Source organism: Ascaphus truei, chromosome 5 (assembly GCF_040206685.1).
Source record: "Ascaphus truei isolate aAscTru1 chromosome 5, aAscTru1.hap1, whole genome shotgun sequence".
Taxonomy (NCBI): Eukaryota; Metazoa; Chordata; class Amphibia; order Anura; family Ascaphidae; genus Ascaphus; species Ascaphus truei.
The window spans coordinates 289,424,584-289,496,672 of record NC_134487.1 but is presented as its reverse complement, the minus strand read 5'-3'; the positions used below and the strand labels follow the sequence as shown (position 1 = coordinate 289,496,672).

Below are 72,089 nucleotides of genomic sequence, written 5' to 3'. Positions count from 1 at the left end.
GACACTGTGTGCTCATTTGCATGTCATTTCCCAGAATCCCTTGCTGCAGTGGAAGTGCTGTATGCTGGGTGATAATGGGGAAAGGCGGGGTTGCAGACCTGCCTATGACATGCAGATGAGCATACAGCTATATTTGCATATATATATATATATATATATATATATATATATATATATATATATACACAGTGGTTGACAAATCACCAAAAAATCTACTCGCCGAACAAAAAAATCTACTCGCCACCTAGTACCACACGTGTGCTGCTTGAGCCAATAGGAGCTCGCCACGATGTTAAATCCACTCACCCAGGGGGTGCAAATGTATAGGTTTGTCGAACACTGTATATATATATATATATATATATATATATATATATATATATATATATCTTATACTATATTAGTGAAAGCACTGTATGCCTGTCTGGATGTCCTGTGTCCCTAGGGGAAATCTCATTGGTCCCTTGGCCCGCCCGCCCCCGCACACCTCTCATTGGCCTGAGGCGGAGTGACGGGCCAAAGGACACACACACACCCCACACCCCCTGCCCCCCGTCCCCCACCGGCTCCCAGACCGAGGGGAAGCGCGGCCCTCCTGCCGCCAACTTCAGGCTCCTCCCCCCTCGCTCTCAACCGGCTCCCGGAAAGACAGAGGGGAAGCGAGGCGCTACCTCAACGCCGCACCCTTACCTCTCCGCAACATCCCCACCACGTGCGCCGCCACCCTGCACCGGCTCCCGGACGGAGGGTAAGCGCGGCCCTCCTACCCCAGCCGCCAACGCTCCCTTACCTCCCCGGCGCTCCCTTATCCCCCCGGCCGCTAACTCCCCGGCCGCTACCTCCCCGCCGCTAACTCCCCGGTGCTACATCCCCGGCCGCTGGGGGACCAAGCAACCTCCTCGGATCTGCGGCAGTCCCACTCTCCACCACCTCTCACTCCCAGTGTGTGTGTGTGTGTGTGTGTGTGGACATTTTACTCCTGCCAACAATTTGTGCCTCACTTTCACCCCTACCCCTGCCCTTCACCCCCCCCTACCCCTGCCCTTCACCCCCCCTACCCCTGTCCTTCAACCCCCTACCCCTGCCCATCACCCCCCCTACCCCTGCCCTTCACCCCTCCTACCCCTGCCCTTCAACCCCCCCTACCCCTGCCCTTCACCCCCCCCCCACCCCTGCCCTTCACCCCCCTCTATCCCTGCCCTTCACCCCCTCTACCCCTGCCCTTCACCCCCCCTACCCCTGCCCTTCACCCCCCCACCCCTGCCCTTCACCCCCCCAAACACTGCCCTTCACCCCCCACCACCCCTGCCCTTCACCCCCCCTACCCCTGCCCTTCACCCCCCTACCCCTGACCTTCACCCCCCCACGCCTGCCCTTTGACTGACGCACGCACACAAACCCTGACTGACGCACGCACACAAACCCTGACTGACGCACGCACACACCCAGACTGACGCACGCACACACCCTGACTGACGCACGCACACACCCTGACTGACGCACGCACACACCCTGACTGACGCACGCTCACACCCTGACTGACGCACGCACACACCCTGACTGACGCACGCACACACCCTGACTGACGCACGCACACACCCTGACTGACGCACGCACACACCCTGACTGACGCACGCACACACCCTGACTGACGCACGCACACACCCTGACTGGCGCATGCACACACATCCTGACTGGCGCACGCACACACATCCTGACTGACGCACGCACACACACTGACTGACGCATGCACACACACACTGACTCACGCACACACACACACACACACTGACTGACGCACGCACACACACACACACGTACTGACGCACACACACAACCCCTCACAGCCGCACGCACACAACCCCTCACAGCCGCATGCACACAACCCCTCACAGCCGCACGCACACAACCCCTGACAGCCACACGCACACACACCCTGACGCACGCGCGCGCACACACACTGACGCGCACACACACACAGACTGACGCACACACACACACACACACAGACTGACGCGCACACACACACACACACACACACACACACACACACACACTGACTGGCGCACACAAACACTGACTGGCGCACACAAACACTGACACACACACACACTGACACACACACACACTGACACACACACACTGACACACACACACACACTGACACACACACACTGACACACACAAACTGACTGACGCGCGCGCACACACACACACACACACACACACACACTGACACACACACTGACTGACACACACACTGACTGACACACTCCCACACCCACGCACGCACACACACACACAGTGACTGACTGACGCACGCACACACACACACTGACTGACTGCCGCACGCACACTGACTGACGCGCACGCACACACTGACTGTGTGTGTGTGTGTGGTTGCGTCAGTCAGTCTGTGTGTGTGTTTGTGTTTCTGCGTCAGACTCACTGACGCACGCACACACACACACAGTGACTGACTGACGCACACACAATGACTGACGCACACACACTGCATGAAGCTGTAAAGGGGGACAAACCGAGCTGTAAAGGAGGGAGGGGGGAACTGGATTGATGTGAATGGGGGACAATCAGAGAGAGGGGGAAGGGGAGAGGAGAGAGAGAGGAGCGGGAACATTATATCCCGGGCAACGCCGGGTCTCTCAGCTAGTATATATATATATATATATATATATATATATATATATATACATATATATATATATATATATATATATATATATATATATATATATATATATATATATATATACATACATACATGTTTGTGTGTGTGTTTGTGTGTATGTGTGTGGGCTTACTAGACAGGGACGTAGACTGCTTTCCTGGGGCCCAGAACAACAGCCATGTGTATTGCATATGCTACATTTGTTTTGGAGATATTCGTATAAATTAGGAAGCAGATGTCTCCAATGGTGTTATATGGTTAAGTGCTTTCGCTGTTTTGCAACTATGTTGCCAGTGGAACTGCACTACAATAGAATAAGAAGTGAAGGTGACCACTTTCAGCAGCTCTGGAACAAGCAAGGACTAAAACATTATCCCCTTTATTGAAATAAATCCTATTACATAATGCTGCGGTGATAAATGTCTCCCAGGTGACTCTGAGCAGTGCTGCTGTCTGACACGTCATTCACTGGAGCTACAGCCAGATATAAACACTGCGGCTGTTTAATAATACACAGCGCAGCTGATGTGCAGTGTCAGAGTCTGGTCTGACAGCCAAGGCATTCAAGTATCTTATACTATATTAGTGAAAGCACTGTATGCCTGTCTGGATGTCCTGTGTCCCTAGGGGAAATCTCATTGGTTCCTTGGCCCGCCCGCCCCCGCACACCTCTCATTGGCCTGAGGCGGAGTGATGGGCCAAAGGACACACACACACACCCCACACCCATTGTCCCCCGTCCCCCACCGGCTCCCGGACGGAGGGGAAGCGCGGCCCTCCTGCCGCCAACTTCAGGCTCCTCCCCCCTCGCTCTCAACCGGCTCCCGGAAAGACAGAGGGAAAGCGAGGCGCTACCTCACCGCCGCACCCTTACCTCTCCAACATCCCCACCACGTGCGCCGCCACCCTGCACCGGCTCCCGGACGGAGGGTAAGCGCGGCCCTCCTACCCCAGCCGCCAACGCTCCCTTACCTCCCCGGCGCTCCCTTACCCCCCCGGCCGCTAAGTTCCCGGCCGCTAACTCACCGGCGCTACCTCCCCGGTGCTACCTCCCCGGCCGCTGGGGGGCCAAGCAGCCTCCTCGGATCTGCGGTAGTCCCACTCTCCACCACCTCTCACTCCCGGTGTGTGTTTGTGTGTGTGTGTGTGTGTGTGTGTGTGTGTGTGTGTGTGTGTGTGTGTGTGTGTGTGTGTGTGTGTGTGTGTACATTTTACTCCTGCCAACAATTTGTGCCTCACTTTCACCCCTACCCCTGCCCTTCACCCCCCCTACCCCTGCCCTTCACCCCCCCTACCCCTGCCCTTCACCCCCCCTACCCCTGCCCTTCACCCCCCCTACCCCTGCCCTTCACCCCCCCTACCCTTGCCCTTCACCCCCCCTACCCCTGCCCTTCACCCCCCCCTGCCCCTGCCCTTCACCCCCCCTACCCCTGCCCTTCACCCCCCCCCACCCCTGCCCTTCACCCCCCTACCCCTGACCTTCACCCCCCCCCACGCCTGCCCTTTGACTGACGCACGCACACACCCTGACTGACGCACGCACACACCCTGACTGACGCACGCACACACCCTGACTGACGCACGCACACACCCTGACTGGCGCACGCACACACACCCTGACTGGCGCACGCACACACACCCTGACTGGCGCACGCACACACACCCTGACTGACGCACGCACACACACTGACTGACACATGCACACACACACTGACTCACGCACGCACACACACACACACACACACACTGACTGACGCACGCACACACACACACCCTGACAGACGCACGCACACAACCCCTCACAGCCGCACGCACACAACCCCTCACAGCCGCACGCACACAACCCCTGACAGCCACACGCACACACACCCTGACGCATGTGCACACACACACACTGACGCGCACACACACATACACTGACTGACACACACACACAGACTGACGCACACACACACACACAGACTGACGCGCACACACACACACACACACACACAGACTGACGCGCACACACACACACACACTGACTGGCGCACACACACTGACTGGCGCACACACACACTGACACACACACACTGACACACACTGACACACACACACACTGACACACACACACACACACACACACACACTGACACACACTGACACACACACACACTGACACACACACTGACACACACAAACTGACTGACGCGCGCACACACACACACACACACACTGACTGTGTGTGTGTGTGCGTCAGTCAGTCTGTGTGTGTGTGTTTGTGTTTCTGCATCAGACTCACTGACGCGCGCGCACACACACACAGTGACTGACTGACGCACACACAATGACTGACGCACACAAACTGCATGAAGCTGTAAAGGGGGACAAACAGAGCTGTAAAGGAGGGAGGGGGGAACTGGATTGATGTGAATGGGGGACAAACAGAGAGAGGGGGAAGGGGAGAGGAGAGAGAGAGGAGCGGGAACATTACATCCCGGGCAAAGCCGGGTCTCTCAGCTAGTCATTCTCTAAATTGTAACCCATAGACCAGTGGTGGGCAACTCCAGCGCTCAAGGGCCACCAACAGGTCAGGTTTTCAGGAAATCCCTGCTTCAGCACATGTGGCTCAGTCTTCGAGCCACTTATTGAGCCACCCGTGCTGCAGCAGCGATTTCCTGAAAGCTAGAGCTATTGGTGACCCTTGAGGACTGGAGTTGCCCACCCCTGTCCTAAACAAACAGGTTGTAATACTATAATGATATTAAGTATCTCTACATACGTTCAGATCCCAAATTCTCCTTTTTTACACACTAAAGAAGCTCACCTTGCCCAGTTCTGCCATGTAAATTGTAATGTTTTCTAGTTTAGGATTCCCAGTGCATTGATGGTTCCTCCTATTTGGGGCTTTAGCTTGTGAAATTACATTTCAGCCCTAATTTCTTGCTGTGCGCTGTGACGGTAACTTTATGACAGGCTATAATAATACACCAAAAATACCTGGGTTGAACTGAACACGACTGAGATATAAATAAATATAGTTTATTCCTTGAAAAAGTGAACACACGAGATATACAAATAACAAACAAAATATAGACACTTACTTACAGTAAGATGGAATGATGAAACAGTCAAATCTGGACTGGCAGTTCATACAGCAATCTTCAAAATCACCAAGACACGAAAGACAATTGAGTAAGGGTTGACCCTGGTTATATACCATCTCAGCTCTTACTCTTAACCCTAGGCGCCGAGCTGGCTAGGAAAATCTCTTTGAAGTAGATTCTTCTTCCCCTGTAAGTGTGAACTATAACACTTACAAACCACTCAGCCCCCTTTGTTCCTGGCCCTAGTATAAACAATCAGGGCGGTTAACCTTTGATCAGAGGGCTTATGCTAAACCATCCGGCTGCCCTTCCTGACCTATTAGCATAGCAGATGGGGTCTGCATCCTCATATCAGATCCAAAATACCATTCACAGCTTAATATCTTCACATATTTAATATAAGTGGTTCTGTTGGGTTTAGTGGGCTGATTTTTGCCAGCTTTTGTTGCCGGAACTGTATCTCCATTGTGGCCAAATCTCAGCCCGCTACGACCCCCAGAACCGGAGATACACAAATGCAGGTTAAAACATTTTTAACACACAGGATTCGTCCCTTTAAAAATCTATCTCTGCTTTTCACTCTTTCTCCATTGAAAACAACGGGCTCCACCGCCATAGGCTTCAATGGAGCAACTCCGCCGTTGCAGTCAATGGGGTTCTCCGCCATAGACTTTCAATGGGGAAACCGCCGCCATTGAAGTCTATAGGAAAAACCACAAATCTTTACATTTGTCCATACTCTGTCTGGTTGTTCGGAGAGGGCTGGGAAGGGCCATGCATTAATGCAACCTTGGCTACATGCCACCCAAATCCCAGCCCTCTGGTCCTTCCAGAACTGGAGATATGGACTTACATTTTTCATCATTTCACACTTAGCCGTTTTACCGCCACGCGGCTTTTCCCCATTGGAATCAATGGCCGGCGCCGCCATAGACAATGCATGGCGCACACCGCCATTGGATTCAATGGGGCCTCCGCTCCGCCATTAAAGTCAATGGTGCGACCCTCCTTCTCCGCTTGACCCTTTACGGAGTCCCTCATTCCCGGACCCGGTGGGGGTCGTGTGTGGGGGTCCCTAAGGGCTAGGGGGCAAAAATAATTTTATTCCCAGGTGCCCTAGAACCCAAGATTCCCACGCCAATTGTCTTTGAACTTGACCGAAGTGATTCAACTCTTTTCAAAGACATTGTATCCGCTTTTGCGGTCTGCGGTTTGGATGGCTGCCAACCTGTTCCTCGAGGCCGGCGCCGAGGAATCCTCATTGAAGTCAATGAGCCCATGACTTACAATGGGAAACCGCCACTCCTCCTCTCGGACGCCACCTGCTGGTCGTCGCTGGAAAACAGGTCCAAAACTGCGCCTTCTGCCACTGGAATACATTGAGCCCCAATGGCGACCTATGGGACTCTGCAAAATGGTGCCTGAAAAGGCGGGAACATGGAACAAAGGGCTATAAACACTAAGTTAACCTTAACCCTTTCCCTCCTGCATTAATCCCAGTGTATGTGTTGGTGCAAACACTGGAACAGAAACCATACATTTGAACAGGGGAATATACATTAGGATGCTGGAGCAAGGTAAAAACATATTACTGGACCACAGTCCAGTTAACCCCTTGCCTCCCAAGTGAGAGCAGGGGGTGGCCAAATGGGGTGTAACCCCTTTAATCCCGGGCCAAACCCCCTCTCCCTTGACATGCGCCATCCCGACTCTTGCGTTCGGCTCAAGGATGTCTTCTCTCTACCCCCTTTGTATCTAAAGCCCTCTCCCGCCTTAAACCTTTCTCTCTCTGACTGCCCCACACCTCTGGAATGCCCTTCCCCTCAATACCCGACTAGCACCCTCTCTATCCACCTTTAAGACCCACCTTACAACACACCTGCTTAACGAACCATATGAGTAGCTCCGTGGCTATTACTATACACCTGATACATTAAGCTTGCCCCCTTGCAGATGCACTTACCAGTACGCCCTCCTACTGTATCTGTATTATCCTTCTACCAATTAGATTGTAAGCTCTTTGGAGCAGGAACTCCTTTTCCTAGATGTTACTTTTATGTCTGAAGGACTTATTCCCTTGATCTGTGATTTGTATTATTTGTTATTTATGATTGTCACGTGTATTACTGCTGTGAAGCGCTATGTACATTAATGGCGCTATATAAATAAATACATACATACAGGCAGTCCTCGGTTATCCAACGGAATCCGTTCTGGAAGTGGTGTTGGATAGTGAAACCGCTGTAAAGTGAGTCCCATGTTAATCAGTGGCGGTGAGCGTCAGATAACGCATTCAGGCGTCGGATAACGGCCCATAGGGTTGCATTGTAAAGCGTTGGATACGCCATTCGTTGTAAAGTGAAACGTTGGATAGCGAGCACTACCTGTACATACATATGATGAGTGTCAGTAGTAGGCGATAAGGAACACAACGAGTAAGGTGATAAATACAATATAATAGGGTGTATCATTTTCTAACAGCTCTGCCGGGTTTCAATTGGTAAAACTCCCCTGACTGATGATTTTTGTCAAACTGTACAGTGTTTTGATTAACCCCTTCATAGCCAGAGCGGTTTGCAATACATTGGAGAGAGAGTTCGTATAAGCATGCGCATTTCGATCATTTCTATAAGGGCAGCATACACTGTTCCCCGTGCCACTCACTTCTGCCGCTTGTCCAGCCCCTGCTGACTTTGCCAGAAGCAAAGAGAACAGTCGCCAGATGTGCAGGAGAAGATCAGAGGGAGCTTGTGCTTTTACAGACAGGCTAGAAAACATATGGGAATCTAATGGCCGTTCGGTGTCCAGATGTCTGTGCCTGCCAACAGATGTGCATGTTTCAGAGTGCAGCAACATTCATGTACATGTTACAGATACTCAATAACTTATCTATCCCCATGTTACAGATACACAATGCCCTGTATGTTACAGACACATACACTGCCTTGTATGTTACAGACACACACACTGCCCTGTATGTTACAGGCACACACACTGCCCTGTATGTTACAGACACACACACAATGCCCTGTATTTTACAGACACACACACATTGCCCTGTATGTTACAGACACACACATTGCCCTGTATGTTACAGACACACACACTGCCCTGTATGTTACAGGCACACACACTGCCCTGTATGTTACAGACACACACATTGCCCTGTATGTTACAGGCACACACACTGCCCTGTATGTTACAGACACACACATTGCCCTGTATGTTACAGACACACACACTGCCCTGTATGTTACAGGCACACACACTGCCCTGTATGTTATAGGCACACACACTGCCCTGTATGTTACAGACACACACACTGCCCTGTATTTTACAGACACACACACTGCCCTGTATGTTACAGGCACACACACTGCCCTGTATGTTACAGGCACACACACTGCCCTGTATGTTACAGACACACACATTGCCCTGTATGTTACAGACACACACACTGCCCTGTATGTTACAGACACACACACTGCCTTGTATCATAGACACATGCCGCCCTGCGTGTTACAGACACATGCCGCCCTGAGTGTTACAGACACATGCCGCCCTGCGTGTTACAGACACATGCCGCCCTGTGTGTTACAGACACATGCCGCCCTGCGTGTTAGACACATGCCGCCCTGCGTGTTACAGATACACGCATTTCATACGTGGGAACCGTAACAGGGACTTATCCCTGTTGAAGAAACTGCCTCTAAATCCAGCAGGGAGTTGGTTAAGTGCAGCCAGGCAATTGACCAGACTCCATCTGCCTAATGAGAGCTCTGTGAAAGAGTGTCACATGAGACACAGGAAAGAGATTCCTTAGCTCACAATGGAACTGACATAAGGAAAAGGAGGGCTGTGTTCTGAGAGCAAGACACAAGTGGACCAGATCTCTATGCTTGGACCCTCAAGCAGACAACTACCCGCACACCACTGACCTGAAGGGCCACCTGCGTTAAGGTACTGCTGAAACTTTGGGGTGATAAGTAGGTAAGGAGTCCCCCCCCCCAATCTTGCAGAGAGGGACTGGGGAAGTAAGTTAGCCCTTACACAGGGATAGGTGTTTATTGTTTTATGTATTTTTTTGTTTGCTGTAGTGTTTAAAGGAACAGGCAATAAAGCCTTATATTAACTTCACCTTAAAAACGGTCTCCATTGCGTACCTCTGCCCACATCTCTTACAGGAACCCTAGCCAAAAACGGGTCAATTGTATGGTCAGCGGCAACATTTCATACTTAATAAGGCCACGTGCTGTAATCTACCGCTCTCTCAGGAGATGTTACATTGTATTTAATGCCTCTGTCTAGATGCTCTGTGCGTGAGCGGTGCATTGTCAGCACATTGGCTCCGGACATTAGAAATTCCCCGTTCCTCCCCATTACGTTGCTCAGCAGAAAATCTCATATCTCAGGAAATACATTTTCAAAACATCGAGCCTTTGATGCTTATTTCTCCCTCCGGCTCTATCTGTTTCCGTTTATCCCATCTATTTATTTGCACTGTTAGCTGACACAGAAAGCACACAGCCAGGGAAGGTGCAATCCGCTCTGAATATAGTCTCATTTGTTCTGGACACTTGATGAAGACCTCCCTGTGCCCCTGAAATGGGTTAACCCCGAGACAACAGGTCAGGTTTTCAGGATGAAAGTGAGCTTCAGCACTGATTGAGCCACCTGTGCTGAAGCTGGCATATCCTGAAAACCTGACCTGTTGGGGGGTCTCGAGGGCTGGGGTTGAGAAACCCCCGGTTAACGCCTTTGCTACTGGAGCAAATCCCACTGGGCAGCAATTCTGAGCCAATTATATGCTAAATAAGCCGAGGCAATTCCAGAGAAGAGCGGCTCAGTGAGTAAAGACACTGACCCTTATTCTGCAAGCCAGGTGTTATAAATGCAGGTGATGTCCGATCGCCCCATTGTCCCCCCCCCCCCCCCCCCCCCCCACCTCCCCAACAGATCAGGCTTTTAGGATATGCCAGCTTCAGTCAAAGACCGAGCCCCTGATTGAGCCATCTGTGCTAAAGCAGGGAAGATTGAGCCACCTGTGCTGAAGCTGGGACTAATTGAGCCAACTGTGCTGAAGCAGGGATATCCTGAAAACCTAACCTGTTTGGGGGGGCTTGAGCACTGGAGTAAATCACCCCTGTCTTAATGGACCAACTGGTAGTGAAGAGTTTTTGTGCGCTTTTAAACTGCATTTCAATAATACACCACACGAGGGAGCTATTGCTTTTCTGCTCTCCTTGCTAAGCACTAACGCACTGTGCCTGTGAGTTAATAAGCTTGAAACATCAGCCTGTGTCTAAAGAAGCAATGTAGTTAAAGGACCAGTGTTTTGCTACTGGAAACACATCTGGATTCACACTGAGATCTGTCTCCTGTTTCCTGGTTACATTCCCGGGAAATACCAGGAAACAACAAGCACATCTCAATATGTGGTTATATTCAACCTTATCAGCCTTACAAGGAGCTAGAACGGGGAAAACATGTATGAGTTCACTCATATATCGTTAATAATATTCTGTTGATAAAATATAATATCGTATAAGTGAGAAATATTGTAATTTAAAGTGTATTCAAAATGGTGAGCAAATATAATCAACACCTTTGTGAATAATTCCAATTAATCGGCTAGCACTGCCGCTAAACACAGAAAAAACCTCTTCCAAAACACACCCAGCTCTGCACAGAAATCGTGTGTAGATTTGTGACGCAGCGCAGATACACCCTTCGGAGAACTGTTCCAAACTTCGATTGTAGAAATGTGTTCCAGGTAAGGGGAGCGCAGATATTCGCAGCCGGATGATGTAAAGAAATAAACTCAAGAATACATTATGTGATATGTTACCACTTTGCCCTTCAGTGTAGCAAGATATGTTATACGGTATATCACTCACATATCCCCAAGTGTTAGTAAGCACAGAGACACTACCTCTGTCTGAACAGAGCTCGGATTCGTCTCAGGTGGGATGTGACAGCTTCTCGTGTTCCCATTTGTCTTTTTAAATCCTCATCAGCTCTTGCAAAGCATGAGAAATACCAAAATATAGTGTAATATGTCAACCACAATTATAATATCACTTTAAAACATATCAAATGGAAGTAGCTTTGGGCATTTTTGTTTTTTGTTGTATACATTATGCCTTGTAAGTGGAAGCAGGCTTAAGACGCTTTGGCCAAAGGGTTAAACTAAATGACCCTTTTTACAAGAGAATATATAGGTATTGCACTGTGTATTTTTGTCACCATGGAAGTAGCTTTGGGCATTATATATATATATATATATCCAAACAAGAATGACCTAGGCGCAAGTAAAAACAAGAAGAAGACAAACATAGGGTAATACGTTCAAACAATTGGTCTATTCGATGGTAAGATATGCACTTACAACAGGTAGAATAAAATCAGGCCTTGTATCCACTCTGGGATCAGGAACGATGAATGATGATCCAGGACAGCCAGCAACAGCTCATCTACAGGAACCGTATCCTCGTGTGCAGTGTCACATATGAGAAGAGAAGTGGGACACATACATAGTGTAACACAGTTTATTATAAAATTAATAAAAAGACAATAAAGTAAAATACTCACACTTTGTGAGTTTGGGTAAAAGCATTTGAGAATTTGGAGCTTCTCACACTCATCAGGGGTAAGTATCCGTGGACTTATACACAGCTCCAGTAGACTCTTAACACAATGTCCTTAGAACCACATGTAATGTTACTGTCTAACTTCCAGGGGTATGGAGTCTTTTGTTTATTCACTTCCAATGCCAGGGAGGAGAGGAGCAGTGAGCGAATGCGGAGAGAATCACAGACCAACCAGTGAGAGAGCGATCGAGGGGTAAAACACTCCATTAAACCACCGGAGTAGCGTGAGTACTAACCAGCACATTAAGTGCGGTCTTAGAGACACAAGGCCCTTAATTACGGGGTTTTTTGTTACAACTGTAATAATACCCCGCTCTCAGAAGCACTGGATAACATTGGAAGTGACTAAACAAAAGACTCCATACCCCTGGAAGTTAGACAGTAACATTACATGTGGTTCTAAGGACATTGTGTTAAGAGTCTACTGGAGCTGTGTATAAGTCCACGGATACTTACCCCTGATGAGTGTGAGAAGCTCCAAATTCTCAAATGCTTTTACCCAAACTCACAAAGTGTGAGTATTTTACTTTATTGTCTTTTTATTAATTTTACAATAAACTGTGTTACACTATGTATGTGTCCCACTTCTCTTCTCATATGTGACACTGCACACGAGGATACGGTTCCTGTAGATGAGCTGTTGCTGGCTGTCCTGGATCATCATTCATCGTTCCTGATCCCAGAGTGGATACAAGGCCTGATTTTATTCTACCTGTTGTAAGTGCATATCTTACCATCGAATAGAACAATTGTTTGAACGTATTACCCTATGTTTGTCTTCTTCTTGTTTTTACTTGCGCCTAGGTCATTCTTGTTTGGATTTTCCTATATACCAGCCCGTGGAGCGGTAGACCTTTTGGCTGCAGACTTAATCAGGGAAAGCTAGATTGTGAGGTAGTATACCCTCCTATATATGTGGTTAAATATCATTATTTATCTAATTGTGATTGCGCTTATTGTAGTTTTCCATTTTTCCATTTTTATATATATATATATATATATATATATAATTATGTGGTAATGGTTGGGGTTTCTCAGAGCTTGTTGCGAATCTGTGTATTTTGTGTATATAAATATATATACTTTTGTTGCAATGACAATTCTAATGTTTAGGAGCAGGAAAGGGCTACAAGTGAGTGGGATGCTAGAGAAAAAAATGTTAATTCAAAAAGAGCAGCAGTTGTACAGATGTAACCAGACTTAGTGTCCGCAGAGCCGCGGGAAGAACAGCGCAACACAGCGGCTCCAGGGAATGTAAAGGCTGCCTGCAGGGGTTCGTCCTGCTGCATGGGACCCCGCACAGAGAGTTTCTTGCTGCCGGGGGAAGCCTCATGTTCCCTCGGCACAGAGGACTCTGAGGCTGGATACTTGATCCTCAGCAGCAGATTTCTAGTATTGGAAGAAATTTTAACAAAAAGGGGGGGGGGAAATTTAACAAAAATTATTTTTAAAAATATCAACGTGCTCAGGTGAGGAGAAACAGGTCACCAACGCTACGGTGTGTGTGTCCGGATGCAAGAAAGGAAAGTTACCAAAGAGAGTAGCCATCTGTCCCCAGCTAAGCACACATGTTATTGCTACTGCTAGTGTGAGTGAGAGGAAGAGAACGCTGCTAAGGAGGAGGGGAATGGACAGGCTGCGACCTCTGGGTGTGCAAGGCACCGTCAGAACAACCCGCGAGGGGTCAGGCTGCAACCTCTGGGTGTGCAAGGCACCGTCAGAACAACCCACGAGGGGACAGGCTGCAACCTCTGGGTGTGCAAGGCACCGTCAGAACAACCCGCGAGGGGTCAGGCTGGCGCATCCTCGGCAAAATGGAGAGAGTCGGAGGATGGATGCTGAACAAGCTCTAGGTCTTCTATACCAAGGCAAATTTGGAGAGAACTCGAAGCAAATTGCGTCATTTTCATCTTGTCTCTTTACCTCAATGTATCAAGGTCTTTGCTCTAAGTTGTGTGCCGTGTGTATCCGCTTGTGGTTTGGGGAGCGTCAGTAGGAGTTAGGGAGGAGTCACATGGCACGCAGATTATAATGACACGTAGCAAACTCTGCGTCTTCACACGTCAACAAAATACGCCAGGTCTGAGGTGGCGTCGACTTTTCTGGCCAACAACTTGCATCAGGTGCGGGGAACGCTTTCTTACATTCAAACGCGAGAACTTCCATACGGACTGGCTTCATTTTTAATCATCTCCGCTCTGAGCTAGTGCAGACATGAGGGGTGGAGGAGGGAAAGATTAAGGCAGACATGGCGGAGGTAGAGGATGATAAACGTGTGTGTGTGCGCGCGTGTGTTTGTGTGTGTGTCTGATGGTACTAGTATTATCGGAGCTAATGATGTAATAGTTGGTGCTACCGCCACTGTTAATGGTGTTGCTGGTAGCTGAGGAGAAGGTGATGATTGAAGTAGCAGCACTGGTGCTTTTTACCATGTAGCAGTACATTGAAAAGCAAAATTGACACGCCAATAAATGTTATATTTCAGAGCAAAAAACATAAGCCCATTTACACTCTCATTGTGCACTTTGGAAAGAACACACATTGTCAGGTAACAGCAGTCAATGCCACTTCATTTGCCATCCTCATCAAAAGTGCATGGCCCTTCCAGTGGTAATGGGGGAACATGCAAGAACAGCAGAGACTCAGAAAGCAGCACATAGTATAGCTAGAGTGTCTCTATGAGGAGAGCAGTGAATGACTACACCATTGCATGAAGAACTCCAAGCTGTAACACGTACAGAACAGCAGCAAGGTCTGGTGAGGGGCATTTAGTGACAAGTTAGAGGCTGACGCTGCTGCTACCATTGCCATTCCGCCCCTGACCGATCACCACCAGTGCCAGTTGCCAACTTCCCAGTGTCGTCATTTAAATGTTATTGTGTTTGTACCATTATGTGGGGCCCATACACTGCAGGGTGCTAGGTGCTGACCATTGAGGGGGGAGCCATTTCCTGGGCCCTGACGGGTTATGGAGTAGGGGGGTGGCGGTGACAGGGCCGGAGCACAGTCAGGTGCTGGTTACTGCACTTATACTCCCCATGTAGGACACTTTGGATGTCTGCTCCACACCCTTGGAACAAAGCACTGAGGCTGCTTGAGGGAGGATTGAATACATCATTGGGCACTAATGCCCGGGCCCCAGCAAGTTGTGGAGTGCGGGAGAGGGAGAATGGCAGGGCCTTTTTATGTTAATTACATTTTTAATGTATTGTATTTTATTTATGTTTCGTGGCTTTTAACCCTCTCTGCCCGGGGCTCTTAGTTTACATCAATGTCTCTTATGTTGACGTTCTCAGATCACCATGTGCCCACACAGTTAACCCCTTAAGGCCATGGTAATCCCTTTTTCATTTTTTATAGAGTCTGTGGGGATCTGTGCATCAAAGCAAATTTGGAGAAAAACTGGGACATTCTCACCCAGCACCTATGTATCAAAGTATTTTGCTCCAATTTTGCCCTATCAGCCCTAGTTTGCTCCTTGGGGAGAGTCAGTAGGAGGAGTTACATGGTGCACAGATTATAATGAGATGTATCACATTCTGCGTCTCTGTCCCAGCTTGCACCTTGGGGAGAGTCAGTAAGAGGAGTTGGGGAGGAGTTACATGGTGCACAGATTATAATGAGATGTATCACATTCTGCGTCTCTGTCCCAGCATGCACCTTGGGGAGAGTCAGTAGGAGGTGTTGGGGAGGAGTTACTTGGTGCACAGATTATAATGAGATGTATCACATTCTGCGTCTCTGTCCCAGCATGCACCTTGGGGAGAGTCAGTAGGAGGTGTTGGGGAGGAGTTACTTGGTGCACAGATTATAATGAGATGTATCACATTCTGCGTCTCTGCCCCAGCATGTACATTGGGGAGAGTCAGTAGGAGGAGTTGGGGGGAGTTACATGGTGCACAGATTATAATGAGATGTATCACATTCTGTGTCTGCCCCAGCTTGCACCTTGGGGAGAGTCAGTAGGAGGAGTTGGGGGGAGTTACATGGTGCACAGATTTAATGAGATGTATCACATTCTGCGTCTCTGCCCCAGCTTGCACCTTGGGGAGAGTCAGTAGGAGGAGTTGGGAGGAGTTACATGGTGCACAGATTATAAGGAGATGTATCACATTCTGCGTCTCTGTCCCAGCATGCACCTTGGGGGGAGTCAGTAGGAGGAGTTGGGGATGAGTTACATGGTGCCCAGATTATAAGGAGATGTATCACATTCTGCGTCTCTGCCCCAGCTTTCACCTTGGGGAGAGTCAGTAGGAGGAGTTGGGGGGAGTAACATGGGGCACAGATTATAATGAGATGTATCACATTCTGCGTCTCTGCCCCAGCTTGCACCTTGGGGAGAGTCAGTAGGAGGAGTTGGGAGGAGTTACATGGTGCACAGATTATAATGAGATGTCTCACATTCTGCGTCTCTGCCCCAGCTTGCACCTTGGGGAGAGTCAGTGGGAGGCGTTGGGTGGAGTTACATGGTGCACAGATTATAATGAGATGTATCACATTCTGTGTCTGCCCCAGCTTGCACCTTGGGGAGAGTCAGTAGGAGGAGTTGTGGGGGAGTTACATGGTGCACAGATTTAATGAGATGTATCACATTCTGCGTCTCTGCCCCAGCTTGCACCTTGGGGAGAGTCAGTAGGAGGAGTTGGGAGGAGTTACATGGTGCACAGATTATAATGAGATGTATCACATTCTGCGTCTCTGTCCCAGCATGCACCTTGGGGAGAGTCAGTAGGAGGTGTTGGGGAGGAGTTACTTGGTGCACAGATTATAAGGAGATGTGTCACATTCTGCGTCTCTGTCCCAGCATGCACCTTGGGGAGAGTCAGTAGGAGGAGTTGGGGATGAGTTACATGGTGCCCAGATTATAAGGAGATGTATCACATTCTGCGTCTCTGCCCCAGCTTTCACCTTGGGGAGAGTCAGTAGGAGGAGTTGGGGGGAGTAACATGGGGCACAGATTATAATGAGATGTCTCACATTCTGCGTCTCTGCCCCAGCTTGCACCTTGGGGAGAGTCAGTAGGAGGCGTTGGGGAGGAGTTACATGGTGCACAGATTATAATGCATCTCTGCATCATTCTTTTCACCATTTATTTGCCAAATAAAATCCTCCATGTCTGATGTGGTATAAGTTTAACATTCTGCATCAGATGTCAGAAGCTGTTCTTAGGTAAACTTCAGCTCTGCTCCGGTGCGTCTATAAACACTTCCCTCTACGTTGATACATAGACCCCTGTATTTATATACATGTTGTGACTGCATTCACAGGCCCTAAACACCGGAATGGAATGTTTGGCTGCGACCAAACCCCCGCCGTGGCTCCGCTGCCACGCATATCGCTGACACGTTACGGACTGGACACCTCGCCCCTTCACATTTTGGCGTGACCTCCTGCACTCCCGCTACACAGCGTAGACCGCCCGTTTTGACAAGCCATCTTTAAATGTCAATGTCCCATCGCGCATGCTCCCACGTCCTAGACCAGCCGCTCCGATGCGCCATCTTTAAATATCCCACGTGCTGGTGAGGTGTCCCAGCAGTGACATGCGTGGCAGCATGCACGGGGGTCCTGGACCGCTAAACACACCACACGTGTACAGCTACAGTGTTTAGTGAGTAATCAAGCGTCAGCATGAAAAAGTGATCTGTCTGTGTCGTTTGGTAAAGGATCAGAAAGCTAGTTAGCTGAGTGTAACCAGCCTAGGGTAAGAGAAGCAGCAGGAGGAGAGAGAGGAGAGAGGGGAGAGAGAGGGGAGAGAGAGGGGAGAGAGAGGGGAGAGAGAGGGGAGAGAGAGGAGAGAGAGAGGAGAGAGAGAGGAGAGAGAGAGGAGAGAGAGAGGAGGGAGAGAGGGGGGAGAGAGGGGGGAGAGAGAGAGGAGAGAGAGAGGAGAGAGAGAGGAGAGAGAGGGGAGAGAGAGGGGAGAGAGAGGGGAGAGAGAGGGGAGAGAGAGGGGAGAGAGAGGGGAGAGAGAGGGGAGAGAGAGGGGAGAGAGATAGAGAGAGATATATATAGAGAGAGAGGAGAGAGATAGAGAGAGATATATATATATAGAGAGATAGAGAGAGAGAGAGAGAGAGAGAGAGAGAGAGAGAGAGAGATAGATAGATAGATAGATAGAGAGAGATAGATAGAGAGAGAGAGAGAGAGATAGAGAGAGAGAGAGAGATAGAGAGATAGATAGAGAGATAGATAGAGAGAGAGATAGAGAGATAGATAGAGAGATAGAGAGAGAGATAGATAGATAGAGAGATAGAGAGAGAGATAGATAGAGAGAGAGAGAGAGAGAGAGAGAGAGAGAGAGAGAGAGAGAGAGAGAGAGAGAGAGAGATACATAGATACATAGATACATAGATAGATAGATACATAGATAGATAGATAGATAGATACATAGATACATAGATACATAGATACATAGATAGATAGATAGATAGATAGATAGATAGATAGATAGATAGATAGATAGATAGATAGATAGATAGATAGATAGATAGATAGAGAGATATAGATATAGAGAGATACATAGATAGAGAGATAAATAGAGAGATAAATAGAGAGAGATTGTATATATGAAACCTGACAATTTACCCCTAAAAATAAAACAAATAACGTCACTGGAGTGACTTCTGTATACAAGTGCTTGGTGTACAGGCTACAAGAGCAATGCTTAACACTAGTACTAATCTGACTTGGAGAGAGCGGGACATTGCTCAGCAGATGTCATCTAAAAGGGTTGTCATCGAAGTTTTGCCACTTTGAAAAAAAGGTGAAATTGCCCAACTTTGATCAATGTGAGCCATTCCGGTTTCTTTCTTTTTTTTTTTTTTACATTTTGATCGACGCAAAGGCGAACGTCGTCCAGTTCAAGACGAAACAACCCATCATATGCCTCGCAGAGAAACCAGTTGTACTCCTCAGCCAAGTAGCACAAAACACGGAGGTCATTGCTCTCTCCTCATGATGAGAAACACTCAGAGAGAAACAACCGCACAATATATTTTACATTCCAGAGAAGGAGCAACTGAGAAGCCAGTTTGATAAACCAGTTACAAGTTCTGGGAAAGGAGAGGGGAGAAAGGCCAAACGTATGGGAAGAATTTCCTGAGTTTAGTAAGCTGTGAGGGGGCAGGTTAAAAAAAAAAGCCAAAATATCCCCTAAATGCTGTCAAACGAACTTTAAGGAGGCTAATTAGCCAAGCAAATTGTTTATATTTTGCATTCTCTTTTAGGTTGTGATTCATTTGAACCCATTTGCTGTCAGGAGTCTGCAATGTATTTGCGCAGACAACCAAGTAATAAGTATAAGCTGCAGTCGGTCTGGGTGCGCTCAGCAAGAGAGATCGGTTCTCAGCCAGTGCAGATGTGGGGTGCAGTATTTGCAGGGGTGCACTGCTCAGTTTTCAGCACCTGATGGTTTCCTGTTCCATATCCAATTGTTATCCGTCTGGAAAAAAAAGTTGCGTTGTTCAATTATAATAGGGGTGCACAAAGGAGAGACAAAGGATACACTCAGAGGAGTTTGGGGAGAAAAAGAAAGGTAGGATAGAAATAATGAGGACTGGGCAAGAAGATATTCTCACCATAAAGTCCCTCAAATGGCCAAATGTATATGTATATAATTGTATACGTGGCATTGCTCAGTCTCTCATAACTGTTCTGGGTGCTGGGTCGATGCAGGCTGGGTTTGGATATGCAGATCAGGTCCGCTGACGGGGGGGGGGGGGCGGGATAAGTGTCATTGGCCAGCCAGTGCTGGAAGCTGCTGGGCCTCTGGTTGCCCCCACCGCCAGGCCCCGGCTCTCCCCGGCTTCTGCTCCTGCTGTCCTCCCTCTGCCTCCGGTGCGCGCCGGAAGCTGGGTGCACCTGGAACTCAGGCCCAGTTTACAGCACATACTGGCGGGAGAGAGAGGTGGGTCCAGCGTGGGATGAGGCAGCAGCAGCTGGGGAGGGCTGGGCGCCAGGGCCCGGCGGTGGCAACCAGAGGTAAGTGGTAATTGTATGTGGGGGGGGGGGGGTAATTGTATCTGGGGCAAGTAGTGGTAATTGTATCTGGGGCAGGTGGAGGTGATTGTATCTCGGGGGGTAGTAGTGGTGTTTTTATATGGGGTGTGTGTAGTGGTGTATGTAATTGGGGGGTGTAGTAGTGTCTGTATTTTGGGGGGTAGTGGTTCTGTATTGGGAGCGGGTATTGTGTACATACTGGGGTGGGGGAAGTTGTGTGGGCAGCGTGGGAGGGGACATTGTATGGATATTGGGGGGGAATAATATGTGTGGCCAGGGGAGGAGGGGGAGCTTTGAAAATCGTCCATAATGTGGACCATCGAATGGCTACCGGCACCCACTACGGAGGTAAGTACCTCCGGAAGCAGGATGTCCCCAAGGCTGAAATGAATAGGCTTCAGCTTCGGAGACCCCCTGCTTCTATCAAGTATTTAAAAAAAAAAAAATGATATATACAAAAAAACTAAATGCATGAATTGCCTCCTTAAGGCCCTTAACCACTCACATTACTTAGTATTCCCCGGGGGGGTTCGTTAAAATTCTCTGAAAAATAAATATAAGCAGAGTTGTTTTCCACGTCTGAGGCTCCAACCAGGTCCAAAAGAGTCTTCAAAGATAAGATATACGTTTCCTTTTAAACTCACAGCGCATTTCAAGGAGAAAGCTATAAGGTTGCGAAAGCTTTCTGCACTACAATTTAATCTGCGAAGGACTCTGTGGGTTCGCCAAATGTATCGCAACCTACACACATCTACATAAAATAATAACAGCGGGTCCCGCCAAAAAAAACAACAACAAGTAATTGTCACTTCGATAATATGCAGCCACCACAGAGCCGTGGCTGGCTGTGGTGATTATATCACCGCATATGCGGCCAGCACTGGATCTGCAGTTTGCACGCACGCTGTTATGTGCAAGGCACGGTCAACCCCAACATGTTCTGTAACCCCGCATCGGTGCAATTAACCCTCGGTTATTGGACGAGCGAGCGGACATCAACTAAACTTTGTGGCCACTTTGGGTGTGTGGTTTTTTTTTGCCTGTGTTTTTGTTTGTGTGTTCTCTCTGCCCAGGCCGAACGCCTGGACCGATTCTGGTGACACGTTGAGGGCACCTTTCTGCCGTCCTAACTTAGGTCTGGGAGAAGTTTCAACCGAATCGGAGCAGCCCCCATCATGGAATTACATTTTGGTTTTTTGAAGTGATAGAAAATATTAAACAGGACATCTCATCGACCGGAAAACACTAAATGTATTTTTTTGCCACTTGTACTATACAGCTCAATCCCGTTATAGCGCGATCCGCTCTTACAGACTGCGAGCAGATCGTACGGGGGAGCGCTTAGAAAGAGGCTGAGATAACGTCACCGCTACGCCGAGCGGTATAGGTATTTTCCTACCGAACGGGTTGTGACTTGCAGTAATGCTTTCTGATCCTTTCTGAATACCGTGGTAACACAAATGCCAAAACCGTTCGATGGGGTCATGTCAAAACGTTCGTGATGGCCGGGATTTCATCGAAGCTACCAGAATAGGCCCCTTCATCTGTTGAATAAATCTAATCTCATCTACGATGTTGCAAAAGTTTTCTGGAAAACGGATGAACGTGAAAGTGGGGTGCGCCACCAATGGAGAAAAAAAGGAACAGAAAAGGGAACGCCAATAAAAATTTAATTTCATCAGCCATGGTAAAAACAAAAAAGGAGGTAACAGAACCACCTACGAGGGATTTAAGGCTGTGCTGCTTTATATGCACCCAATTGAAGAATATTTTGACACTGTTATTTCTGGGTACTATGTATGGGAGCTATTAGTTATCTTCCATTTTGAATGTTCCAGGCAGGCGTTATCTCCAGTGAACAAAGCCTCAGGACCTGTTGTCCTTGAAACAAAGGAACTTTTGAATTGGAAACTGTATTTTCAGCATTGTCCCTTATTCCTCTGACCACCATTATCCACCCAGGACTATATACCTTGGAAAACGGATGAGCCCAGTGAGTCGATCAACTGGAAGTTTTTCCTACGCCAAGATCGAGTAGCTGCTGAGGGAATCTGCCAGCAGAGTCATCACCTTGTAAGGCTAAGGCCCCGCTCCCAGAGTCATCACCTTGTAAACGAGCTCGCGTGTTTGTTGTAAGCTTTTGTTTATAACATTCCGCCAGAGATATACATTTTTGAAACATACTTTTAACTCATCAGCCATAGTTCCCTTTAGTAATTAAGGAAGCATTTTGTGAAGAAAATCATCTGCTAAAACAACAACAGCTCCCGTCCCAAACGATGATCCTTGAAGAACTTTTTTTCTAATGTTGCAAATTGGATTTTCAGAGTGACCAAGATTTAGTGGGAGCTTGAGGGTTGTGTGATGGGATCATGTCAATTGTGATGTCATATATGATGTCATCAGTTATGTAATTGCTGATGTCATACTGTATGTGATGTCATTTGTGAATTGTATCCAAACATTGACAAAAACCTGCTCCTTGATCTCAGGAACCATCATGCAAAATTTGATTACGATTAGGGTTTTAACATTTAATTTTTTACAATACGGGTCGGCGAAATGCAGTATGCTTCAAGCTGAACAGTATCTCTTGCTCGAGTGCTTTATACTTTGGTTTTTATCTTCTCTATTCTTGGCCGGGCAGGTAAAGGACACGCACAGACGTAACAAGCAGCGGTGGGGAAAAAATTAACGCCGACAGGGGCGGGTGTCATGGTATTGTGAGATGACCATGCAGTGTCCCAACATTATTATTTTAATAATTTAGTAAGGTGACATCAATCAAAAAAGATATCACACTCAAGTAGAACTCTATTACGTTTTTATGACTGTAAATTCTACGGTCAGACACTTCACGTCAAGGCACTCGAATACAGGACAATTATGCGTCCTAACTGACCTTTCCGGGTCAACAGGACAAGTCAATGAAATAAGGGACAATCCCGTATATACGGGACGTCTGGCGACCCTAGTTACGTTATCTTCAGAGGTGCACATTTGCATAGCGAATAAACAAACTGGACAAACAACTTCCCAAAATATAGAGCAGATATGCGCAGTACATTTCCTGTGCCTCGCACAATGAAGACGTTAGGGTCTCACCATGGAATACAATTCTGGATTTGGCTTTACCTGTTGCAAGGATGTGGGTACTGCCTGGTACCTTATTTATGGGGCTTCCATTAATGGGGTGCCCAAAAAAATTTAATCTGCAGTGAATGCCGATAATAAAATGAAAGCAAGAGCAATAATTTTCTAACTGGACCGTCCTTCACAAGAACATCGGTGTGGGGAATGTGATGCGCTGTGCGTCTTGCTGCTGCCAGCTCTCTCGCATGCACTTTTGACTCATTCCAGATGTGCGTAAAGAAAAAAAAAAAAAGAATGAAAAAAAAAAAGTCTGCTAAAGTCATAAGTTAAATTATGAGCAGTTTAGATCACAGACGGAGACTACTGGGAAGCTGTGGACGAGTTACCCAGGAGGAATAGCAGGTTACTCTTCAGAGGAAAAGGACGGGACCCCACTCTCTCTGTTCTTAGCAGGGAAGGCTAAATAAGAAAAGGGGGGATGCATTTAGAATCATTTCTTCTGCTGCTGCTGCTTTATAACTACGTCGAAGCCAATTTCACTAGCAAATGGCACAGAGGTAAGAGGGCAAAGTGGTATTTGTTGTATGGAATTGTAACTCTTATTTTACTTGGTTGTCCCCTTATGTAGTCCTGTTTTAATTACTTTCTAAAAACATTATTAGATTTGACTTTAGATAGATGTGTGTGGGTTTAGAGAGAGAGAAAGAGAGAGGCAAGGGGCTTTATTCTGTATTGTCCGATGTGGCCGTTCGGGACGGTTTGGGGTGAAAAATTGCCGTTTACGTTTTCGCACGACATAGAATTCCCTCCAATGAGAGAGAGCGAGGTTTCAATGATGTAATTTAAAAACCAGTAAACACGTTGTTGTTGACATCAAATTGTCAAGCAATTCCTGGAATCCAAAACAGACGTTATGAGCCTAATTTAGAGTGTAGACGCAATCGCAAACATTGCTTGCGGTGTTACAATATTAGCGCGGCGCCATTACTATTTCCGGGATTAGGAGCCTATTTAGAGTTAGAAGCAAGAGAATCATTAAAATATGATAATGAGGTCTCAGATAAGCGCCATTGGCTGTGCGTACTTTTAATGTCTGAAATTATACGTAACTACGCCATACTGTACCTGGAAATTACCCAGCAGCACAAAAATGCTGTACTGTCAGGAGTTATTTTAGGCTCTAGATCAGGGGTAGCCGACTCCAGTCCTCAAGAGCTACTAACAGGTCAGGTTTTCAGGATATCCCTGTTCAGTACAGGTGGCTCAGTGGAAGACTGTGTGTGTTACTGTATGTTATTCTGAAGCGGTGACGCAGGGAGCGCGACCAGCTCGGTCAGAAGCAGCGCGAGGAGTCTCTCCAAACGCTGAGCATTTTAGCACGATATTGAGACTGAATAGAGAGTATTACCCCCCTAGGTCTGGAAGACGCTAGCACAATTTGACACTAGTGCTTTCACTTCCCAATATCTCCTCTCTTGTAGATATGATATATTCTCACCTTTGCTTTGTTACGCTTCACTGCTCTGCTATTTACATCCTTTGGTGCAGGTTTAATCCCTTGTTAGCTCACCATTCATGCCCACTGACACTATATGTAGCACTGTTTAGCACATGCAAATCTAGTTTATTAGTAAGAGATGTGTAGTGGTTCCTCAGGAATACATGAGCAGAGGTTGTCTCCAGTAGAGAAATTGAGCTTTCTCCACTGGAATTCAGTGAACTGTTTTTCCTGCACGTTTTTAGTCTAACCAAATAAATATCAAGTATTATTTAGTGGCTCTTGAGTAGAGATGGGCAATTTTTTTGTTGTTGGAGAATTTGGATCCGCAGCGGATCTGCCAGTTCCTTTGGTCCACAGATTTCAGCGGATCAACGCGGGCGATTCGCGTTTTACAGGTTTTTTTAAATTATTATTACCAGTACACTCTGCAGATTCCACGACCCGTGGACGGATATGTAGCATCCAATCCACGGACTCAGCAATCCCGTGGGGGGTTCTTGGGTTAGGTTCCTTAAGAATCCGCCAATAGATTGCTGAATCCACGGATTGGATTATACAAATCCGTCCACGGGATGTATCTAATGGCGGATTTTTATGAATCTGCATGGATTGATCAGGGAAACGGATTTGGGCTGATTCGCTCATCTCTACTCTTGAATGCTATGACAGGGATCCTGTGTATACAGTTTGGTCCAAATATCATCTCTAACAGCACCACCCTAGCCAGTAATTATACCAGCAATCATATCTATAGGTTAGAGCAGGTACCCCTTTCTCTCACTTAAATCTACCTGTCCTCTCTGAACATGTCACCTACAGTTTAAATTGCTTATTAATGACCTTGAGGTTGGCATAGAGAGCAAAGTCTCCATCTTTGCTGATGAAACTAAATTGTGTAAGGTAGTAGAATCAGAGCAGGATGTAATTTCTCTCCAGAAGGACTTGGAGAGACTGGAAACGTGGGCAGGTAACTGTCAGATGAGGTTTAATACAGATAAATGTAAGGTTATGCATTTGGGAAGCAAGAATAAACAGGCAACTTACAAATTAAATGGAGATAAATTGGGGGAACCCTTGATGGAGAAGGATTTAGGAGTGCTTGTACACAGCAGGCTTAGCAACAGTGCCCAAAGTCAGGCAGTAGCTGCAAAGGCAAACAAGATCATATCTTGCATTAAACGGGGAATGTATGGAAGGGAAGTAAACATAATTATGCCCCTTTATAAAGCATTAGTAAGATCACACATTGACTATGGAGTACAATTTTGGGCACCACCCCATATAAAAGACATTATGGAGCTAGAAAACGTGCAGTGAAGAGCCAGCAAATTAACAAAGGGGATGGAAAATGTGACTTATGAGGAGAGGCTAGCTAAATTAGATTTATTTACAATAGAAAAGAGGCTAATGGGAACAATACAAGGAGCTTTCAAAAGAACTATTCATCCCAAGAGCAGTACAAACGACACATGGTCATCCCTTAAGATTGGAGGAAAGGAGATTTCACCAGTAACAAAGGAAAGGGATCTGTACAGTAAGGGCAGCTACAATGTGGAATTCATTACCCATGGAGACTGTGATGGCAGATACAATAGATATTTTAAAAAAAAAGCTGTGTGTGCTGTGCACGCGCATAGTAAGTGAAACTTCTTTGACTTTTGTCACAGAAATTGTATTTGTGTTGGTGTTGGTGATGTTTTAATTAAAAATCAAAATACAATCTCAATGACAAAACGCAAATAAATTTGACTTAGAATGCGCGTGCTCGGCACACATCCCCTGTATTAGCTATTTGCACTAAGTGTGAATTCCGCGTGTGACTGAGAGTGTGCGTGTGACTGAGAGTGTGCGTGTGACTGAGAGTGTGCGTGTGACTGAGAGTGTGCCTGAGAGTGTGCGTGTGACAGAGTGTGCGTGTGACTGAGAGTGTGCGTGTGACTGAGAGTGTGCGTGTGACTGAGAGTGTGCGTGTGACTGAGAGTGTGCGTGTGACTGAGAGTGTGCGTGTGACTGAGAGTGTGCGTGTGACTGAGAGTGTGCGTGTGACTGAGAGTGTGCGTGTGACTGAGTGTGCGTGTGACTGAGCGTGTGCGTGTGACTGAGCGTGTGCGTTTGACTGTGCGTGTGCGTCTGACTGTGGGTGTGACTGAGTGTGCGTCTGACTGTGAGTGTGACTGAGTGTGCGTGTGACTGAGTGTGACTGAGTGTACGTGTGACTGTGCGTGTGAGTGTGTGTGTGGGTCTGGGGGGGTCAGTGTGTGGGGGTCTGGGGGGTCAGTCAGTGTGTGTGGGGCTCTGGGGGGGTCAGTGTGTGTGGGGGTCTGGGGGGGTCAGGCAATGTGAATTCCGCGTGTGACAGTGTGCGTGTGACTGAGAGTGTGTGTGTGACAGAGTGTGCGTGTGACTGAGAGTGTGCGTGAGAGTGTGCGTGTGACTGATAGTGTGCGTGAGACTGATAGTGTGCGTGTGACTGATAGTGTGCGTGTGACTGATAGTGTGCGTGTGACTGATAGTGTGCGTGTGACTGAGAGTGTGCGTGTGACTGAGAGTGTGCGTGTGACTGAGAGTGTGCGTGTGACTGAGAGTGTGCGTGTGACTGAGAGTGTGCGTGTGACTGAGAGTGTGCGTGTGACTGAGTGTGCGTGTGACTGAGAGTGTGCGTGTGACTGAGAGTGTGCGTGTGACTGAGAGTGTGCGTGTGACAGAGTGTGCGTGTGACAGAGTGTGCGTGTGACAGAGTGTGCGTGTGACAGAGTGTGCGTGTGACTGAGTGTGCGTGTGACTGAGTGTGCGTGTGACTGAGTGTGCGTCTGACTGCGTGTGCGACTGAGTGTGCGTCTGACTGTGAGTGTGACTGAGTGTGCGTGTGACTGAGTGTGACTGAGTGTGCGTGTGACTGAGTGTGCGTGTGAGTGTGACTGAGTGTGTGACTGTGAGTGTGTGTGGGGGTCTGGGGGGGTCAGTGTGTGAGGGTCTGGGGGGGTCAGTCAGTGTGTGTGGGGCTCTGGGGGGTCAGTGTGTGAGGGGGTCTGGGGGGGTCAGGCAGTGTGTGTGGGGGTCTGGGGGGGGTCAGGCAGTGTGTGTGGGGGTCTGGGGGGGTCAGGCAGTGTGTGTGGGGGTCTGGGGGGGTCAGGCAGTGTGTGTGGGGGTCTGTCAGTGTGTGTGGGGGTCTGGGGGGTTCAGTCAGTGTGTGTGGGGGTCTGGGGGGTTCAGTCAGTGTGTGTGGGGGTCTGGGGTGGTCAGTCAGTGTGTGTGGGGGTCTGGGGTGGTCAGTCAGTGTGTGTGGGGGTCTGGGGGGGTCAGTCAGTGTGTGTGGGGGTCTGGGGGGGTCAGTCAGTGTGTGTGGGTCTCTGGGGGGTCAGTCAGTGTGTGTGGGGGTCTGGGGTGGTCAGTCAGTGTGTTTGGGGGTCTGGGGGGGTCAGTCAGTGTGTGTGGGGGTCTGGGGGGGTCAGTCAGTGTGTGTGGGGGTCTGGGGGGGGTCAGTCAGTGTGTGTGGGTCTCTGGGGGGTCAGTCAGTGTGTGTGGGGGTCTGGGGTGGTCAGTCAGTATGTGTGGGGGTCTGGGGGGGTCAGTCAGTGTGTGTGGGGGTCTGGGGGGGTCAGTGAGTGTGTGTGGGGGTCTGGGGGGGTCAGTCAGTGTGTGGGGGGGTCCGGGGGGGGGGTCAGTCAGTGTGTGGGGGTCTGGGGGGGTCAGTCAGTGTGTGTGGGGGTCTGGGGGGGGGTCAGTCAGTGTGTGTGGGGGTCTGGGGGGGTCTGTCAGTGTATGGGGGGTCCGGGGGGTGTCAGTCAGTGTGTGGGGGGGTCCGTCAGTGTGTGGGGGGTCCGGGGGGGTCCATCAGTGAGTGGGGGGTCCGGGGGGGGGGTCCGCGCGGGTTGCGCCCGGGTTTTTGTACCACCGCTTCCTGGGGGGCCCGCAAACGCCCGCGTCACTGGAGGGCTGAATGGCGCCGCTGCCAGCCACCAGCCGCTTCTGCGCATGCGCGGCATGGCAGCGGTAGTGGAAGTTAGGCGGGCCCATGTGTGGGCTGGGAGGGAGGTCCCATTCGGGTAAGGAAAGGGTGGGTGGGGGGCTGTCCCGGTCGGGCGGTCTCTGCTGTCCCGGTCGGGCGGTCTCTGCTGTCCCGGGCAGCAGACGGGGACACATGTCAACAGCCGTGGCAGCGGGCGGGGAACGGCGCCGCTGCCAACCGCTTCTGCGCATGCGTGGCTTTCCTCCAGTCCCCACGATTACTGAGCATGCGCGGCTTGGCAGCGGATGTGCGGGGGGAATGGCGGCCGTTAGGAGCGGCGCCGGCGGCTATCGCCGCCGCCGCCGCATGTCATCAACCATGTGGGGGGAGCGGGGGCCATTAGGAGCGGCGCCGGCGGCTATCGCCGCCGCCGCCGCATCTGATTTGTGGAGCGGGTGTGATGTCAGTGTTGGGGTCGGGCTGAGCCAGAACACAGCCCGGCCTCAACTGCCAGCACTGACGTCACATCCGTTTCATTTCTGTCTCCACAATTCATTTTTGCCCCAGTTCGAATGAGGTGCCACTAAGGAAGTTTCACTTCAAAAAGGTTGGGTGTCGTTTTAGAAAGGAAATGTATACAGGGATATACCAAATCAGTAATCATGGGAAGATGTTGATCCATGGAGTAATCTGATTGCCATTATTTGAGTCAGGAAGGAATTAATTTTTCCCTATATGAGACTGCATTAGATGATATTTCTCTGGGGGGTTTTTTGTTTGCCTTCCTCTGTATCGCAATACTGTAAATACAAATATAGGATAAGTATCTGTTTCAACCACAACTACTATGTAACTACTGTATGTAACTCCAGTCCTTCGTTCCAGCCTTTCTGGACATCCCTCTGCTATTTGAAACTAGAAAAGTATTTCAAATGAGTGTCATTTCTGAGCCACAAATTGTCTCCGTGTTTCCTCCATACAAAGGATAAAGGGTTGTATCCTCACCTGCATATGAAGATCTGGAGCTTACACTCATAGGGACACACCTTCCCAATGCACCAGTGAGGGATTCAGAGAGCGTGTTTGATATTAGACACTCTCACTCATTATGACAATAACATTTTGTAACAATGCACCAAGTATCCGTTCCAATGTAACATTCCCAGGAGCCTGCGTCACTGCGTCACACCCCGTGCTTTTAGTAAGCCCTTTAATGATTGTGATATCTATGCTGCTCCTCCCATAAATAAGTTGGATTCCACCAGTGGCTCCTGTTAACCCTTTTGCTGTTGGAGGGGCTTGGAAGTAACAGATCTAGTCTTGTCAGTATTAACGAGTACGTAAGGGCTCAGTGTGCTGCAGGCTCCGACCTATCTCTCCTGTGAAACCTTTGGGCATTACACCGCTTACCAAATGGATCCACGCTGGGGAACCCTTGGCACACTAAAAACCATTGACTGGCTGATCTGTCACCCAGTGCCTCCATGGAAGCGGACATGGTGATTGTTGCTATTGTAGATTGATTTAGTATTTAAGTAGATTTGTGTTCATGTCGCTCCTGCAATGTGCTGTATGCAGAGTATAGGCATTGGAATACAGGGAATTATAATACAATACTGTAAGTGCAACACATATCGACGCCGGCAATAGGAAAATGAATCCCTGGCCCAGTACAATCTAAATGGTAGTTTGTGAGCAGTCTAGGAGATTTGGTCGTGGCCGTTTCACCACGACCAAATGACCGCCGGCGTTTATCCGCTGCTCACCTCTCCGCCGGGGCACTCAGCCGCCAGCAGCTTTGTCGCTAAGGTAAGTCACTAACCTTAGTCCTTACCCGAAAACCCCCTAATCTTAACCCCTAATACTAACGCTACCTAGTCCCCTAAAACCCTTAACCGCTTACCCTAAAACCCTTCAGCCTAAGCCCTTACCCTAGCCACTAAAACCTCTAAAGTTAACCCCCTACCCTAAAACTAACCCCCTACCCTGAAACTTACCTTCTTGTAGAAGCCGCCAGCGGTGGAGGGTTCAGAGGCGAAACGGCTGCGGCAGAGTGTCCCCCTGCGACCAACCGCTGGCGGGGAGTTGTTCGTAGCGCAACGGCCACTAACCAAATGTCCCATTCCGGTTTGGGAAACTTAGTGACAATAGGACAAGGTGTAAGTGGAGTAGATGGTAGTGACTAACCATGATGGTGGATAAGCACCTCCGTGGGTGTGGGCAGAAGTGTTCATGAGTCCAGACTATTGAAACGCTTGTTCTAGACTGTATATTTTCTGCTTGGTTGGAAGTTAGGGAGAAAAAGTGCCTGGAGTATACCGAGCGTGAGGGAATTCCACAGGTAGGGAATAGCGAGGGAAAGATATTTTAGGAGAGAGAGCAGTAGAGGTGGAAGGACAGGAAAGGAGACAGAACACAGGAGATGAGCGGTATTCGATCACGTATGCTACATGTTTTGCTGTTGGAACTAACTTAATTAAGCACTGGATTGCAGAGTAGAGACGGGCGAAATGGTCAAACTTAATTTAGCTGAATTTCCCAAGCTTTCCACTCGAAATACGTGTCGTGGTGTAAAATCCGTCGGCGGATTGTGCCTGTTTCAATCCGTGCGGATCAAAAACCCGGATTGGATACAATCCGCTGGTCGATTTTACCAATCCAATCCTCGGATGCTGTATCCATGGACTAGAATGTCAATGATAAAAAAAAAAATTAAATACAGAATAGGGGAATCGCCCTTTTTGAGGTCAATCCGTGGAAATCCGCAGCGTGAAGGAACCGGCCAATCCAGGGCAGGTACAAGTCCGCGGCCAAAATCCGCCCATGTCTAATGCAGAGGAACTTTCAGAGATTGGTCAATGTATCCTAGACCCCATTTATTTGTTTTCAATCGTACTGTTGATTTGAATATTTTCCATGTTTATAGGGGAGGGATACGGAAAAAAGGAAAGGGGAAAGGAAGCGGGCGAGGAGATACCGCATAAACGTGTCGTCATTCTCTTTGCTATGGTCGTACATTTACATACATCCAGTGAACATGGGAAACTCGGGTGAGGAAGGGTGGCAGAGGGGAACGGTATGTGCCGTGAAGGGGGCCCTACACCCCCCAGCAGTGCATATTTGGGTCATCACGGGGCACCATCCGATCACAGTTAGATCCCAGTTGTAATTAAAATGTTGGTGCCTTTTTGAGAAAAAACAAAAATTGATGAAATTCTACAAAGTACACAGTTTTGACCCTGGAAATGTACATTTGTATGTATATTCTGATATACCGTATATATTGCCAACAATGTATGCAGCGCTGTACAGAATAGACCATATAATTTGCCTCTTTACAGACAGCTTAATAAAATGAAAGGGAGTTTTCACACACGGAGCCATTGCATGTCGATTCCTTTTTATTTGCTATCAAAAGTGAAGCAGATCAATGAATAAAAGTTATTCATGGAAAGCATAAACCTTGGCCCCTTGCAGACGCACTTACCAGAACACCCTCCTACTGTCTCTGTACGTTCTTCCTACTTACCAATTAGATGGTAAGCTCTTCGGAGCAGAGACTCCTTTTCCTAATTGTTAATTTTATGTCTGAAGCGCTTCTTCCCATTATGAGTTATGTATATGATTGTCACGTGTGTTACTGCTGTGAAGCGCTGTGTACATTAATGGAACTTCATAAATAAAAACATACATACATACACTCAGCCATTGGATTGACAGCATGGCAAGATATTCAGTGCTTTAATGAACGTGGGGTCATTTATTTTGCAGAAGATTAACGCAGAACCCTCAGCCACCAATGCATGGGTTGTATTTACTTGATGCAGACACGCTGAGCATAATGAGTTTCAGGCACCGAGGGCGTTTGGCAATAAAACTGCTGCCCTTTTACCAACAGATGTCCTGGGTATTCTGCTTTTGCGAAGCATTAGCAGCCTCGTGACATTTCATGCATCAAATACGGAGAGAGGCCCTGTTAGGAATGGGGAAAGTCAGAAGGAGAAAATATAAACCACTTCCGTTCCGAATAATAATGTGCATGTGTGGGGGGCAATTTATACAGAAGATATGTTTGAGTTTTATCAGCTTTTAATATAAGCCGAGTTAGCAGTTTATACACAATGTCAGCAAGGAACTAAACTGATGCAGGTGTCCATGTGGGTTCCATTCTCAGGCTTGTGAAGTCCTGATCAAAGTTTCGACTGGACAGGTTTGATTTACTAGAAAGTATTCCGTCAGAGCAACTTTGACCTTTTACTTCACATGTTTGGACGGAGCTGCCAGCTGATCCAGCATTCAAGTGATTACATCAGGGGTGGGAAACTCCCGTCCCATAGGGCCACCAACAGGTCCGGTTTTACGGATATCTCTGGTTCAGCACAGGTGGCTCAGTCACTGATTGAGCTACCTGTGCTGAACCAGGGATATCCTTAAAACCTGTCCTGTTGGTGACCATTGAGGACTGGAGTTTCCCCACCCCTGATGTCACATGAATCGTCTGCTCAATACTGGGAAAAGGTGCTATAACAGAGAAATAAAAATAAGCATATTTAAACCATACAATCACATACATTGTACGTTCTTTGCCTTATCCTTTACTTGCTGTTCGTATTCCCATTGTTTGATTTAGCTTGTGTGTTAATTTCACAAAGCACTGCGTACACTGTTGGTGCTATATAAATGAAACTACAGTATACATACATACATACAACCCCCAATAATTAGTTGCAAGCACTGATATTTTTTTTTCTATTAGCTAATATGTTGATTCTTGCCATTGATAATTGTGGATATTCCTTAATGATGCTTAGTGCTGTTCTGTCTCACGCACACTGTGGCAAGTGGTAGAGACAGGCAGTTAACTCACTCCCTGTAGATGCACAGAGTCCTTCTTTTCTCTTGTTCTTGTATTGTAAAAGGCAACAATAACACAAAAGGGGGGAGCTGGGTAGGTGGCAATGGTAAGGGAGAGGTAAATTATGATAATTCTGCCAGGAGATGGGACAACAGGCTGCTGGTTCCAAAAGAAAGACTTGCTTTCCTGTCCAAGCAGGAACAAGGCAAGGAATATGCCAACTAGCGTGGGAGGATAGACAAACCACATCAGGTTTGAGCAAAGGGGGTTTGCCAAGGCAACAGGCTGGGAAGCCACAGGGGAAAGCAACAATGTTGCCACTTACACTGAGGAGTACTGGCTGTCTTAGAACAGGGAAAACATGCAATCTGGTTCCAGGACAAGTGCCTATATCAAATTATTATTTTTCCAGGCACACAATTATGGTACTCTGTACCTCAAAAATATTTGTTGCAGGGTTGAATTTGTGAGCAATGTTTGAATAGGTTTCCCAGTTATGGGGGCAGGCAGCCAGCCTTTGGGGGATTTTCCCATACACGATGGTTGTGACAGCCACATCTCTGAAAGGATATCTTTGTGCTAACAATGTTGCCTTAAGAGAGGGTGAACCTGGTTCGATCCCAGATTCCACTCTCCTTGTCACCTCAGGCAGGTCACTTTACCTCCATGTGCCTGGGGCACCAACACTAGATTGCAAGCTCTTTGTAGCAGGGACTCATCGTGCTTGCAAGATTCGATGTACAGCATATTATTTCACAATGCCAGCATGGCATCTACTGTAGGTCCAGTATGGGTCAACTCCCTCACCAATCATTTATGAACCCTGCACATGAGTATCCTTCCTGTTGGCCTACTTGACGTCTCACTTTCCTCCTCATATAGGTCAACTACTCTTGTTTCCAAAAACAGGTTCATAGATCAGCAGTAAGGACGCTGCCCTCAGGAAGGTAGGACTTCACACATTCTATCTCCTCCCAGTTGGTGCTGGGCGTTCCATGTTACAGCGCAGGCTCTGCAGGGGTGTCCCAGTTGTCCTTATTGTGGAACATTCGCCTTATTGACCTCACAGAATTCCCACAGTGTACTAAAGAAGAATGATGTCCATCCCCGAAGTGCTGTCTCCCTCACTGGCTGAAGACGTCTCTTCTTCACTTGACCCTGTTTATCTTGATCTTAATATGTTAGTATATTCGCAGTTTGATATGCACAGACTGATTTGGAGTGGCCTGCTAGCTTCTTCTGTCATCCGTGTTTCCATTACCCTCATGTACGCACTTTGCTTCTGGAAGGATGTGTAATGCGTTGCATGTGTCTTGCTTAATGGACAGCCCTCCTGTCCTAGGGGCAAACTGTTTTGGCAGATTGGATACCAGTGACCTAAGTGCTCTTGGATCTGATTTGTCTCTTCTCTCAAGGCTGCACAGTCTGCATACAATAAAATCGCACATGTTACTGAAGGTCTTTGGGAAATCATAAATTCAGAGGTGCAAATGAAATCAGCCAAACAGCCATAATGATGCGTTTTGTTGGCTGTGCTTTTATAATGATTGTCAAGAGAGAGAGGATTTGGCCTGGGATTAAAGGGGTTACACCCCATTTGGCCACCCTCTACTCTCACCTGGGAAGCAAGGGGTTAACTGGACTGGGACCCAGTAATGTGGTTTTTACCTTGCTTCAGTATCCAACTGTTTATTCCCCTGTATAAATGTATTGTTTCTGTGACAGTGTCTGCACCACACACACACTGGGGCTTAAGGGGTTAATGAGCTACAGTTTAGGAAAATACAAATGTGGTGTCTTTTCAGAAATATCTGGGCTTCAACCGGCTTGATTGAAGTTGGGTGTGAAAAGTACAGAGGGGGTTTGGTGTATGTTAACACATGTGGCTGGTAGAGACAGCTAGGACCCAGGCTGGGGCATTGGGTGTGAAATATAGCACCGGTGACAAATGTTCACTACACACAGCCCAGCTTCAAAGGATTTCTTGATGGGGGCCAGGGGTGCGGTTACGCAAGGAGATCTCAGAATGAGTGACCTTATTAAATATAAGAATATTATGAGATGTTCTCGGCTGAACATGCTAAGAGTTACATATGTGTAACCGGGGGACCGAGCCGCAAATAATGATTACAGACACATGATGTCGGGCAGGTCCTAAGAGACAGATATTAATATCTCTCTTAATTTTAGTATTACACGGTAATATTTAGTCTCATTGGGAGCGTCATGCGTGCCGGAATGTATTAATATGTCTCACGTGCCAGTAAGTATTACTGAACTGAAGTTATGACGTTATTTAGATAGGAAAAGCAGTTTTTAAACGTCCTTGGGTGGGAGGAGTTTTACTCTGAGGAAAACTCTCAACCTCACCACTGATTTATGAGAGGGGCTGGGTTAAGGTTGTGTTCAATGGGAAATAATTGTATAAGAACCAGGCTCAGCCTATGGCTATTGTCTTTCTTTTTTTTTTGTGATTTTCAAGATTGCTGTATGAACTGCTAGTCACGATTTCTGACTATTTCATCATTTCCATCTTAAGTGAGTGTCCATATTTTGTCTGTTATTTGTATATCTCGTGTGTTCATCTTTTTCAAGGAATAAATTAAATTTTATCATATCTAAGTCTCGTTCAGTTCAACCCAGTTATATTTGGTGTGTATTATTAATAATATGGCTAGGTGAATAAGTTCGACACAGTAAAAAACAGGTGGGTGTTAGCCCCTCTGCTATCAACTGTGTCCACCGGCGCTCTTACTAATAGAATTAATATACATACATTGACGCATAAAAAGGAAGGGATTAACACAGTGAAATAAAAGGAGAACAATTGCTAAAAAAGAAAAAATTGATACTTGATACTTAGAAGAATTTCACAAATTATGTTCCCATATATAGAGTCCAATCTTGATTGACAAAAATGGGTATGCAGCTTCTTTACATCTGGAACCAACCTCTGGACCAGGAGAAACTAGAGACAGGGGAAACAAAAAAGAAAAAAGCGCAAGGCCCATAGAGTAGTAAAGTTATGTTTATAAGCAATTAAAAACGGTTATAAACACTCACAAAAAGGTAGTTGGTACAGGCACTTCGGTACTAAGAATGACCGCAGGAACAGAGGCACTTTGCTCGTCTGCTTGTTAGGGTTGCGTGAGTCTCAGCCCTCCTCCTCCTCTCGATCGGCGATCTGTTTCACTTCCGCGTCAGGTGACTCGGGACGCTGGCGTGTGTCGTCGATCGGGGGTTGAACTACGGGCAGTCACCAGCTCCCCCTCCAAACTCGGCGGTCAGGAAACTCTGCAGTCTGCGTCTTCCTAGCAACTTAGTGTAGGTTCCCAACAATCAGTAGCAACCAGAGCAATGTCAGCCCTATGCGTTTCAAGGACTATGTCCTCTTCGCCAGGGGCACTTTCATTGCTGGTTGCTTACGAATAGTATATATAGTGCATTAATTAATTATATAATGCAATTAATTAATTATATAATGCGATTAATTAATTAATTAATTAAATCAGTGCCAATTTAGTATATGTTTCCAGTGTCCTCATAAGAATTCATGTATAAATTGAACAAGGAATACTGTTGATATTAAATTGTCAATTGATGAATGATAAAAAAAGAAGGAAGAGAAAGTAGCAAAAAAGGGGAATAATAAAAATCAATGCTTAAAAATTTCTATTTTATTATAACCAAATTTAAAATAGACTTCGTTAAAATCTCTGTGAACACTGAAAACAAATACCATTATATCATTGTTAAAACACATATTTATACATTTACATTTTTATATTTTATTAAAAAAACTATCTATGTTTAAGATATTCTAGAATTTATTTATTTGTTTGATCATAGAAATGCAGCCATATCAATTTCTTCATTAAGCCCATTTGGCGACATGGTGTTAACCTGGTGTATCCAGTAAGTCTCTCTCTGTCTCAACCTTAACACCCTGTCCCCTCCATGTTCATTGGGTCCAATGTGTTCTATTCCTGTAACTTTTAATTTAGCAGGATCTTTATTATGTTTACAATAAAAATGTCTGGGGACACTGTGGGTCATTAATCCTTTTAAAATGTTATTCCTATGTTCTAAAAAGCGGTTTTTGAGACTCTTCTTGGTTCTACCTATGTATTGCAGGCCACACACACACACTCTAATAAATATACTACAAATGTCGTTTAAAAATTAATTAAATCTTTTATCCGATATAATTTAGATGAATGTTTAGATTTAAATGAGACAGCCCCAATGTTTATGTGCTTGCACGTAATGCACCTGCCTCCAGGCACATAAACATTGGGGCTGTCTCATTTAAATCTAAACATTCATCTAAATTATATCCGATAAAAGATTTAATTAATTGTAAAACGACATTTGTAGTATATTTATTAGAGTGTGTGTGCGGCCTGCAATACATAGGTAGAACCAAGAGGAGTCTCAAAAACCGCTTTTTAGAACATAGGAATAACATTTTAAAAGGATTAATGACCCACAGTGTCCCCAGACATTTTTATTGTAAACATAATAAAGATCCTGCTAAATTAAAAGTTACAGGAATAGAACACATTGCACCCAATGAACATGGAGGGGACAGGGTGTTAAGGTTGAGACAGAGAGAGACTTACTGGATACACCAGCTTAACACCATGTCCCCAAATGGGCTTAATGAAGAAATTGATATGGCTGCATTTCTATGATCAAACAAATAAATAAATTCTAGAATATCTTACACATAGATAAATTTTTTAATAAAATATAAAAATTTAAATGTATAAATATGTGTTTTAACAATGATGTAATGGTATTTGTTTTCAGTGTTCACAGAGATTTTAACGAAGTCTATTTTAAATTTGGTTATAATAAAATAGGAATTTTTAAGCATTGATTTTTATTATTCCCCTTTTTTTGCTACTTTCTCTTCCTTCTTTTTTATCATTCATCAATTGACAATTTAATATCAACAGTATTCCTTGTTCAATTTATACATGAATTCTTATGAGGACCCTGGAAACATATACTAAATTGGCACTGATTTAATTAATTAATTGCATTATATAATTAATTAATGCACTATATATACTATTCGTAAGCAACCAGCAATGAAAGTGCCCCTGACAAAGAGGACATAGTCCTTGAAACGCATAGGGCTGACATTGCTCTGGTTGCTACTGATTGTTGGGAACCTACACTAAGTTGCTAGGAAGACGCAGACTGCAGAGTTTCCTGACCGCCGAGTTTGGAGAGGGAGCTGGTGACTGCCCGTAGTTCAACCCCCGATCGACGACACACACCGGCGTCACGAGTCACCTGACGCGGAAGTGAAACAGATCGCCGATCGAGAGGAGGAGGAGGGCTGAGACTCACACAACCCTAACAAGCAGACGAGCAAAGTGCCTCTGTTCCTGCGGTCATTCTTAGTACCGAAGTGCCTGTACCAACTACCTTTTGTGAGTGTTTATAACTGTTTTTAATTGTTTATAAACATAACTATACTACTCTATGGGCCTTGCGCTTTTTTCTTTTTTATTTCCAGTGTATTATTAATAGCCTGTCACAAAGCTACCATCACAGGCATTAATAAAACTGGTGGCAGCGGCGGGATTGAACTGGACCTATATTACAGTGTTCTGAGGGACTCTGTCATATAGTAGGAACTCAAGAGTAATTGCGAGTTCCTGGGACTAAAGATATTGAACACACAGTGTACAACATATAACACAAGATATGGCACCTCCACACTGTTCCCCTACTTGTGAGAAGCATTGCCTCCAGAACCAAAGTGCCGGCCATCCGTGTGACTGGAGCCGGGCACCGAGACCGGAGGAGTGTATCAAGTCGGCGCGGGGACCAGCAGCCGGCAAGGCTGAGAGAGAGGCAGCGATCAGTGAGCATGAAACCCGGCAGGCTGAGCAAAGATCCACAGCTGCAGCCGCTGTAACCATCCAACCGCCCGGAGAGCAGGGAAGGGACCAAGCTCCAGGACAGCAGAGACTTGTGGAGGGAGCGGGTGGTCTCGGAGACCACGGAAGTCTTGCACCGGGAGAGGTAACGGCCGTTGCGGCGGCCCGTCCATTTTCCCTGAAAGAGCTAGCACTGGTGTGTGCATTGGGCAAGACGTGGTTCCCAGCGAAGTGGACCCAGTTCATGGCATTGGTGCCGCACCGACCCGCTTACCCCCTCCCAGAACCCGGTGCTCAAGCAACTCCGTCTGGACGCAGCAGCCCCTCGCAGGGGGTCGTCCACCGGCGGCGGAGAAGCTCCGGCAGGTGCTGCGGCATTGCCAACAAACGGGCCACAATAATGCCCGGTGCCTGGACCGTGCGCGGTCGGGCGTAGAAGCCCCTCAGGGCTAGCGCTCACGAGCTGTGGAAGAGATAACCCCGTTAGCGGCGGAGAGCGGCGGCCATCCATCAGATCCCAGCGGCGGCGGAGAAGAAGCCGCCATTCCGGCATCCTGCCGATGGCAATTTTATTTGGGGGGAGTGTTGGGGTGTGCGGGAGGTGGGTGTTTCACATTGTTTGGCGGAGTCGGCGATTCCCAGCGATGACCGGAGCCCCACAATCCACGTCGGCGACCCTGCACCAAAGCCCAGTTCTGTTGCGGTAGTTACCCGGGGCTCGCCCATGGCGGCGGCGGAAGAGCCGTGATTCCGGCAAAGTGCCGGAGCACTTTATGAGTGGGGGGAGGGACAGGGATTGCGGGAGGGGTTTATTCTACCTGGTTGGGATGGAGCCGTGTTACTCCACAAAGACCTGGGACCTTTGTCCTGCACCATTGTAACCTGTACCAAACCCGGGCGCTGTTGCGGCAGCGGCCTGTTGCTTCCCGGCCCAGATGATGCCGGCGGCGGCCACTCCAGTCCCCCTGCAATCGGGACCAATGAAGGCGGCGGTCTCTGCGGGTACCAGCGAGGTAAGCCAGACTAAGTCGCAGACTGACCCTGACTTATTTTTTCCTATGACTGTACCCTGTTGTTTCACTATAGGGGTGACCGGGGGGTGGCAGGAGATAGGGGTACCAGGGAAGGGGAAGGAAGCGCAGCTTGTAGGACCGCTAGGCTTCCCCATTACCCTGGCGGAGCAGCCAGGGGACTCCCAGTTAAGAGCCCCACTGTTGTTGCCTTGCTATGGGCTGGAGGTATCAGGGGTTGTGGCAAAGTTAGACCACCCCAGGGTTACCTACCGGCCAGGAGCTAAGGAGGGTGCATCTGCACCAACAACCCTGAGCTCACCTCCGGTAATGGGGGCATAGCTTCAGGGAGAGGGGCTAGCCCCGTTAGCACCCAGCTCTATGGTAGGATTGCCTGGGAGAGGGTTGGGTGGGCCAGTGGGAACCGGGGAGGGAAGGCAGCAAGTGAGCCATGCAGATTTCCCCATTACCCTGGTGGAGCAGCACGGGGACTCTCAGTTAAGAGCCCCACTGTTGCAGCCTTGCTATGGGCTGGAGGTATCAGGGGTTGTGGCAAAGTTAGACCGCCCCAGGGTTACCTACCAGCCAGGAGCTAAGGTGGGTGCATCTGCACCAGCAACCCTGAGCTCACCTCCGATAATGGGGGCACAGATTCAGGGAGAGGGGCTAGCCCCGTTAGCACCCAGCTCTATGGTAGGATTGCCTGGGAGAGGGTTGGGTGGGCCAGTGGGAAGCGGGGAGGGAAGGCAGCAAGTGAGCCACCCAGATTTCCCCATTACCCTGGCGGAGCAGCACGGGGACTCTCAGTTAAGAGCCCCACTGTTGCAGCCTTGCTATGGGCTGGAGGTATCAGGGGTTGTGGCAAAGTTAGACCACCCCCAGATTCCCTGCCAGCCAGGAGCTAAGGTGGGTGCATCTGTACCAGTGCCCCTGGGCTCCTCTCTGGTAATGGGGAGGCAGTGGCAGGGAGATGGCCTCACTCTGGTGTCCCTTGGATTCAGGTTAGGATTAGCTAGGGAGAAGCGGAGTGAAGGAAGGCTGCAGGTAAGTAGCCAGAATCAGATCTCAGTGGGAGAAGAAGGGCCAGTGGTAGCCAGGTAGGGAAAGCAGCAGGTATGGCAGTTAGAGTTCCCCATTACCCTGGCGGAGCCTCAGGGGGTCTCAGATCAGCAACCCCCTGTTGCAGCCTGGCTATGGGCTGGGGGTATCATGGGCAGTGGCAAGCTTGTGCCACCCCAGGGATACCTGCCAGCCAAGAGCTAAGCAGTTGCATCTGGAGAGGTGCCCTTGAGCTCATCCCTGGTAAGGGGGAGACAAGGTCAGGGAGGTAGGTGCACTGAGGTAGTTCCAGTGTCTGGGTTAGGATTGCCTAGGGGGGAGTGGAGTGCAGGTGGGCTGCAGGGAGGTAAGCAGCAGGAGTCATCAGAAGGGGTTGAGGTGCTGGGCCTACGGGAGGCTAGGCAGGGAGACACTCTGGAGCAGGGGGAGATAGGAGGTCAGTGGGGTGTCAGGCAGCTGGCAGAAGCTAGGGATGGGCTAGGTAGGCAGGAGGTCCCTTGTTCTGACTGGCCATGAGTGACCCCCCTGACAGATTCCCCAGGGTTCCCAAAGGAGGGGCTGTGGGTAGATAGGCAGTCAGGGAGGAGAGTCAAGGGTATAGCGGAGCAGCTACAGATGGGCACAGGGCCAGGGCAGGTAGTGACAGGATAGTGACATAGCTCTTTCCCAGACGTGGTTGACAGGAAAGCGACGGTCTGTGCTTGATAGCTGGTCTCTTGCTGGTGCAGAGACATGCCAGTCTCTGGGCAGTATGCGGCCTGGTCTGCAGAGATGCCCATTCACCATGGACTTGGTTCACCAGGCACGGGGTGGGGGGCAGAGGGAGGCAAAGAAGAATGCCTGGTGGCCACGGTGGAGCCCTGCTCAGCAGGATCTGGACTTCACTGTCCACTGTGGCCAGGGCAATGTACTGGACAATGCCGGAGGACAATTTTGCCAGGCCATTCCCTCAGGACTTATTGAGTGCTTGAAGGACGCCAGTGGTGTCCCAGTGCCAGGGAAGGCAGCTGGGGCACCAGGCACCCATTGAGCAGGGGAGGTGTCAAGAGAGAGAGGATTTGGCCTGGGATTAAAGGGGTTACACCCCATTTGGCCACCCTCTACTCTCACCTGGGAAGCAAGGGGTTAACTGGACTGGGGCCCAGTAATGTGGTTTTTACCTTGCTTCAGTATCCAACTGTTTATTCCCCTGTATAAATGTATTGTTTCTGTGACAGTGTCTGCACCACACACACACTGGGGCTTAAGGGGTTAATGAGCTACAGTTTAGGAAAATACAAATGTGGTGTGTCTTTTCAGAAATATCTGGGCTTCAACCGGCTTGATTGAAGTTGGGTGTGAAAAGTACAGAGGGGGTTTGGTGTATGTTAACACATCTGGCTGGTAGAGACAGCTAGGACCCAGGCTGGGGTATTGGGTGTGAAATATAGCACCGGTGACAAATGTTCACTACACACAGCCCAACTTCAAAGGATTTCTTGATGGGGGCCAGGGGTGCGGTTACGCAAGGAGATCTCAGAATGAGTGACCTTATTAAATATAAGAATATTATGAGATGTCCTCGGCTGAACATGCTAAGAGTTACATATGTGTAACCGGGGGACCGAGCCGCAAATAATGATTACAGACACATGATGTCTGGCAGGTCCTAAGAGACAGATATTAATATCTCTCTTAATTTTAGTATTACACAGTAATATTTAGTCTCATTGGGAGCGTCATGCGTGCCGGAATGTATTAATATGTCTCGTGTGCCAGTAAGTATTACTGAACTGAAGTTATGAAGTTATTTAGATAGGAAAAGCAGTTTTTAAACGTCCTTGGGTGGGAGGAGTTTTACTCTGAGGAAAACTCTCAACCTCACCACTGATTTATGAGAGGGGCTGGGTTTAGGTTGTGTTCAATGGGAAATAATTGTATAAGAACCAGGCTCAGCCTATGGCTATTGTCTTTTGTGTCTTTTGTGATTTTCAAGATTGCTGTATGAACTGCTAGTCACGATTTCTGACTATTTCATCATTTCCATCTTAAGTGAGTGTCCATATTTTGTCTGTTATTTGTATATCTCGTGTGTTCACCTTTTTCAAGGAATAAATTACATTTTATCATATCTAAGTCTCGTTCAGTTCAACCCAGGTATTTTTGGTGTGTATTATTAATAGCCTGTCACAAAGCTACCGTCACAATGATATAAACTGATCATTGATCAGAAGAGATTTCCTTCTCAGCACTCACCCGGTTTTTTCCTTTTATTCTTTCCTACTTTCTTGTGTACCTATTCATACTGTCCCATAAATTCCTGTGCTTCTCTACTCCTTTCCTCCCATCGTGTTTCTCTCCTCTCTCCTATGCTCTGTTCTGTTTGCTCACTCCTGATATAAACCAGAGAACATGTTGTATAGGAATGAGTATTAAACAGCCATAATTTTTTAAGTTGTACTATAAATATGACACCGTCTCATATAGTTATGGGATCTCAGCCTACACTCTTAAAATTAATTACCTTGTTTTTCATTTTGAAAGAAAAACATTGTTTATATAGTTGCATACAATGTAGGCAGTGGTCTACAAAAATACAATGCAGGCAAAATAAAGTACAAACAACGGGGATGAGAACAGCAAGTAAATAACATAAGACAAAGGGAGACTCTACCCCTAAGAGCTTACAACCTAAATGACATGTTGGGGGACTTACAGACACAGTAGTTTTAAAAGGGCAGCTATCCGAGATGTAAGTCAGAGGTACAGTAAAATGCACCTGGAGTCAGTAGTGTACAGTAGGTGCAAATCATTTAATGGGAAGCTTCTTTTAGGAGGTGAATTTTAAACTGCGATTTAAAAATTAAAACAAAAAGAGGCTGCATGAATTTTAAGTGGAAGAGATCTCCGAAGGAATGGAGAGATGAGTGAAAAAGGTTTCAGACGTGGCAGAGGACCACAGAGGCAAAAGGTGCAAACATGAGACATTCTTGTGTAACGAGAGATTCGATTTTAGATCTATGGAGGTGCAGAGGAGTGTGGAGCCTTAAAGGAAAGGAGAAGAATTGTGTAGTTTATACAGAGATTAGTAGGAAGTAGGGAACTTTCAGGAGCTCGGAACTTGAAGCAGATACAAGTCAACTCAAAATGCTGCTTCTAGAATCATCTGCTGCTTTTTTACATTGTAAGGGATAGAGGTGTGATGCAGGGAGGCTGGATAAAAGAATATTGCAGTAATCTATATGGGAGTAATAAGTAAGAGGAAGGAGTGTAAGTTTGCAGTGTTGCAAAGGAAGTAACGACAAGGTTTAGTAACAGCGTTTATATGAGGGTCCAAAGAGAGAGAGGAGTTGAATGTAACCCGTAGGCAGAGTACTTACAATACTGGGTGGATAGTGGTGTTATTGACTGTAATAGTGAAGGAACCCATGAGACCTGGTATGGGTGGCTCTGTCTTCGATATATTAAGTTTGAGGGGATGAAGGGCCACCCAGTCAGAGATTGCTGATCCGTGATTTGTGACTGGGCTGGAGGTGTAAGGTCAGGTGCAGATCAATATAGTTGTGTGTCATAAGCATAGACATGATAGCTGAAGCCAACGGAGATAATGAGGTCACCCAGTGAGAGTGAATATAGAGGGAAGACTAGGGGACCTAAAACAGAGGCCTGAGGTACATCAACAGAGAGATCTATAGAGGAGAAGTTAGCGAAAGAGACACAGAGGGAACGGTGAGAGAGCAAGGAGGAAAACCCAGAGAGGGCAGTGCCGCAGATGCCATGGATGCCATGGGTCAGTGCCATGGATGCCAAGAGAGTAAAGAATGTGGAAGAAGAAAATGGTGGTTTAAAATATCAAAAGCCGAGGAGAGGTCAAGAAGGATCAGACGGGAGTGGTTTCCCTGAGATCTGGTAATATGGAGATCATTAGCTACTTTTGCAAGTGTGGTTTTAGACACAGGGAAGGGGCCCACCCGGGAAGGGACCCACCCAGCATTAAACTGTTTTAAACAACACGGCAACCCTGCAAACACATTATCCAATGGTAATGTTGGTCAAAACACAGCATTTCTTGCATTTCCAGCTCTGTTCTGGGGAGTGATAGAAAAAAAATCATCAAATAAATGAATTTGGGTACGATGCCAGTCCATTTATTGCTCTACCCTTTCAGAATTTGCTCCTGTTGCCACTAGAGGTGTTTCCTAAGAAGAATCTGGGGAGATTTTTAGGCTAATACAGCATTTATCCTAAAACCAAAGAAGGGTCGTTAAATTATACCATTGATAAAGATCTATGTAAGGTACAATAAGAATAATTTGACATGGGCAATGCAAATAGGAATTGCGGGCAAGGGGCGCTGATGGCCAAAGTTGATATCGAAGTGGCATTTATACCATTTCCGGCCTTCAGCTCTTTTGTGCGCTGGTGCCTAACCGCAGGCAAAGGTCTCAAAGGTTCCTGTTGGCAGGGCTCCCAAGTTTAGACACGTGAGATTAGTTATATCCATGTTTAACCATTTTGGTGTCCCAATCGCAAAGGGTTCTGCTGGGGAAAAAATGGCGGGCCCACGCTGGTTCAGTGTCATGTGTAGGGATTGACATTGATATAGCCATGGAGGACAGATTGCCGCAGGACAAAGTGTTGAAGCGCAAGGACATTATCAAACAGTTTAGCAGGTTGGGTAAGGTAACTTTAAAACAGATGCAGTTTGATCATACCCATGTGGAGAATTTTCAGTGGCAGGTTAGAGATATCCACAGCGGGGATCAAGAGGGACCACCATGGAATAAAGCTAAGTAGGGAGCTCATGGAGAAGCTAGCAGTATGGCCGGCAGTTCTGGGGAATTTTAACAACAAACATTTATGGCAAATCGAGTGTTAATCCAATAACAAGTTGCAGCTTTACACATACGGCAGATAAACCAGAAGCTCTAGATACAGTTCTTCCTCCATAACATTGCGAAAGATATGCCTTTTCCTCTGACCCTCTAACGCTTAAACTATAATACATGCCCTCATTCCCTCCCGTCTTGACTATTGTAACCTTCTACTGTCTTCTGCTGCTAGAATCACTTAACTCTCTCCTCTCTTAAATCTGCCTTAGCGTCTCTCCTGCTGAAATCCCTCTCCTGGCTTCCTATTAAATCCCGTATTACAAATTTATCCTTCTCTCTTTTAAGGCTCCTATCCTCCGGCCCTCCTTATATGGCCTTAATTTCTCACCATACGCCTGCCCAATTCTTACGTTCTGCTCAAGGATGCCTTCTATCTACCCCTTTTGTATCTAAAGCCCTTTCCCGCCGAAAACCTCTCACTTATGGCCCAAACCTCTGGAATGCCCTTCCCCTTAAATCTGTCCCTCTCTCTCCGCCTGTTGAGGCCCATCTTAAAACACACCTCTTCAATAAACCATTTGGGTAGCTCCGTTGGCTGATACTATGCATCTCCCACGACTCCTTGCAGATGCACTTACCTTAATATCCTCCTACTGTCTCTGTAAGTTTTCCCTGTTTACCACATTGATTGTACACAAATAAAGATATACGTACTGTACATACATACATCTTAAGTACATGAGAGTCCACTTAGCTAAAAACTACCAGACATCATATAGATATAACTATCCGAAACTCTTCACCCAAATCAAAAAGGACTTACTTTCCTGGAATACTGTAACAACCAAATCTCATGTTGGGTCATATTTGTAAAAATGAACATCCTACTAAGAATATTACATTATTTCCAAGCTTTCCCAATTCAGGTCCCAGCAAAAAAAATGAAAAGATACTCAAAAGAATATTAAAACATTTATATGGATTAATAAAAGACCTAGGGTGGTTAGATCCGTATTACTTTTGTCAAAAAACAAGCGGGGGCTTGGAGGTCCCAGGGATAAGTAGCTACTATCTAACTTCATATATTAGACAAATCTCATCTTGGGAAAATGTCTCAAATGCTCGTTAGACATTGAAGCAACTTTCTCTGACCCATTCTCGCTTCCAGCACTACTGTCCCAGGTTAAGGAGGCTCCCTCGAACCAAAAGGTTCTCTTTCCAGTTATAGATGTCACATTGCAAACCTGGAAATATGCTCATCTCAAATATAAACTATTATCCTCTCCATCAAAATTGACACCACTCTTTGGAAACCCATACTCCCCCTCCCCCCTCCCCTCCCACCCTCCAGGACTGACTGCGAGGTAATTTGACCTCTCGAAAAATAGGGAAATTTCAGATTTTAATGCAATCTGCAACGAATACTCCCTTCGTCTGAAGTATTGAGGTGTAGTTGGCAATAGGAGCACAGGCAGAATCTAGGAAACAAATATTCAAGGGCAACTCCAGATAGCATAAAAACTATTTATTGCACAAACAGCTCACACATGGCAGTGTAAAAATGCACCAACGCGTTTCGTCCAAAGGGACTTTATCAAGGTGTATTGAGGTACCTGCAAGTAAACCATTTTGTGACTAACCTGTCTCCGTCCGGAATGTGCAGTGTTTGAAAATATTTGTAGAAATCAAAAATACCAAAAGGGGTTAATCTCTATATTATATAAAGAATTGGTCCCAGACAGAGAACTTCCTGCTCATCCTTCTATGTCTACGTGGGAATCAGATTTCCAGACAGAGATCTCACATGATGATTGGGAAGACATATGGGAAAGGGCATCAAAAATGTCTATTAGCACAACTACAAAAGAAAATATATACAAAATATTTAGGTCGCATTTAACCCCCCAAAAATGCATTATTACATTCCCTGGGGTAACAGATCTATGTTAGAGGAGCTGCCGACTAAAAGGGGACGTGGCCCACATATGGTGGACCTGTCCTACAATACATGCATACTGGTAGAAGGTAATCAATCTTATTGAAGAGGTCACAGGAATAAAAAATCCTGGAGATCCAGTTATACAGTGGTGGTGTTGGCTAAACCAATTGAAAATATAAATCCACCCTTGAGTTCTCTAATTTCATATATTCTGACGGCAGCCAGGTGTAACATAGCTGCGTAATGGAAGAAACGAAATGATACAGCTATGTCCGACCTCGCATGAATTAAATGAGGTTATGTTAATGGTGAAGCTTGCAGCATTCCTAAAACATAATACGCAGATATTTTACAGGACCTTGGACCTGTGGACCATTAATCTAGCCTTTTTGCAATACCCCTCCATACTTTGAATGGATTATGACTCCCAAACTGACTGGCTGAGATAATGATTACTTTCCCGCAAGATGATTGACTGCCCCGATTACTCTCGACTCTTTTCACACCCCTCTTGGAATTATAATATGGTAGATGACACTATTATCCTCAACTAGGATGGATCATAAGCCTGCAACTGACCGCTGATTGGAAGACTTCCATCCTCCCTTTCTCTCTCTCACCCCCCCCCCCCCCCCCCGTTGTTTCCCACAAACATTCAGACTTCAATCTCTTAAAGCAGCAGTCCAAGCTGTCAGGTTTTGTTTGTTTTTTCCCCTTTAATACTGTATGTGCATCAATACAAACCACACAATGATTTTTAAAAGGTCACATTTCTTTGATCCTCTGTTCCATTGCTAATTCCAACTGCAGGTCTGTTTGTTATCTCTGACAGTTACCATTACCACTCATTGTTATAACAGCAATATGGGGTGACTCCCACCCAGACGCCTTCTACTGTAATACGTTTTTCCCCCCAGCTTGTTTGCTCCTCTCATGTAACTATTAACTCAATCTAAGTCAAGGAGATAAACTATGTACTGTATATCCATAAAGCACCAGAAAGTGCATCACTAGCTAATTAAAGCCCATTCACTTTAAAGCAGCAGTCCAAGTGACTATTTTTCTTTTCCCCATGTAATATGTGCATCAATGCAATCCACACAATAAGTAATTATGTAAATTGCCGATCGGTCCGTTCTCCTGCGATCAATTGCCGAAGATTGGGCTCGGGGGTTCACTAATGGCTGTCAGTGCAGCAGAAGAGGACCAAAGATGCAAAGTTCTGTGGGGGGTGTCATGTGACCAGGCAGTCACTAGATACAATTGTGCACTGCTAGAGAGAGGGCAGGGCTCAAAAAGGGGTGTGCCAGAGCCTGTTTAAGAAGAGGAAGGGGATGTGACTTTGTAAATGGTTGCTATAAAAACAAAAAAGCTTGTTACATTGTAATACATAAAAAAATGTCATTCAGGGTTGTTTAAAAAAAATGTTACAAGTACGTTTTCATCGTACAGAACCGATTTATTAAAAAAAAAAAACACACATGTAGGATATTGCTTGGTCTGCAGCATCACTGGGCTTTTCCTGTATTTCACATTTCCTGTATACTATGGTTCCGCGTATGGAATTTCTTTTGGTACGTTCTTCCCCATCCCTTTTCTTTTTGTTCTGTACCCCATTCAAATGATTGGAGCTGAAATCTTCCTGATCAAGGCTTCACAGCATATTCGTTAGGGCTAAAGTAGCACCCATCGCCCTCCCAGTGTAATAAAGTATCTAGGTAGGGTGTATCAGTCATATATACAATGCTTCCATTTAATTTGTGTTCTGCTTCTCCACCCCCCAGCACACTGGCAGCACTTGACACCAAACCACTGCTTCTACATGTGTCTGTGTGTCCAAGAGCCACAGATCTCACACTTCTTGCCAGCATCTTAAGAAAAGTCAAAGTATTTTAGAAAACCTGGCACAAATCAGTAGCCTCTGAAAGAGGTAATGGAAATTTGCCACCAGCCAGCCAGCTGAAATATTTTCGTAGGCGATGCTAAACTATTTTTACATTCCTTGCTTGAGACTGGAGACAGCTCAGCATGCATGTTATTTCTAACTCTGCTCTCTCCCCAAGTGATGAAGCTCCTTCCAGTGGTCAAAGGGGCTTTAATGGATTCTACGCCAGGGGGTCCAAGGTTTCAGGATATCCCTGCTTCTGCACCGGTGCCTCAATCTGTCCCCTGCTTCTGCACAGGTGGCTCAATCTTCGACAGAGCCACTGATTGAGCCACATGTGCCGAAGCAGGGATATCCTGAAAGCCTGACCTGTTGGTAGCTCTTGAGGACTGGAGTTGGCTACTCCTTATTTAACATTGTGGAAAAGCTGTCAACCCCATATATTAGAAAAATTGATACAATATTTATTTGCAGAAAGAGGGCGAGACATCCTACAATCTATATATATATATATATATATATATATATATATATATATATATATATATATATATATATAAAAACTGAAAATGTTGTTTGTGAGTCCCTGTAGACAATTTGATTGGTCCGTCGGTCCACCCGCCCTCCCATGGCTCTCATTGGCTGGTGTGTCTCGCCCCCCCCCCCAACAGCTCTCATTGGCCAGTGCGCTCTAACCCAGGGCTCCCCAACCCCCAGTCACACTGCTACTGCTGCTGCCAGAGGTGAGGAAATGCTCCCTGGTGGTGGTGGTGGCAGCTGTTGCTGTTGCTGCTGCTACTGCTGCTAGGAGGGGGGCTTAACTGAGATGTGTGAGTATTTGCCCCCCCCCCCAGCTCCATTTCCCCCCCCAGCTTCATTTTTGCCCCCCCAGCTCTGATTTTGCCCCCCACAGCTCCGCTTTTGCCTCCCCCCAGCTCCGCTTTTGCCTCCCCACAACTCTGTTTTTGCCCCCCCCAGCTCTGTTTTTGCCCCCCCCAGCTCTGTTTTTGCCCCCCCCCCCGACACACACAGTGACAGACACACTGCCACACACAGTGACAGACACAGTGACACTCCCCCCCCTTCCCTCCCCACCCCTGCCTCCCCCCCCACCCCAGCCTTCGCCTTCCCCCCCCCTGCCTTCACCTTCCCCCCCACCCCTGCCTTCTCCCCCTGCTTTCCCCCCCTGCCCCTTCCTTCCCACCCTGCCTTCGCCTTCCCCCCATCCCCTGCCTTCCCCTCCTACCTTCGCCTTCTCCCCTGCCCCTGCCTTCCCCCCTGCCTTCTCCCCCCCCCCTCTTTTCCACCCCCTTCTCCCTCCCCGCCTTCCCCCCCCCCCCTCTCCCTCTCCTGGCTTCCTATCAAATCCCGTATTACACACAAAATTCTCCTTCTCACTTTTAAGGCTATACACTCCTCTGTCCCTCCTTACATCTCAGCCCTAATTTCTCGCTATATGCCATCCCGACTCTTGCGTTCTACTCAAGGATGTCTTCTCTCTACCCTTTTCATATCTAAAGCCCTCTCTCTTCTTGAACCTCTCACTCACTGCCCCAAACCTTTGAAATTCCCTTCCCCTCAATATCTGACTAGCATCCTCGTCTATATCCACCTTTAAGACCCATCTTAAAACATACCTCTTTAACGAAGCATATGAGTAGCTCCATGACTGGTACTATACACCTCATACACTGACCTTGGCCCCTTGCAGACCCACTTACCAGAGCAGCTTCCTACTGTCTCTGTACGTTCTTCCTACTTACCACTTAGATTGTAAGCTCTTCGGGGCAGGGACTCCTTTTTCCTAATGTTACTTTTATGTCTGAAGTGCTTATTCTCATTATGTGTTATAATATTATATTGCGTATATTATCTGTGAAGCGCTATGCACATAAATGGCACTACATACATACATACTCTGAGGTTATAAATAAATACTCAGCAGTACTCCCTTCTTTCTAGTACCATCTCACTTCTGGCTCCTTGTCAGGAGTTGGGAAGAAGCGTGTCTGCTTGTATTTAGACTTTCCTTCAGTAGAAATATAGCAACCTCTTGCTAATCACTTCACAATTATAATGATTAACTTTTTAGTAAAAACAGAAAATTCACTAATAAAATGAGTGTTCCCCCAAGCCCTGGGGTTTCTCACACATTTTCTGGCAAACACAATTTTCTGGTGTTCTTTTGTTTTTCTTTGATGAGTTTGGCATCAGGGTTAGTGTGAAGTTTAGTGTTACTGAGCTAGTGTTTCTGTCTACTGACGAGAGCGTACGTGTCCAGTGAGAACCAGAAGATCGGGAAAAGCGAACACAGCAAACGCTTCCAGTGTCGCCCCTTTTTGTCCAGGGTTGGATACTTAGGTGTAGATCCTCAGAAGTCCGTTAATGACTTAAGCTAACGTCTTGGTTGGAGACGAGTACAGGGATATAAGGCCTTGAGCACACACAGCGTTACAGGACGTGCGCGCGTTTTCGTGCGCTCGTCACCAACCCCTGGTGGCCAATGGTAGTGTTCATTGTTGATACTATCGTTGGCTGCGAAGCGCGGCGGTGTCGCTGCTGCTGTAGCGGGAGTCTTTCAAAACTGTGATTCCCGGCTGCAGCAGCGCGACGTCAGTTTCAGCAGCCAATCAATGCACAGTGAACAGACTCGGCAGCTCCCTACACACACACACACACACACACACACACACACACACACACACACACACACACACACACACACACACACACACACACACACACTTTTGTTTTATACCGCTCCCAATTCCCTGCTCAGAGCTTCCCGCTCCCCCCGCTCAGAGCTCCCCGCTCCCCCCGCTCTCAGGTCCCTGCTCCCTGCTGTCCCCGCTCTCAGGTCCCCGCTCCCCGCTCCCCCTGCTCAGAGCTCCCCGCTCCCCCTGCTCTCAGGTCCCCGCTCCCCCTGCTCTCAGGTCCCCGCTCCCCCCGCTCTCAGGTCCCTGCTCCCTGCTGTCCCCGCTCTCAGGTCCCCGTTCCCCCCCCTCAGAGCTCCCCGCTCCCCCCACTCTCAGGTCCCCGCTCCCCCCACTCAGAGCTCCCTGCTCCCCCCACTCAGAGCTCCCCGCTCTCAGGTCCCCGCTCCCCCCGCTCAGGTGCCCGCTCCCCCCGCTCTCAGGTCCCCGCTCCCCCCGCTCTCAGGTCCCCGCTCCCCCCGCTCGGAGCTCCCTGCTCCCCCCGCTCTCAGATCCCCGCTCCCCCCGCTCCCCCCGCTCTCAGGTCCCCGCTCCCCCCGCTCTCAGGTCCCTGCTCCCCGCTGTCCCCGCTCTCAGGTCCCTGCTCCCCCCCACTCAGAGCTCCCCGCTCCCCGCTCCCCCTGCTCTCAGGTCCCCGCTCCCCCGCTCTCAGGTCCCCGCTCCCCCCGCTCTCAGGTCCCCGCTCCCCCCGCTCTCAGGTCCCTGCTCCCTGCTGTCCCCGCTCTCAGGTCCCTGCTCCCCCACACTCAGAGCTCCCCGCTCCCCGCTCCCCCTGCTCTCAGGTCCCCGCTCCCCCGCTCTCAGGTCCCCGCTCCCCCCGCTCTCAGGTCCCCGCTCCCCCCGCTCTCAGGGTAGGAGGCTGAGCGTGTCACGTGGGGGCGTAGTGTGTCGGATCATTCCGTCTGCTGGGGATGTTCACACATCGCCCAGCAGACGGAGGCGCGCACGCACATACGGCGCCGCGTAGCGCTGTGTGTGCTCCTGGCCTAACCAGGGAGGCATATATTGGGGAAGATTAACCTTGGCTTTTATTTAGCCCGTATATTCAAACAATACATCTATAAGGCAGGACACACATAAACAAACAGCCTATCCCCCTGTACGGGCTGACTCACACTTCCCTGTCCCTCTCTGCAGGGCTGGGAGGATAGGCTTCTTACCAGCCTCTGACCCAAAGAGGTACCTGTTATCAGGGGCTCTTTTCTCTCAGTCCGGGTCAGGGTTGGTGTCCATGGGGACCACACTCTGTGTGTTCCAGTGACCGCTGTGTCTTGGAACAGAGGGGCTGGTTCCCTGGGACCCCTCACACGCTGCAAACACCTTCCATGTGCTTTTCTACCTGTCTGATGAGCCGGCTGGAGACTGGTTAATTATCTAAAGCTGCCATTAACCAGCTCCCTGCTGGACTCATCAGACCAATACAGGCTTTCTATTGAAGTCCTTTTAGACCGGGGTTAAGGCCGTGTCAACGTCTCGTTAAGGATCTTCAAAGCTCAGTAACGATGCGTGAAGTGCTGTTTTCAGCCGTAAGGAGCCCTTGCGTTACTATACCGGACGCCATTGTTAATGATAGGCAAAAGAGGCGTTCCCTCTAACAGCGCATATCCCCAGAGCTCCGTTACAGTTACCGCAGGGATTTAATGTTACGTTAGTTAGGTCAGAGGTACAGGTGCGTTACTCACATCCAGACCCAGGAACATGTCTGTTACAGGCTCTGGATAAGTGTGAGACCGCAGTTGGGTCTGATTTAATCATCATGTTGTTATTTAACCAGTTCGTTTTCTCCCCAGTCGTCTCTTTTTTTACTATAATTAAACACCTATTTGGGGGTCTTAATGAGTAGTAACGCCACCTTTGGGTATTACAGGCCGAACGCCATGTTATATGAAGCTGATGTAAGGCATTGCTGACATCACACGGCGTGAAGCCTATGCTAATGAGATCACTAACGCCCATCGGTTTTGCGTATATTTAGGTTTGAGGATTTCCGTTAAACTCGGGGAAGATAACGGATCTGACCTATTTAGGTATCGTCTCGTTAGTAGCCCATATTTAACGGAGCTCCGTGTAGCTACACCTAAGAATGTATCTCAGGTAGGCTGCGGCCATAGTGCAGCAGATGGCGCGAGCGCTGAAAACAAACAGTAGTACTCCGATGCGCATGTCTATAGTGAGAGACAGCGCGACCAAAAGCAGAAGAGACAAAAATGTTTGTATTTGCTGCCCGACGGCCCGGTCAGCCAATGAGTGCAAACCGCTCACGTGATGTCATGGGCACGCTCCCCCCTGGCACGCCCTCGCCACGCCCCATTTCACGCAAACCTGCAGGATGCAGATATCGGCATGCACAGGCGCGAGTGATGTCACGCGCACGCGCGCCTCTACTATGTCCGAGGCCTTAGAGAGCATATCTTATTCACTAGAGAAGGGGGATCAGCAAACTTTGGGGCGTTACAATACATGTATTTATAAATTAAGAACAATGTGACCGTGTTTAAAGTCACTCAGTCTGGTATCAGATCAATCTAGCAATTTCCACTTGAAAAATGGCAAAATAAATGGTGAGTGTGCCAAATATTAGCCGACATTTCTAAAATTGTCACGTTTCGTGACCTGTGTAAAAATGGGAAAATGGCAAAATCAGTATCCCACTCAATAGTTAAAATAGGCTGAGCAATTTTGCAGGATTGGGGGTAACTTTTGTGTTTATGAAGCTATTCATGAAGTTTGAAGATGCCGAAGAAACATAATTAATGTTGATTTTTTTAACATTTATTTAAACTTTTGTGTTTCTGTAAATCTTTGCAGAAACTTTTTTGCCAGCATGGAACTCTTTTAATAATTTTGCATGAACATTTGCAAACGATATATAATATTGTAAGTAGCAGAACTGAAGCACTCTGACCCCTTGCATGTATCGATGTATTTTATTCCCCTCCATTAGAGTTGCCCGGTGTCCAGTATTGAACCGGACTGTCCTGCATTTGGACACTCTGTCCAGTAAAAAATTTGAGGTAATACTGGACATGTATGTGTCCGGTATTAGCTCTCTGGACATAGTGACCAGACCGACTTGGGGGGGCGTGGGATTTCCCTGAGCGGGAGACAGCAGGACAGCTGCTAGGGGGCTGGGCAGCTTCCTCCATCCTGATTGGCTGCTGCTGGGTAATGCAGCCAATTAGGAAGAGGTGTCAGGAGCCTGGTGGTGGGGCCAAGGTGATGAGGAAACAGCATGGAGCGGTGAGAGGTGTGTGTGTGTCTCTCGAGCACGTCGCACCTTTCACCATTGTGTCCAGTATTTTTGGAGAAGCCACCTGGCAACCCTACCCTCCATCCACATGAATTACACATTCATTCTTCACTCAGAATGGGCTTATTCCTCCTGGCAGATCTTATTTAGCATGGAGTGCCAACAAAACGCAGCTTCTGTCCAGGGATTTCCACTCCAGCGGCTAATTTAATCCAAGCACTTTTCTAGGGGAACGCCCAGCACGTTCCATGGGACACTGCCTATATTTTACAAACACAGCAATGTATACACAAATGCAGGCAGGGTGCCACATTTATCGCACTATGCCAAAACACACACTGATGAATGCATACACAGAGCTGTTTTACATACACGCAGATGCACAGACAGACTACTTTTAAAATTAGACACATATTCCATGATGCACGTCAGCATTTTTCTAAGGACTCATACATTGGAACATACTGATTTTGTTCCATGCATATGTTTTTTATTTTATTTTTAGATCCCTGGCTACAAAGAGACGTTTTAAAGAACAAAACTGGGGTGTAGTGCTTTCATAGTACTTTATTCTCTGCTAAATGTGCTGGTGTTTTTTCAGTATCGGTTTTGCCACAGATATGCAGCTAGGAGATTAGGATAAACCAAACCCAAGTCCCATGGAGTTGTAATCTCATTTATTGGGGGTTTGGTATTTGATTGGTGTTGTCCATCCCAGGGGTGCTCAACTCCCATCCTCAACACCCCCTCCCCCCCTCTCCCCCACCCCCCACCAGGTCAGGTTTTAAGGATATTCCAGCTTCAACACAGATGGCTCGATCAGTGGCTCAGTCTTCGACTGCATCACCTGTGCTGAGCCTGGGATATCCTTACAACTTGACCTGTTGGGGGTCTTGAGGATGGGAGTTGAGCAGCACTGGTCCATCCATCCTATAACCCAAATTGACCAATGTCATATAGAAGTACTGTAGAAGGATAGACAGACAAACAAGGAGACAATATATAGCTATATAGATGGATACATAGATAGAGAGGCAGACAAGGAGAGATAGATAGACAGACAGACAACAAGGAGACAATAGATATATAGATAAATGGATAGCCAGACAGGGAGACGATAGATAGAGACAGACAATGAGCTGATCGTAACTAGATTGTTGGATACATAGACAAACAGACAAGGAGATAGATAGATAGATAGATAGATAGATAGATAGATAGATAGATAGATAGATAGATAGATAGATAGATAGATAGATAGATAGATATTTTTTTCCTCACAAGAAAGATAAACAGATTGCAGAATGAGAGATGCTATAGAACAGGGGAGCGCAATCTTTTTCCCCTGCGCCTCCCTGCCGGCTGTCCCCCTCTCCGCGCCCCCCCCCCCCCTTACCTTGGCTCTGGCTTTCTGGGCGTCATGATGTCACATGACTCCGTGGCGTCATTTGAGGCCGCGTTGCCTTGGCTACGCGTCTCCAGAAGCCGTCTGGGCCGAGGCAAGTGCAGTTTACAGAGGCCTTCGCCGCTTCCCCGGCATTTAATTAAAGTGCCCTCGGGAAGCACGCGGGGCCTCTGTAAACCTCGCGCCCCCCAGTTTGCGCACCCCTGCTATAGAACGTGGTGGGCACCGCACATATTACTGAGAGACCTGTTTCTCTTGTTTTAACCAGTGGTGCTTTTCCCAACTGCTCAGCGAGTCCGACGTTCCTCAGCTGATTTACTAAACCCGGTGCTGCAGACATCTCTGCCAGAGGTGGAGCTGTTGTATGAGGTAAGTGGAAGGTGTGGACTCCCCCAGAGGAAGCGATGGTCACGGTGTAATGAATGATCACAGTAATAGCCATATTTAATTCTTTATGTAATAGTGATAGTGAATGTAATGGGGCACATGGCAATTATGTGATCTGAAACACAGAGTTTAACTGATTGAAACCTCAACCTCTATGACACATCGGCTACCATGGATATGTACACATGTATATATCCTCCCATATGTATATCCTTACATACATAAACATGTATATCATCCTATATGTTATATAGGTATATCTTCCATATAGAAACATATGTATATATCCTCCCATAGATGTATACATATACATACACATGGCATTGTTCCCCAGATTATATATATATATATATATATTATGCTGCTACTGTACAGAAATGGATGATAACACATTGCTCGGCAATGCATTGTAGTTCCCTTATGTGCTGAAGGGGTTAAACTATTACTATACACCCAGGGAGGCCAGGGTTTCCACAACTTAGCCGCACCAGGTTTTAGAGAAATGGTCCCCGACCCCAGGCTCAACAACTTTGGTCCCGACTCCCCCCCCCCACCCCCCGCCCCCCCTGTCAGATCAGGCTGTAGCCCTAGGAAAGGCCTGGAATGCACATTCTTTTGACATGAATGTATTCAATAGTTATCCAGAATCCCTGGGCTGGCTGGAAACTTTAATAAATCCCTGATAACTCTTTCACAGAATTGGCACCACTTTCTCCAGCCTCTACCTCAGTAAAATCCCTAATAATGTATATATTTTTTAAAAAAACACCGGCGATAGCTGCTTTATTTTGGGGTTTATTCCTCTATAAAGTAGTTGCTTAGGTCTGCTATTGGACGTGTTGCTTTTTCTGCCTAATAATTAAGTGCATGTAGTATCATCTCTAGGGAAGAAAAAGAACTACTCATAGAAACAGAATACTGACTAGAAACGTGCAAAACTGTGCAAAACTGTGCAAAACTGTGCAAAACTGTGCAAAACACATTCGCAAAATTGCAAGCGTTTTTTTTTCTTCCCAATTCGATTATCTATTTATAAAAAAATGTTTTACCAGGAAGGAATACATTGAGAGTTACCGCTCGTTTTCAAGTATGTCCTGGGCACAGAGTGATGACAGATACAGTTACAAATACCTAGTTACATTAAGTGAGCAGGGTTATACATTATATACAAGACATTCCACAGTTAGATCATATATATTATAGGCGTACTGTATGTAACAGTTACAGACCAGATTAATGTGAGACAGCTTTAGTTTTGAAAGAACTTAGACTGGTGGCGGCTGTGAGAGTCGATTACCTGCCAAACTTTTTCGCCAAGCCTCAAAGGTTTAACAATGGGCATTGTGCGTGTGCCCTATTTGTAGTCTCAGAATAAAGCAAATCTAGTGATTTTAGAGAATTTTGCATATTAAACAATTTTGCCATGTACATTGAATTGATGCCTGGCGAATCGCTTGCAAACTGTGACTCCGCTGAGCCTTTTGCAGCATGGAACGAGACCCCATGCGAAAGTTTCACACATCGATGATGCAGAATACTGCATTGCGAAGAGTACTTGACACAAACATTTGGATGGTCCGGTCACCCGACATGTGTGAGGATGAGGTGTAGGGAACTTTGTGCACATGTTTCAAATTGCCTCAAAAATCTGACCTCTCTCCTCCTCTTCTCTACCTCTCTCTCTAAGTTTCTATTAACTGGAGTGAAGATTGACCAGGACCACAAGATGACTCTGCTGGACCCTGAGCTGTCCTCCCTAAGGAAAGCAACCACCTTTGATGTTCTCTGCAATGACGTTATACCCAAGACTATCACGGACATCCGCAGGCTGGGAGTTAAACTGACCCACGCCCCAGGACCCCTGAAGAGAGAGGACTTTGAGAGGACAGTGTTGACCATGGCTTACACAGCCTTCAGAACATCCCAGGCACAGAATGCCCACCAGCAGAGTGTCTGGATGGAGTCCTTCACCAAACTCTATAAGGCACTAAAGCGAGATTTAATGTTTCCATACAATAGAGAAGGCCACCATTGAGTATTAAGGACATTGGATGTAGTTTCATGACCCACGTGTGCCCATGGAAGCCAATCCGATGTAACACTATTTCTGCATGCTGTGATATTATTGGAAAATTATATTGGGGAGTATAATTTATTTGCGTTAAAGCAGTATTGTAGGTTTACAAAAAAAATGAATTGACGCTATATTTGAACAGAGAGTTTGAGTTATCTGCTATTTATATATATTTTCTGTGCTGGAAATCATGGCTGAAGAATGTAGAAGATTGTGAAGTTGAAGCGGAAAATATTATCAGAGAATTAATGTTGGAGTTTAGATAGCTCCAAATGAAATTAAAAAAAGACGGTTTGACCTTTCACTGGGAAAGTGATTAGACCAGGGGTAGCCAGCTCCAGTCCTCAAGGGCTACCAACAGATCCGGTTTTGAGGATATCCCTGCTTCAGCACAGGTCTTTGACTGAGCCACTGATGGAGCACCTGTGCTGAAGCAGGGATATCCTGAAAACCTGACCTGTTTGTAGCGCATGAGGACTGGAGTTGGCCACCCCTGGATTAGAGTAATTAGTAAACATTTAAAAAAAGGGCAACCCAGCCCCATGCAGTCGGCTTCCTTAGCACGATGCAGTCCCCTCTACATTACATTTTCATGTGTTTGTGTCTCACGTTAAAGAAAATGAGTCAGTTTAAATATTTCCTGCGTGCACTTAAATCATTTTCTGAGCATAGTTTTATTTTCCTCTTCAATCTCTTTAAACAAATTATTGTACAATCATTATCAAGCAGCACATCAAAGAAAGGGCGATCTGCACGAATAATGCCTCTGCTTACATCAGGGGGGCTCAATTCCAGTCCTCACACAGGTCAGGTTTTCAGGATATCCCAGATTTAGCACAGGTGGCTCATTCAGAGGCTCAGTCTTCGATTGAAGTGCTGAAGCAAGGACTGATTGAGCCACCTGTGCTGAAGCGGGGATATCCTGAAAACTTGACCTATTGGGTGGAACTTGAGGACTGCAGCGGAGCTCCCCTAGCTTAGAGAACTGTTTACAAACCATGTTATTACAGAACAGATTAGGTAAAGATTGCATACACACTACTGTGAAGACATTGAAGGTTTAAGAAATGATTTAAGAATACCTATAATTGTATAATTTATCTAAAAATGAAGTAAATTACCTGCATTTGAGCTGCCGCTGCGATCAGTTCACATTGCTCCTAGGAGGGTGCGCAGGACAAAATAACCACAGCTACTAATCCAAGTTAAAGAAGGGAACATCCTGTAATGTGACAGGACCTAAAACAGGAACCGACATTAAGTTCCCTGCGTTAACGCCTTACCCACAAAGCTAATTTTTTGCAAACACAATCCCCCCCCCCCCGTACTACACAACAGGGTTAACGTGATAATAACATGGGGTTCTCTTCCAATAACGTGGCATTATGCCAGCCTTGGCGGTACTTCTATCCAGACCCCCAAACAATGATTTTGCTGAAGCAGAGAGAGGAGAGGGAAATAACGCTGGGAACTAACACTTAAAATCATGGCTCACTGCCTTGTAAGGCTATGGCCCCAGTCATTGCGTGCACACGCGTGCCGGAGCGCCTGGCGTCGCGCGCACCAGTTTCAGCCGCGACCTGTGTCCTGCGGTTGCGCTTACACTGAAGAGCAGGAGATCCGCCGAGGGGTGGGGTGCTGCCATGACGTCACGCGCCTGGTTCGCCCTCATTGGCTGAACCGCTGCCGTGACGTGAACCAATGTTCGGCTGCCTCGGCAAAAATCGCCACGCCGATTGGGGCCTGCCCCATAGAGGGCTGCGCCTGGTGTGCGCCCGCGGCCGCCGGGGACGAAGCCTTACAGCCTCCGGACACTACAGCGGCCCTATTTCAGCGTCTGGATGGGAGTTACGCCAAGTTTAGTGCTGACGTAAATTTCAAAGACTCAGCGGTAACCTTATCGGACTTTAGTGGATACGCGATGTTAGGATAATGCCTCGTCTGCATGTTATTTTCACCTCATTATCACTAGAGCTGTGCTTCTCACTGCAGAAAACATGGCATAATCTTACGTTGTTGTCCTTAGTGGATACAGCGTTACTATTGCAGTGGCATTAACTTAGTGTAGGTCAGGCATGCACAACTCCAGTCCTCAAGGGCCGCAAACAGGCCAGGTTTTCAGGATATCCCTACTTCAGCACAGCTGGCTCAATTAGTGGCTCAGTTATACTGAGCCACTAATTGAGGCAGCTGTGCTGAAGTAGGGATATCCTGAAAACCTGGCCTGTTTGCGGCGCTCGAGGACTGGAGTTGTGCAGGCCTGGTGTAGGTTAACATCACGTTAAAGCAGCAATCCAGGTTTAATTTCTTGTTTTTCTATTTTTATTATTATTATTATTACAGGATTGAAGCAGGGGGTCTTTGGAGCAGAACTGTGTTAATTTCAGCTATGGGTACCCCCTGCTTCCAGAGATACTTACCTCTGTACGGGGTGCCGGTATCTCTGCAGCCAGAGAACTTGTGTGCCTAACATAAAGGGGCGTTTAAATGTCACAAGAGCCAATAGGAAGCCGTGATGTCATCCATTGTGGATTCCTATTGGCCAGCGTGACCTGGATCTTTAAACTTCACAGAGATACTGGCACCCCATGTGGAGGTAAGTATCTCTGGAAGCAGGGGGTCCCCTGAGCTGAAATCAATGCGGTTTAGCTCCGAAGACCCCCTGCTTTGCTGCGGCAAAGTCTTATTTAGACGCGGTCTTATTCCAACTCTGCAAATTCAAGCGGTATGGCAAAAATGGCTCAAACTCCCTGGAATTCCAGTAGCTCCATAGTATCCGCGGGCACGCCCCCAAACATTGAATTGGAGCTGCTCTTGATCGCGTCTCCTCCTCCAGACCCCAGAGGTCACGGATCGCCTGAGCTGCAGGCGCGCGTGACGTCACGGGCTCCGTCACGCACGCCTACTATGTACAAGGCCTAAGTCAAAAATTAAAAACCGCTCCAAATAAGTGGCAGATTTTAGATGCGGAATTGCATCATTACAAACCACAAAGCCTATTTCAGCTCTCCGGAGAACGCATTTAATTAGTTTGCCAAATTCACTATTCTATAATCATTTCTGCCCTAACTCATGATGTACATCGCTGGAAACATTGTAACCCCTATATAATTATTATTACACACACCTTCATATCAATTACCTGGGCCAGGTGACATGCCTGATTGCCTCACTAAATGGACGCCTGATTCACAGCAAATTGCTGCCTATTTAAACCCCCATGTTATGCAATTTATACTTTTATACTTCTATAGCTAAGAATGTTATCAGAACATATATTGAGCTATATTACTTCTCAAAATATGGAGCATACATGTATAGATTGTAAGCTCTTCGGGGCAGGGACCCCTTTTTCCTAATGTGTACTTTTATGTATGAAGCGTTTATTCCGATCACGTCATGTGTGTGACTGCTGTAAAGCGCTATGTACATGGATAGCGCTCTATAAATAAAGATATACATATATATACATGTATGTATAGTTATTATATATTGCAGGTTGCAGCTATGAAGAAGCTGCGAAGCACATATTCGGACATCATGAGCAGTTTGCACATGCCGTTTAAACGTAAACGAAACTACGTATTGCAATTTGACTTCATATTGTTAGCAAGTTATTATTTCATGTCATTGGTGAAGGACGCACTTTCCTAAAATGTAATGTCATATTTTGGGACCATGGAGTTGCAAATTAGTCATTACTTCAATGGCCTGTTTCATATTGTTTGTTATGTTAATTTTTTTGATACATTTTAGAACTCAATATGGTTTGGATTGTATGAGTATATTTGTTATCTCAAAATATCAAGCACTTTATGTTGTGAAACATATATATATATATATATATATTACTTTTTTTGCTCAAAATATAATACATACGCATTATGCAACAATATTTGTTTCAAGTCATGTTATTTCCAATATTGAAAGTTCGTGTTAATTCCGTTTGAAACCGAACCACGGTACAATCCATGCGGATCGGCTGTTTATCCGCACAGAAGGGCAATTTTAATAGACGCGATGTAAGCGATATGATGTTTGGTACCCCTATAGGGCTAGTTGTCAAATTGTATTCCACTACTTATGACCCTGTTGTAACGGCACAGTTTGACAAGGACAAACTCACAGCTACTAGAATATACCCCTGTGTGGCTAGTGACCTCCCACTGGAGGATCCAGACTTTAATATGAGCACCAATTGAGATCCCCTAGCATAAAAAAATTATATATTCATTGTCAGGGCCATTTTAAGACCTGCGCAGGCCCTAGGCACTTTTATTTCTAGAGGCCTGTGTGTCCGATATTTTTACTCATTTTTATGCTAATTTCATCGTTTGCTTGTTTCTTTCGATACGAGCGATATTTGGCATCGATACTTTTGTTTTTCGATATTTCAAGGTATCGATACTTCGAAGGCATTTTAAATTAAAATGTGCTGTTTTCTCTTATTTTGTGATTTTTTTTTTGTTTAGGTATTTTTTCAAGTGAAATATTGTAGGCCCTAAAAGGTTCATAGGCCCCGAGGCACTGTGCCTAGTCGGCCTAATGTATAAGCGGCCCTGTTCATTCTAGATGAGTCAGTCACTATAATATTATGGTATTGTAAGTGAATTGTGATGAAATATTAAGGGCCTCATGCAGTAAGCGTTGATAAGGGAAATATGGCCATGTTATAGCCAAAATTGGGTTTGAGATTCAGTAAGCGCCGATAAGTGCTTCATATCGCCAGGTTTCGGAGCCGATAATTTGGTTATGGCCAGTCGCCTGCCGATAAGCCTGTTTTCGACACTGATCGCCACTTTTTTAAATCGGCTGGATTCAACAAAAAAAAACAGCTTATCGGGGCTGATCGGCACTACGAAATTGAGATGTTATGGCCGATTTCTCCCGCCAACTAAAGTTGGCATTTTGGACGGGAGAACGATCGCTAAGGCTGCCGGAACGGCACTTAGAAAAAAAAAATCTTCTGTACATCAATGGAAGTCAATGGAGCGGGGACGTATAACAGTATAGTACTGTTTACGTTTCATTGCTCACAATACAAGGGGGATTTGCATTACAGTGTGGGGGCATTCCCTGCATTGTGTCACAGCTGATGTGTCTTATTTGCATAACATTCGACTTTTACATGTTTTCAGCATTTGCGGGTCACATTACTCATCATGTGATGATGTGGCAAGGGAAAATACTATACTACACTCTTAAAGGAGAACCTCACATCATATCACACATTTTACTCAACTCAGCGACAATTATTTACATGATGTCACACATGTCACACATGTCACTCATACACAGTATATTCATCTTCCTTTACATTACACAATGCTTGTAATGTGACACGCATCTTTAAACGTTCATGTACATCTGTCTTCTCATGTTTACATAAACTTTTGGGTCCTCCCTATTTTCATGACGTCACTTATTGGACGCTCAATCACATTGCATGTTTACATTGTAACCGTTGCATTACAAGCACTTCAACCTAACTTATACACACATGTACAGTAATTCATCATTGGGACACCTTGTAAACTCATTCTATACCAACTATCCTCCTTACACAAATGCATGCATATGCACACGACTATTCATTGTTGCCAACATGTCACAATAACATGGATAATTACACATGTTACACAAAACTTTTCCCACGTCAATCTCAGCCTTTTTGTCTCATTACATGACTGACTCTTGCGTTCACAAGTGTTACATGCATTGCACATGCAACTATTTATTTGCAAGCAATCTTTGTACAAAGCTTCACGTCACATCATTGCCAAATATCATCATTCCCTGCAGAATACACACAACAAATACTTAGAACAACAAGTGCACACAGCTTGCCACAGAAGTACTTTATTATGTTAATGTAACACCTTGCATTTTACTATGTCACCTGACATCATCACATACCTATTTAAAGGACGCACATTACCTGCTCATTCACAGCTACTCATTTCAAAATGTTGCGAATGTTTAGGAGACGGAGGAACATTCTTTTCTATGACATGCTTGATGATGAAGACAATCATATAGGGCAAGGGAGGGACACACCGAGGGACAGTGACAGTGACGCGGATACGACAGGGACAGGGAGAGGGACAGGCCGAGGGACAGGTAGAGGGACAGGAGATCAGAGGAGAAGACAGAGGAGACAACTTGTGCCTCGTCCGCGTCTGTACAGGGAGAGAACCCTGTTAGATGGGATGAGTGAGGAGGAGATTGTAAGTCGCTATCGTTTGAGTTCAGCAGCAATCTTAGCTCTTTATGAGGAGATAAGGGGGGATTTAGATTTTTTCACAGCCAGAGGTCGTGCAGTCCCTGGGCTTGTTAAAATGCTGTGCTCATTACATTATCTTGCTTCCGCGTCATACCAGACAACTGTGGGCATAGTGGGCGGGGTCTCGCAATCTACATTCTCGCGGGCCTTGACCCAGTTTCTCTATGCACTCAATAGACGCGCTAGGAATTATATTCATTTTCCTACAGAGGCGACAGAGTGGCTGGAAGTCAGGACTGGCTTTTATAATATAGCAGGGATACCATGTGTGCTGGGTGCAATCGATTGCACACATGTTGCTTTGATTGCACCTAGTCAGAGTGAGCATGTGTACCGCAATCGGAAGCACTACCATTCACTCAATGTACAGGTGGTATGTGATGCCACGATGAGGATAATGCATGTGGTACCCAAGTTCCCTGGTTCCAGTCACGATTCCTCTATCCTGAGGAACTCTTCAGTCTTCCATGCGTTCGAAGAGGGACATTTTGAACCTGGTTGGCTGCTGGGTGAGTACATATTTACATGTTCTAACACAAAACACATGTTGATTTAGGAATGTTGGCATTGTACAATTTGATCACTAATGTCAGCTTATGTGTGCTCCATTCATTATAGGTGACTCAGGATACGGAATTAGGCCGTGGCTCTTGACTCCGGTGCTAAACCCTCAAACTGAAGCAGAGGACAGGTACAATGCAGCCCATATATCTACAAGATCTGTTATAGAGAGGACATTTGGCCTACTCAAGACCAGGTTTAGGTGTCTGGACAGAACTGGTGGGGCTCTTCTATACAAGCCTCAAAAAGTGTCTGATATTATCCTTGCCTGTTGCATTTTGCACAATGTTGCACTCAGGCACAATGTACAGTCAGACCTAGCTGAGGCTTTGGTAGACGAGCATCCCACCCATGTAGCTGCTGAAAATGAACAAACAGCCAGTGGTGGCCAGACACGACAGAATCTCATCAATTCATTTTTTTCTTGTAAGTACAAACTCATATGTTCCTAGTACTACTTTTATAGTTTAATTATGTTATATTAACAATAATGTTTCTTTATATAACCTTCTGTTAGGACACAGATGAATATGGGTTGCACACCTTTCTTTTCTCTGCTGTGTGCACAAAGGGATGTGGCACCGGTATGTTATTGTTGCACAGGTTATATAATCCCTCTTCAATTGTACTTTAGTTGTGTGTATGTGAATACAACTTGGGTAACAAAGCAATAATATTTTAGCATTGTGTTATTCCTTATGCTAAGACAAAACACATATTATGCCCATAATCATTCATGCTTCTAGTATGCTTACATACAATGTTATTGGTGCAGTGTAACATGTACATCCATATGATGTGTACACCAGGCTGATTTACATTTTGAATGTCATGAAATATACATGGTGTTGTACATTTAACACCAAATACACACTTTGCTGTGTTGTTTACGGTACTGAAGATGGCATGTCAATGTTTGCAATTTATATATTGTTCCTTTGCATTATAGGTATATCTCCAGTATGACTGATCATGGTATGTATATTTGCTGACATCTCTCATAAGATGTGGCTACCTCAATCTTCCTATAATTATTGGAACTAAAAACCCAACATATTGGTTTAAACACAAATGTTACATATATGTACTTTCTGTATCATGTATATGCATTTAGCTACTCTTGAGCTTTCATGTGCATTGTATTACAAAATGATTACTCACATTTCATCACATTTTATGTAGGTTTCCTTATAATTTCCATTAATGTAATATAGAGGTGGTTGGAGAAAAGGGGATAACTGTACTTATTTGTTTACTTACGGGAGCACATTCATCACTAGCATAGACACACTTTTTAAGACAACTGTTTGTGTCTCTATCAATTGGTGTAGGATCCATGTATAACACCGACAAATGATAACACCAGCTTTATTATGGTAGCTTATATCATCATATTGACTATACTATGTATTTCTAAACGATTAATAAACACAGTAAACTATAGTTAGTTAGGTTAATGAAATATACACAGAAACGTACTTCATAACATGATGGTGATGTCATATTCAGAACATCATGCATTGGAGGGGACCATAACATCTGGCCACTAACATTATTTGCTACAGTCCCAAACCATTTTATCTACATACCCATGTAACAAGAGATTTTAAAAATAAATGGCTACTTGGTTGTAAGTGTCCTTTACATTGGGAGAAGGAGTGGCTCACTGAGTAAAGACACACACTGGCACTGATAGTTTGAAGCAGGGGAGTCTGGTTCAATTCCCGGTGTGGGCTCCTTGTGACCTTGGCCAAGTCACTTTATCTCCCTGTGCCTCATGCGGCAAAAAAACATTTGTACGTTCCACGGGCCAGGGACCTCAGGCTGAAACATGTGTCTGTAAATCGCTGCGTACAACTAGCAGCCCTATACATGAACATGCTCATATTATTATTATTATTGTTACATAGTTTCGACAGTCATACGTTCCATTACATATTAGAATACACAAATGTGTTAGCAGAGTGGGAATGGTTGTTATATATAAAACACACCGTCATAAAATGTTAGTAGTCATTAAAGAACACTCAATAAAAATTCATGAGGCACTCTTTTGCAACATCATTATGTTAATTAAGTGCTTATGCAATATAGGCATAAGGGTATCACATTTTTAATTGTTTGTTAATAAGCGCTGCAAGCAATATAAAATTAGTTCCATATGTAGTATAGTAGTCGGTGGCTCCTCCTCACAATCATCTCATATAAAGGTAGACTCTTCTGAAATCATACATTGATCCGATTGTATCTTCCCCGACATCTCTGAAATACAGCAAACACATGATGGTCAAAGATGGCACCTTACTAGATATGCATCCGTGACAACGCGTTACGCAGCTCTATATGATTGTGTAGATACACACGTCACTCACTTATATGTTAGAAGTAAAACTGTTCATCAGTATGTAATGTTTCTTTAAATTTGTAGCAGGCATAACTATGTATAAGAAGTGAACGTTGCCTGTATACTGAAAGATGTGCGCGCACATCTTTGTGTGCGCACGCACTTCACGCTTGGCTCCACTAACTGTTAGCGCATGCGCAAAACAAAGCGTACGTTGTGCGTTCAATACATGTTGAAAATACCAGTAAACATAACATCTTTATTTCAAATACAATGAAGACGAAACTACATTCGTTCTAAACGAGTACATCTGTATTCTTTTTAAACAGACGTGTTTGAACAGAAAGCACGGCCGATAACACAATGCGCAAATGCAATACATGTGACGTCATGTTAAGCCAGCGTGAAACGCACGCTAACACTCCTCCCACTCAATTAACATTCGGCTAACGCCCAGGGTACGCCTACAAACACTGAGCCGCACGCATCACACACTGCAGTTACCGTTACTATAACAAAACATGACAGCCAATAGGCTTTGAGGCGCGCACGTCGCTTGGGGGCGGGACTTACATCACTAATCCTTTTTAAGGACGCCTTGGCCCATGACAAGGGTCCCACGTCATACGTGGTGGACCCGGTTTTCAATGTTGTAGATGTTGCATGATAACAAAACAGGTATGTGTTAGAGTAATGGTAAAATGTTGCTAATATGTTTAAAGGGATAGGAAAGTACGTATATTTATTCCGTCAGCAATGTGTACTACTCTTTCAGGTCCTACTATATTGTATTAGGAAACAATTTGTTTGTGATCGCTACATGTTATGCAGTCTGCAATGTTACGCTGTATCCACGCATTGAAAGTGAAAATGGTGGTTACAAAAAAAAAAAAAATTTAAACGCAGAGTCAACGCATAACGATTGTTATATTTACCATTCTTCTAGAATTAACTCTTCGCCTGGCTGCAACTGGTCGCTCCAGAAATGCAAGCCATTTTCATCCACGCTTAACCCAACCGCTGAATCCAGTATGGCACATATCTCCTCCAGGATGCGCTCATAGGAATCGCCACTGCTTTCTTCAAATAATTGGTCGGGAGGTAGGTTCATTTCTTCCGGTTCCCATTCCAATGCAATTTCAGCTGAAAGGCTTGGTACATAATCATAGTACTTTTGTTCTTGTACAATGTGGGTTTCAGGAATGGAGGCTGCAGATATTGCAGCACGTATCGATTCAAACGGATCAGTAGTAGCGGATACATTGCTATTGCCATTAGGAATAAATATGCCTTTCACGACAATATAAGTGCCGTCTTTCAGGAGAAATTGTTTTTCCGGGGCAATCTTCCAGAAACCATAGGTGTGTTGTAGCTTATCCTGGTCACGTTCAAAAAAGTCATTACTTGATAAAGTGAATCTTATTGAGGAATTAAAATTCCGTGCATGCTTACGGTCTTGGTAATAAGGATATTTTGCTCGAATGAAATCATCGATTTGGCGTGTGCTTGCTTTCTGTCCGCGACTGTTCAAGATGGCTTCACAGATCATGTACTTATACCCTAAAAGGGGATTAATATTGTTAACGAATTCATCAGCCATGTCTGAGTAGCACAAAAGCTGTGTGCAGGTCTGTGTTATTTGCTCATCAAAATGAATGTGCTGAATGGCTAACAAACTCCTGTTTTTCCTTGTCAAGGTCAACAAAAGTAACTACTTTGACTCCTTATTTCAAACGCCAATTGGATTTGTTTGTCTAATTGGGTTAACAGTTGTGGTTCGTGATATGGGACTGTGGGAGAAACATTTCTCCTTCTTTTATCTCGTTTGTGAAAAACATCCCTAGACTGTGAATGCGTTCACATAGTGTTTTTTTGAAAACTAACAAAGACCAGTGTGTGAAAATATTTCTTAGCCAGGCATATCAGTAAAAACACACCTGCAAAAAGAAATGTTTTTTCCCCGCTTACATTTCTGTGTGTATGTGAAAGTCTGGTTAACTCCCTGTCTGCATGAGTTTAAATACGTGTGTATATATATATATATATATATATATATATATATATATATATATATATATAAATATATCTCTTATAAAAATATATATATATTTATATATAATATTTTTTTTTTTTTTATATTGCAGGAGTACACACAACATTGATGGCATTAAGTATACCTTGTATGAAACCTATTTAAATGGTGAGAAACATGATTGAATTAAGTAATAAACATTTGTTTAAGCACAATACTGTTAGAGTCTCATACTTAGGATATTTCTCAAACATTAGGCCTGTATTATTAAAATAGTGTGCTTTCACAAGGAAGCATGAAGTGTATTAGTTTGTGTATACCAGTTTATATAGTACTATATATATATATATATATATATGAAATCATCGTATATATATATATACACACATATATACACATATATATACACATATATATACACATATATATACACATATATATACACATATATATACACATATATATACACATATATATACACATATATATACACATATATATACACATATATATACACATATATATACACATATATATACACATATATATATATATATATATACACACTCACACACTCACACTCACACTCACTCAGTGTGTGTGTGTGTGTGTGTGTG

At 46.2% G+C, this 72,089-nt stretch overlaps 1 protein-coding gene across 1 annotated transcript; it reads left to right on the top strand.

Moving 5' to 3' along the window:
* The first annotated feature begins 23,840 nt into the window (after window positions 1-23,840).
* Window positions 23,841-62,418, top strand: FAM180A (family with sequence similarity 180 member A). Its single transcript, XM_075602586.1, has 3 exons — window positions 23,841-24,073; window positions 58,060-58,160; window positions 59,866-62,418. The coding sequence occupies exons 1-3, from the start codon at window positions 23,995-23,997 to the stop codon at window positions 60,211-60,213; spliced, it is 528 nt and encodes a 175-aa protein (XP_075458701.1). The 5' UTR covers window positions 23,841-23,994; the 3' UTR covers window positions 60,214-62,418.
* Window positions 62,419-72,089: the final 9,671 nt, after the last annotated feature.

Coding starts and splice junctions, on each gene's coding strand:
- FAM180A (XM_075602586.1), top strand. CDS start 23,995: ATGCATTTAGAATCATTTCTTCTGCTGCTGCTGCTTTATAACTACGTC. Junction 24,074..58,059: donor CACTAGCAAATGGCACAGAG/GTAAGAGGGCAA, acceptor TGTTTTAACCAG/TGGTGCTTTTCCCAACTGCT. Junction 58,161..59,865: donor AGGTGGAGCTGTTGTATGAG/GTAAGTGGAAGG, acceptor TCTCTCTCTAAG/TTTCTATTAACTGGAGTGAA.